Source organism: Oncorhynchus mykiss, chromosome 26 (assembly GCF_057628025.1).
Source record: "Oncorhynchus mykiss isolate SJ-2025 chromosome 26, ASM5762802v1, whole genome shotgun sequence".
NCBI lineage: Eukaryota > Metazoa > Chordata > Actinopteri > Salmoniformes > Salmonidae > Oncorhynchus > Oncorhynchus mykiss.
Window position 1 is genome coordinate 41,425,849 of NC_143047.1, and position 72,089 is coordinate 41,497,937.

The 72,089-nt window shown below is 43.8% G+C and overlaps 2 protein-coding genes across 4 annotated transcripts; both read left to right on the forward strand.

Moving 5' to 3' along the window:
- Nucleotides 1–17,150: 17,150 nt before the first annotated feature.
- slc35c1 (solute carrier family 35 member C1) lies at nucleotides 17,151–20,905 on the forward strand. 2 transcript variants are annotated; one of them, XM_036981441.2, is made up of 3 exons: nucleotides 17,151–17,614; nucleotides 18,093–18,601; nucleotides 18,884–20,905. In XM_036981441.2, exons 2-3 carry the CDS (start codon nucleotides 18,124–18,126, stop codon nucleotides 19,453–19,455), a joined length of 1,050 nt encoding a protein of 349 aa, XP_036837336.1. In that variant the 5' UTR covers nucleotides 17,151–17,614; nucleotides 18,093–18,123; the 3' UTR covers nucleotides 19,456–20,905. The 2 variants fall into 2 exon arrangements, with proteins under 2 accessions (XP_036837336.1, XP_036837334.2); XM_036981439.2 differs by lacking the exon at nucleotides 17,151–17,614 and having other exon boundaries at nucleotides 17,626–18,601.
- Nucleotides 20,906–46,074: 25,169 nt separating this feature from the next.
- On the forward strand, nucleotides 46,075–66,668 carry pamr1a (peptidase domain containing associated with muscle regeneration 1a). Of its 2 annotated transcripts, XM_090221617.1 has the most exons (13): nucleotides 46,075–46,153; nucleotides 46,411–46,547; nucleotides 52,178–52,357; nucleotides 53,130–53,255; nucleotides 58,345–58,459; nucleotides 58,718–58,935; nucleotides 59,156–59,263; nucleotides 59,797–59,997; nucleotides 60,305–60,532; nucleotides 60,973–61,039; nucleotides 63,036–63,298; nucleotides 63,899–64,215; nucleotides 65,769–66,668. In XM_090221617.1, the coding sequence occupies exons 2-13, from the start codon at nucleotides 46,415–46,417 to the stop codon at nucleotides 66,339–66,341; spliced, it is 2,529 nt and encodes an 842-aa protein (XP_090077743.1). In that variant the 5' UTR covers nucleotides 46,075–46,153; nucleotides 46,411–46,414; the 3' UTR covers nucleotides 66,342–66,668. The 2 variants fall into 2 exon arrangements, with proteins under 2 accessions (XP_090077743.1, XP_090077742.1); XM_090221616.1 differs by having other exon boundaries at nucleotides 46,108–46,547.
- Nucleotides 66,669–72,089: the final 5,421 nt, after the last annotated feature.

A 72,089-nucleotide genomic window follows, 5' to 3' on the forward strand; every position in this document is an offset into this window, starting at 1 on the left:
CGTTTTCTTGTAAGACATAATTAGTAATCAATGTATGGTCCTGATCTGTGTTTATGTAATTCTGTGTGATTATTTAGGTATTTAGTAAATAAATATTTAAAGCAAAGTTTTGTATTGCTGATTCAACTTGTTCGTGAAGATAACCAAGAATTGACAACTTTCAGATGAGACTGAAACAAGGTGACGATTAAATATCGACTGCTATTGATGTAAAAGATTACCAGGTCTTTAAGAGTTTATTCGGAAGATAACAGCTCTATAAACATTATTTTGTGGTGCCCCGACTTTCTAGTTAATTACATGATTAATTTAATCAGGTAATATTATTTACAGAGAAATTATTTTATAGAATAGCATATCATATCACTTAATCCGGCATAGCCAAAGACACGACACCTTCCATAACAAAGCCATCACCTACAGAGAGATAAACCTGGGCCCTCATTTATCAATGTTGCGTACGAGCAGAAATGTCCGTAAACCGTGCGTGAGATCATTTCTAAGCAAAGTGTTTGGATTTATCCATTTGTACTTATACTTGAGAATGTGGGTAAATTGAAGCACACCTCTGACTGTGCGTAACCCACAACACCTTGTGGTAGAAAAGTCAATCTGTTAGTGAAATACCATCCACCAAATGGAGAAAGGATTGGCATACTGGACCAAATCATAAACTACGAAGAAAACATTGAATACATTAATAGTTTATTCATGCATTTATTTTATAGACACTTAAGCTACTAATAGTTTTCTCAGTATACTATCGAATTCATAAACATGAAACCATTTAAGCCTAATTGAATAATAAAGTTACTCAGAAAGAGAGTGGAATGTAAGGTTGGTGGCAGTTGAGTTAAACCAGTCAAATAATATAAAAGGCAACACTGAGGCGTTGTGACTTGTCCAAAATGACAAATGTTCCATTGCTGGAGGATCTGGCACAAGCTGCATTACGCAGGGAACGTGTTTTCAACGAGCGTGCAGATTGTTTTTCTGAGAGCGACGCTTGGCTTATTTTGTTTTCCAAGGCATATTTTATTGTATCTCTGCAACCAACTCTCTCCAGTTTTAGAAAGGGAGACGAAACGCACAAACGCCATCCCAGTGCAAACCCAAGTCCTCTCCACCCTGGGACTTTTATCCACTAGAACATTCCAACGGGAGATTGCGGATCGGACTGGCGTTTCATAACCAACCAGGAGCCGAATATTGCCGGCAGTCCTTCATGGCATTATTTCATTTCAAACCAACAAGAGGCAAAGTACAACCAAGCCCATGCACGCACCAGAACAACAGTGGAGCGCACCATAGGCCTGCTGAAAGGATGTTGTGCCTGTATGGGACAGGAGGCACACTGGAATACCAGCCTGGAAAGGTTTACCTCTGAAATTACATTCTTCAGTCTCCATTACATGAATGTAATACAATGTGCAAGTTCCTTTTTAGGTTTGCTACATTGTCAAGTCTTGCAGTGTGATCCACAACATTGCAATCAAAACTGGCATTCCACTGAATGATCCACCCAGACTGATGAGCCCATGTCTGACAGGGAGTGCTTCCCACCACCCATAGCCCTGGCACTGAGGACAAGAGTCAATATCATACAACGGTTCTCGGTATCTGTTCTTCCAAATATTGTAATCAAATCGACAAGGAAAACACATTCACATTCCACCAGAATTTAATGTCTCACATGTTTGACACAATCAACAAGTTCTTTCAACGATTGATGTATCTCGTTCAGGCCGTTGCATACATCCTCCTGTAACGATTGTCTTTGGGAGAAGGAGAAGAGGACCAAAGTGCAGCGTGGTACGTATTCACAATACATTTTAATAAAGATGAATACTGGAACAAAAACAACAAACCGACAAACGACCAGTTCTGCAAGGTGCAACAAAAACACTAAACAGAAAACAACTACCCACAACCCATAGTGGGAAAACAGGCTGCCTAAGTATGGTTCTCAATCAGAGACAACGATTGCCAGCTGCCATACCAGGCCAAACAAATAGAAATAGAAAACATAGAACACAAAACATAGAATGCCCACCCCAACTCACGCCCTGACCAAACTAAAATAGAGACATAAAAAACGAACTACGGTCAGGACGTGACACTTCCAGCTGCTGTTTGAGTCCAATAATTGTTGTGTTGATCTCTTCTTGTTGTTTCAGGACTGCGTCAGTCCTGAGCTGAAGCACTCGACCAAAGAGGACACCCTTCTTGTAGGCCTGGGGATGAAGGATCAGGCAAATCACCCACATCTGTCACGATTTCATGTTTTGTTATTGTTGTTATATTCATTTTGTTATATATATTTGTTATATTTATTGCAAAGAAAAAAATATTTAGATGTGGTCCATGAAATGTGGTCCATGAAAATTGTTGCGAAAATAAAGCTTGACTTACCATCAGTTGGTGTGTCTGGTAGTCCTTCAGGGTCTGGGAGAGGGTCCTCAGTATCACCATCAGTTGGTGTGTCTGGTATTCCTTCAGGGTCTGGGAGAGGGTCCTCAGTATCACCATCAGTTGGTGTGTCTGGTAGTCCTTCAGGGTCTGGGAGAGAGTCCTCAGTATCACCATCAGTTGGTGTGTCTGGTAGTCCTTCAGGGTCTGGGAGAGGGTCCTCAGTATCACCATCAGTTGGTGTGTCTGGTAGTCCTTCAGGGTCTGGGAGAGGGTCCTCAGTATCACCATCAGTTGGTGTGTCTGGTAGTCCTTCAGGGTCTGGGAGAGGGTCCTCAGTATCACCATCAGTTGGTGTGTCTGGTAGTCCTTCAGGGTCTGGGAGAGGGTCCTCAGTATCACCATCAGTTGGTGTGTCTGGTATTCCTTCAGAGTCTGGGAGAGGGTCCTCAGTATCACCATCAATTGGTGTGTCTGGTAGTCCTTCAGGGTCTGGGAGAGGGTCCTCAGTATCACCATCAGTTGGTGTGTCTGGTATTCCTTCAGGGTCTGGGAGAGGGTCCTCGCTATCACAATCAGTTGGTGTGTCTGGTAGTCCTTCAGGGTCTGGGAGAGGGTCCTCGGTATCACCATCAGTTGGTTTGTCTGGTAGTCCTTCAGGGTCTGGGAGAGGGTCCTCGGTATCACCATCAGTTGGTGTGTCTGGTAGTCCTTCAGGGTCTGGGAGAGGGTCCTCGGTATCACCATCAGTTGGTGTGTCTGGTAGTCCTTCAGGGTCTGGGAGAGGGTCTTCGGTATCACCATCAGTTGGTGTGTCTGAGGTCTCTCCAGTTGTGCTGCCAGTGCTCTGGTCTATAGCAGACAGTGAAGAGTCACTCTGTCCTCCTCCTGTTGCACTTATATCCATTTTGTGTATCACGTAATTGTTATTTTTTTGCATATGTTTTCAAATCAAACCATTTATTTTTTATTTCATGTACTGTTCTGCACTCAGATGAGACAGAATCTAAGACAGCTCTAACCTGCTAACCAAATAAATATGTATTTTTTGTCAAGACATTGCTGAGGGCTCCAAAAAAAGTACGACTTGTTTTGCTTCCACTTCGGTGACCTAAAGTTATATTTCTGCGTCCAAAAAGTGTTTTTTTCTTTGTCTTCTTTGATATCTCCATGTTGGCGGACAGAAAATAGTGACATTTCTTGCAGCTTTAAAGGGAAGGTTTGTGACCATAAATGGTCATTTAGGGCGGTTCTTTATGTAAATGAGGCTTCACGTGCACTAGCACAGTGTTTTAGAACGTGTCTGATTTATCAAGACACATTACTTACAGGTGTGTGTAAATCAAGTGTACGAGCAATTGATAAATACCAACTTTTTGTGCTTGCGAACATCATACATTTTCTTCGTACACGTTCATTTAGAAGCTTTTCTATGCAACATTGATAAATGAGGGCCCTGGAGAAGAGTCCCCTAAACAAGCTGGTCCTGGGGCTCTGTTCACAAACTCCACGGAGCCCGTAGGCAGATCTGACTCTCAAGAGAAGACATGCTATGTTCATCTCCTACCAAATGTATGACCATATTAGAGACACATATTCCCCTCAGATCACACAGACACACAAATCTAATTTTGATAAACTCCCATATCTATTAGGTGAAATACCACACAGTCTGACATCACAGCAGCAAGAATGTGTGACCTGTTGCCACAAGAAAAGGGCTACCAGTGAAGAACAAACACCATTGTAAATACAACCCATATTTATGTTTATTTATTTTCCCTTTGGTACTTTAACCATTTGCACATTGTTATAAATCTGTACATAGCCATAACATGACATTTGAAATGTCTATATTCCTTTGAAACACTTGTGAGTGTAATGTTTAGGCTTAAGGTTAGCCCTTTGAATCAACTGAACTGAGAGAGAGATGAAATGAGACAATCAGAGAGAGAGAGAGAGAGAGAGAGAGAGAGAGAGAGAGAGAGAGAGAGGAGAGAGAGGAGAGAGAGAGAGAGAGAGAGAGAGAGAGAGAGAGAGAGAGAGAGAGAGAGAGAGAGAGAGAGTAAAAGAGAGGGAGCCGTGGACACAGAAACAGCGTGCTCGTCTCTCGGCTGGAGTCATGTTATTGATCAAGCACACAAACACTCCATCCACTGGCTTGGGCCCGCCTCCACAACCTTTGTGATAAAGCTTTTAAACAACCAGCATCATTAAATAGGCCTCAGGCTGCGGTGGTGCACAGCAGTGGAAACTGAAGCACACTCATTTTCCTTCATTAGCTCTACAGTGGCAACCAGTGAGTCAGGAAGGGTGCAGTCATCTCCTGGGGAGAGAGGGAAGGAGTTGGAGGGGTTACGTCTAGGAGCGCTGAAATGTTCTGAATGTTTTAGAACATTTTAGAGTGGAACGTCCTGTTGTGGAGGTAACTGTATGCTGTATTAGGATTGGTTTAACTGGACCCCTGTGTTTCATGGGCCAGCGGGCCGCACTAGCGCAGGCGAAGCCAACTCTACAATCACCATCTAAATCAGTAACTGATGTTAGTGTGTCAAAAACAAAACCCAGGATATAGGCCCCCGAGAACCAGAGTTGACCATTCCTGGTCTTGAGGCTCATCCCCTCAGACTCAACCCCTCAGAGAGGGAGAGATAGATGAGAGAAAGATATATATATATATATATATATATATATATATATATATAGGTGCGACATCCCCTGAAGGCCCATTCTGCTGACCACGGCCTGCTAGCTATCTATAGCATATTGGGCAGTTAGCTGATCCACCGGCCAGTTTCTTGGACCACTATACCCATTTCGCCAATTAGACTTGGACCCCTCTGCTACTTGGAACCCTACTAATTCCACGACTGGTCTGTCGACGTCACCGCACGAGGAGGCAAAAACAGACTTTTCCCCCATCGCGACGTCCCTCTAAGGCCCTTATGCTAGCTTGCTAGCCCCGGCCTGCTAACAGCTTGCTTGCTATCCCCGGCCTGATAACTGTTTGAATCGCCATGTCCCCAGCCAGCCCAACCACTCACTGGACCCATACAATCACTTGGCTATGCATGCCTCTCCCTAATATCAATATGCCATTATTGTCCTGGTTAGTGATTACTGTCTTATTTCAATGTAGAGCCTATAGCCCTGCTCAATATGCCTTAACCAACCATGTTGTTCCACATCCCACATATGCGATGGCATCACCTGGTTTAAACGTCTCTAGAGACTATATCTCTCTCTTCATTACTCAATGCCTTAGTTTACCTCCAATGTACTCACATCCCACCTTACCTTTGTCTGTACACTATGCCTTTCATCTATGCTATCATTCCCAGAAACCTGCTCCTTATACTCTCTGTTCCGAACGTGCTAGACGGCCAGTTCCTATAGCATTTAGCAGTACCTTTATCCTACTTCTCCTCTGTTCTTCTGGTGATGTAGAGGTTAATCCAGGTCCTGCAATGCCTAGCTCCACTCCTACTCCCCAGGTGCTCTCATTTGGTGACTTCTGTAACCGTAAAAGCCTTGGTTTCTTGCATGTTAACATTAGAAGCCTACTCCCTAAGTTGCTTTATTCACTGCTTTAGCACATTTTGCCAACCCGGATGTCTTTGCCATGTCTGAATCCTGGTTTAGGAAAACCACCAAAAACCCTGAAATTTCCATCCCTAACTATAACATTTTCCAACAAGATAGAACTGCTAAAGGGGGCGGTGTTGCAATCTACTGCAGAGATAGCCTGCAGAGTTCTATCTTAATATCCAGGTCTGTACCAAAACAATTTGAGCTTCTACTTCTAAAAATTCACCTTTCCAGAAACAAGTCTCTCACCGTTGCCGCTTGCTATAGACCACCCTCTGCCGCCAGCTGTGCCCTGGACACCATATGTGAATTGATTGCCCCCCATCTATCTTCTGAGCTCGTGCTGCTAGGTGACCTAAACTGGGACATGCTTAACACCCCGGCCATCCTACAATCTAAGCTTGAGGCCCTCAATCTCACACAAATGATCAATGATATCAGGTACTACCAGGTACTACCCCAAATCCGTAAACACGGGCACCCTCATAGATATCATCCTAACTAACTCGCCCTCCAAATACACCTCTGCTGTTTTCAACCAAGACCTCCGTGATCACTGCCTCATTGCCTGCATCCGTAATGGGTCTGCGGTCAAACGACCACCCCTCATCACTGTCAAACGCTCCCTAAAACACTTCTGCGAACAGTTCTTTCTAATTGACTTAGCCGGGGTATCCTGGAATGACATTGACCTCATCCCGTCAGTAGAGCATACATGGTTATTCTTTAAAGTGACTTCCTCACCATCTTAAATAAGCATGCTCCATTCAAAAAATTTTGAACTAGGAATAGATATAGCCCTTGGCTCACTCCAGACCTGTCTGCCCTTGACCAGCACAAAAACATCCTGTGGCGTTCTGCATTAGCATCGAATATCCCCTGTGATATGCAACTTTTTAGGGAAGTTAGGAACCAACATACACAGGCAGTTAGGAAAGCTTAGGCTAGCTTTTTCAAGCAGAAATTTGCATCCTGTAGTACAAACTCAAAAAAGTTCTGGGACACTGTAAAGTCTATGGAGAATAAGAGAACCTCCTCCCAGCTGCCCACTGCACTGAGGCTAGGAAACACTGTCACTACCGATAAATCCACAATAATTGAGAATTTCAATAAGCATTTTTCTACGGCTGGCCATGCTTTCCACCTGGCTACCCCTACCCCGGTCAACTGCCAGGCACCCTCCACAGCAACCCGCCCAAGCCTCCCCATTTCTCCTTCTGTTCTGAAAGAGCTGCAAAATCTGGACCCCTACAAATCAGCCGGGCTAGACAATCTGGACCCTCTCTTTCTGAAATTATCTGCCGAAATTATTGCAACCCCTATTACTAGCCTGTTCAACCTCTCTTCAGTATCATCTGAGATTCCCATAGATTGGAATGCTGCCGCGGTCATCCCCCTCTTCAAAGGGGGAGACACTCTAGACCCAAACTGCTACAGGCCTATATCTATTCTACCCGGTCTTTCTAATGTCTTTGAAAGCCAAGTTAACAAACAGATTACCGACCATTTCTAATCTCACCGTACCTTCTCCGCTATGCATTCTGGTTTCAGAGCTGGTCATGAGTGCACCTCAGCCACGCTCAAGGTCCTAAACGATATCATAACCGCCATCGATAAGAGACATTACTGTGCAGCCGTATTCATCGACCTGGCTAAGGCTTTCGACTCTGTCAATCACAACATTCTTATTGGCAGACTCAACAGCCTTGGTTTCTCAAATGATTGCCTCGCCTGGTTCACCAACTACTTCTCCGATAGATTTCAGTATGTAAAATCGGAGGGCCTGTTGTCCGGACCTCTGGCAGTCTCTATGGGGGTGCCACAGGATTCAATTCTCGGGACGACTCTCTTTTCTGTATACATCAATGATGTCACTCTCGTGCTGTTGAGTCTCTGATCCACCTCTACGCAGACGACATTTTGTATACCTCTGGCCCTTCTCTGGCCCTTCTTTGGACACTGTGTTAACTAACCTCCAGATGAGCTTCAATGCCATACAACACTCCTTCCGTGGCCTCCAACTGCTCTTAAATGCAAGTAAAACTAAATGCATGCTCTTCAACCGATCGCTGCCTGCACCTGCTCGCCCGTCCAGCATCACTACTCTGGACGGTTCTGACTTAGAATATGTGGACAACTACAAATACATAGGTGTCTGGTTAGACTGTAAACTCTCATTCCAGACTCACATTAAACATCTGCAATCCAAAATTAAATCTAGAATCGGCTTCCTATTTCGCAACAAAGCATCCTTCTCTCATGCTGCCCAAACATACCCTCGTAAAACTGACCATCCTACCGATCCTCAACTTTGGCGATGTCATTTACAAAATAGCCTCCAACACTCTACTCAACAAAATGGATGCCGTCTATCACAGTACCATATACTACCCACCACTGCGACCTGTATGATCTCGTTGGCTGGCCTTCGCTTCATACTCGTCGCCAAACCCACTGGCTCCAGGTCATCTACAAGTTTCTGCTAGGTAAAGCCCTGCCTTATCTCAGCTCACCATAGCAGCACCCACCCATAGCACGCCCTCCAGCAGGTATATCTCACTGGTCACCCCCAAAGCTAATTCTTCCTTTGGCCGCCTCTCTTTCCAGTTCTCTGCTGCCAATGACTGGAACGAACTGCAAAAATCTCTGAAGCTGGAGACTCTTACCTCCCTCACTAGCTTTAAGCACCAGCTGTCAGAGTAGCTCACAGATCACTGCACTTGTAATTAGCTCATCTGTAAATAGCCCATCCAATCTTCCTCATCCCCATACTGCATTTATTTATTTATCTTGCTCCTTTGCACCGCAGTATCTCAACTTGCACATTCATCTTCTGCACATCCTACCATTCCAGTGTTTAATTGCTATATTGTAATTACTTTGCCACCATGGCCTATGTATTGCCTTACCTCTCTTATCCTACCTCATTTGCACATGCAGTATATAGATTTTTCAACTGTATTATTGATTGTATGCTTGTTTATTCCATGTGTAACTCTGTGTTGTTGTATGTGTCGAACTGCTTTGCTTTACCTTGGCCAGGTCGCAGTTGCAAATGAGAACTTGTTCTCAACTAGCCTACCTGGTTAAATAAAGGTGTTCTCAACTAGCCTACCTGGTTAAATAAAGGTGAAATAAACTGCCTTGTTCAGGGGCAGAACGACAGATGTTTACCTTGTCAGCTCAGGGATTCAATCTAGCAAACTTTTGGTTATAAGTCTTACACTCTAACCACTAGGCTACCTGCCGCTCAGAGGTCCCTCTCTAATTATGAATTTACCAAATGGGGCAAACATCCAGTAGAAATACTGCACGCAGAGTTTTGCTAGACTGTGTTGCAAGTGCAAAGAAAACCTCTAAATTAGGAATGTAGAGCAGAATTGGGCCATTACCCCCTCCTCATCCAAATAGAAAAAAGAGGCGTCACATTTTACAACCATCTAAAAACAAGTGACCCCAAAACATTCCATCACACAGCTCTACAATGTCAAGAGATGAAACAAGACAAGAGTCCCCTCAGACAGCTGGTTCTGAGGCTTAGTTCACTAACCCAAACAAACCCCATAGAGCCTCAGGACAGCACTCAGCCAGCTGGTTCTCAGGCTCAGTTCACTAACCCAAACCAACCCCATAGATTCTCAGGACAGCACTCAACAAGCTGGTTCTGAGGCTCAGTTCATTAACCCAAACCAACCCCATAGAGCCTCAGGACAGCACTCAGCCAGCTGGTTCTGAGGCTCAGTTCACTAACCCAAACCAACCCCATAGAGCCTCAGGACAGCACTCAGCCAGCTGGTTCTCAGGCTCAGTTCACTAACCCAAACCAACCCCATAGATTCTCAGGACAGCACTCAACAAGCTGGTTCTGAGGCTCAGTTCATTAACCCAAACCAACCCCATAGAGCCTCAGGACAGCACTCAGCCAGCTGGTTCTGAGGCTCAGTTCACTAACCCAAACCAACCCCATAGAGCCTCAAAACAGCACTCAGCCAGCTGGTTCTGAGGCTCAGTTCACTAACCCAAACCAACCCCATAGAGCCTCAGGTCAGCACTCAGCCAGCTGGTTCTCAGGCTCAGTTCACTAACCCAAACCAACCCCATAGAGCCTCAAAACAGCACTCAGCACCCAACCATCATCAGAAAGCAAAATTAAAAATATATCACCTTTTGGAAAGACACCACCAAAAATCTAAGTAAACATCAATGCTATTTAGCTCTAAACAAACAGTAACATGGTGGCAGACTATCTGACCACCATGACTGATAGAAACTGAGGAAAACACTGACTAGGTACAGACTCAGTGAGCAGTCTGGCTATAGAGACCGGTTGTCACAGACAAACCTGGCTGTCCAGAGAGGACAGGCTGTGCTCACTCTGCTCCAGGGGAGAGGTAGAGACAGAACTGCATTTCCTATTACACTGTGTCAAAAACTCAGACCTAAGTGAATCTTTCTTCTTAGCATCTCCCTTGCAGAAGTAAAAACCATAAAAGATGAATGAGCTATCCCTTCAGAATTAAATAGCAGGGCAGAGCTATTAAGAGTAAGTTCTTTCAACAACTTTTTCAATATTGGTGGGTCGAGCTAACGTAGTTGAGCTAACGTAGGCTAATGTGATTAGCATGAGGTTGTAGTAACAAGAACATTTCCCAGAACATAGACATATCTGATATTGGCAGAAAGCTTACATTATTGTTAATTTAACTGCACTGTTCAATTTACAGTATCTATTACAGTGAAAGAATGCCATGTTATTGTTTGAGAAGAGTGTACAGTTTTGATACATGAAAAGTTATTAATAAACATATTAGGCACATTTTGGCAGTCTTGATACAACATAGAAATGCAATGGTTCATTGGATCAGATAAAAACTTTGCACATACACTGCTGGCCGATATCTAAATTGCACCTGGGCTGGAATAATACACTATGGCCTTTCTCTTGCATTTCAAAGATGATGGTACAGAAAAAAATACAAAAAAAAATACAAAAAAATATATTTTTATTTTTCTTCGTATTATCTTTTACCAGATGTAATGTGTTATATTCTCCACAAACTTCAAAGTGTTTCCTTTCAAATGGTACCAATAAAATGCATATCCTTGCTTCAGGGCCTGAGCTACAGGTATGTCATTTTAGTCTAAAACATTTTTTTTAAAGGGGCCAATCCTTAGAGGTTAACTATTCAGAAGACGCTGGCCATCTCCCCAGCAGGAATATGTAGGACACTTATATTTCTTGTTTATTACAGCCACATAGATACGGGTTGACATTGGTCTGGTTATGGTGTGCTACTAGTTGTTGTAAAGATTATCTCTATCATAGGAAGAACATAAACAACAACACTAAATATAAACAATTACAATAGAAATATATAACCACAGCGACCCCCAGTGGCCAAATACAGCATTGCAACAAGAAAATGTCCAATTCAACAACAGGGTGTGATTACTGTAGCAAGGCTGTACTGAACTGAATTTCAGCTCCTGTGAGCGAGGGTTTTGTCCAGGGGTGTATTCATCACACCGTTACAAAACCTTTCTCAAACAGAAGCAAAAGGAACAAAACGGGGAGGGACCTACCTGATTTTGTAAAATAGAAACTTTTGTTTTCGTAGCAAAATGCAACTGTTTGAAACTGTTTGGACTAACGACTACAACCCAGGCTTCCCCACATTTACAAGCATTTCGCTACACCCGCAATAACATCTGCTAAATATGTGTGTTTGATTTTATTAGATTTTATTTTGAGCTTGATTATGACATCATCATTATGACTCGCCATGTCATTCCAGGTCATAACAAAACACAAGTGAGACTTTCATTCCTCATTATTAAGTGGTGGTGTGTTGGTAACCATGGTGCTGGAGTAGGGGATAGAATGGATGGGTTGGTAACCATGGTTCTGGAGTAGGGGATAGAGTGGATGGGTTGGTAACCATGGTGCTGGAGTAGGGGATAGGGTGGATGGGTTGGTAACTATGGTTCTGGAGTAGAGAATAGAGTGGATGGGTTGGTAACCATGGTTCTGGAGTAGGGGATAGGGTGGATGGGTTGGTAACCATGGTGCTGGAGTAGAGGAAAGAGTGGATGGGTTGGTAACCATGGTTCTGGAGTAGGGGATAGAGTGGATGGGTTGGTAACCATGGTGCTGGAGTAGGGGACAGAGTGGATGGGTTGGTAACTATGGTTCTGGAGTAGAGAATAGAGTGGATGGGTTGGTAACCATGGTTCTGGAGTAGGGGATAGGGTGGATGGGTTGGTAACCATGGTGCTGGATTAGAGGATAGAGTGGATGGGTTGGTAACCATGGTTCTGGAGTAGGGGATAGAATGTATGGGTTGGTAACCATGGTTCTGGAGTAGGGGATAGAGTGGATGGGTTGGTAACCATGGTGCTGGAGTAGGGGGCAGAGTGGATGGGTTGGTAACCATGGTTCTGGAGTAGGGGACAGAGTGGATGGGTTGGTAACCATGGTGCTGGAGTAGGGGACAGAGTGGATGGGTTGGTAACCATGGTTCTGGAGTAGGGGATAGAGTGGATGGGTTGGTAACCATGGTGCTGGAGTAGGGGATAGGGTGGATGGGTTGGTAACCATGGTGCTGGAGTAGAGAATAGAGTGGATGGGTTGGTAACCATGGTGCTGGAGTAGGGGACAGAGTGGATGGGTTGGTAACTATGGTTCTGGAGTAGAGAATAGAGTGGATGGGTTGGTAACCATGGTTCTGGAGTAGGGGACAGAGTGGATGGGTTGGTAACCATGGTTCTGGAGTAGGGGACAGAGTGGATGGGTTGGTAACCATGGTTCTGGAGTAGGGGATAGAATGTATGGGTTGGTAACCATGGTTCTGGAGTAGGGGATAGAGTGGATGGGTTGGTAACCATGGTTCAGGAGTAGGGGATAGAGTGGATGGGTTGGTAACTATGGTTCTGGAGTAGGGGACAGAGTGGATGGGTTGGTAACTATGGTTCTGGAGTAGAGAATAGAGTGGATGGGTTGGTAACTATGGTTCTGGAGTAGAGAATAGAGTGGATGGGTTGGTAACCATGGTTCAGGAGTAGGGGATAGGGTGGATGGGTTGGTAACCATGGTTCTGGAGTAGGGGACAGAGTGGATGGGTTGGTAACTATGGTTCTGGAGTAGGGGACAGAGTGGATGGGTTGGTAACTATGGTTCTGGAGAAGGGGACAGAGTGGATGGGTTGGTAACCATGGTGCTGGAGTAGGGGATAGAGTGGATGGGTTGGTAACCATGGTTCTGGAGAAGGGGACAGAATGGATGGGTTGGTAACCATGGTTCAGGAGTAGGGGATAGAGTGGATGGGTTGGTAACCATGGTTCTGGAGTAGGGGACAGAGTGGATGGGTTGGTAACTATGGTTCTGGAGTAGGGGACAGAGTGGATGGGTTGGTAACTATGGTTCTGGAGAAGGGGACAGAGTGGATGGGTTGGTAACCATGGTTCTGGAGTAGGGGACAGAGTGGATGGGTTGGTAACCATGGTTCTGGAGTAGGGGATAGGGTGGATGGGTTGGTAACCATGGTGCTGGAGTAGGGGACAGAGTGGATGGGTTGGTAACCATGGTTCTGGAGTAGGGGACAGAGTGGATGGGTTGGTAACCATGGTGCTGGAGTAGGGGATAGAGTGGATGGGTTGGTAACCATGGTTCTGGAGTAGGGGACAGAGTGGATGGGTTGGTAACCATGGTGCTGGAGTAGGGGACAGAGTGGATGGGTTGGTAACCATGGTTCTGGAGTAGGGGACAGAGTGGATGGGTTGGTAACCATGGTTCTGGAGTAGGGGATAGAGTGGATGGGTTGGTAACCATGGTTCTGGAGTAGGGGACAGAGTGGATGGGTTGGTAACCATGGTGCTGGAGTAGGGGACAGAGTGGATGGGTTGGTAACCATGGTTCTGGAGTAGGGGACAGAGTGGATGGGTTGGTAACCATGGTTCTGGAGTAGGGGATAGAGTGGATGGGTTGGTAACCATGGTTCTGGAGTAGGGGACAGAGTGGATGGGTTGGTAACCATGGTTCTGGAGTAGGGGACAGAGTGGATGGGTTGGTAACCATGGTTCTGGAGTAGGGGATAGAGTGGATGGGTTGGTAACCATGGTTCTGGAGTAGGGGACAGAGTGGATGGGTTGGTAACCATGGTTCTGGAGTAGGGGACAGAGTGGATGGGTTGGTAACCATGGTTCTGGAGTAGGGGACAGAGTGGATGGGTTGGTAACCATGGTGCTGGAGTAGGGGATAGAGTGGATGGGTTGGTAACCATGGTTCTGGAGTAGGGGACAGAGTGGATGGGTTGGTAACCATGGTTCTGGAGTAGGGGACAGAGTGGATGGGTTGGTAACCATGGTGCTGGAGTAGAGGATAGAGTGGATGGGTTGGTAACCATGGTTCTGGAGTAGGGGACAGAGTGGAAGGGTTGGTAACCATGGTTCTGGAGTAGGGGACAGAGTGGATGGGTTGGTAACTATGGTTCTGGAGTAGGGGACAGAGTGGATGGGTTGGTAACCATGGTTCTGGAGTAGGGGACAGAGTGGATGGGTTGGTAACCATGGTTCAAGACAGTGGTGGAAAAACTACCCAATCTTCATACTTGAGTAAAAGTAAGGATACCTTAATAGAAAATGACTCAAGTGAAAGTCACCCACTAAAATACTACTAGAGTAAAAGTCTAAAAATATTTGGTTTTAAATATACTTAAGTATCCAAAGTAAATGTAATTCCTAAAATAAAGTATCAAAAGTAAAAGTATACATCATTTCAAATTCCTTATAATAAGCAAACCAGATTGCAAGATTTTCTAGTTTTTATTTCTATTTTACAGATAGCCAGGGGCACACTCCAACACTCAAACATAGTTTACAAACAAAGCATTTGTGTTTAGTGAGTCTGCCAGACCAGAGGCAGTAGTGATGACCAGGGATGCTCTCTTGATAAGTGTGTCAAAGGGATAATTTTCTTGCCCTGCTATGTATTCAACATGTAACCATCGCGTCAGTCATCCTACAACAACTTTGTAAACCAGCTCACGACTATATCCTCATCTACTGGTCATAAAGAAGTATTGCATACTGTCTGAGGGCCTGATGGAGAGGGATGAGGGATGAGGGGAGGGGAGAGGGATGAAGCCACATTATGGATGAAGTTTCTGTATTGAACTGACAGTGTTTACCATTGTGTAGAAGCACATAGCGCTGCCACACAGACACTACATAAAGAGCGACTGCACTTCCTGATTTGGCCTAGTTTTAGATTTGGGTCATTAAGAAATGCTAGCGGCTATGACTGAATTCAAATGTGAGTTGGATGTAGTTTGATGTGGGTGTGTTCACATGTGGGAAGAGTTAGACAGATTATTTGTTGATGGGAAGAACAGAATTAGATAGGAGACCTGACACTCAACACATCCACAACGTTATAAACTCTGCGATTTCTATAGAAGGACTGGAGATGCTTTGTCTGCCTCTGTCGTTTGACGGGGAGTCCTCAATTGGGTAGGTTTCATCTGACCTGTTCATCCTACAACATAGAGTCTGTTTGTGTGTGAGATATCACCTATTCTAACTGCCATTGGTATTAGAACAGTGACTATGTGTGTATGTGTTCACAGAAACATGCATGGAGCCAGGACATGGAGACTTGCACGATGATGTGATGTTGTCCAGACTGACAGACGGGCTTGATACTGATGTCAAATCTTTAATTGTATTTGTTATTATAAAACGTAATGGTCTCAGTCAATATGGGGAGGGGGAAACACTGTGTATTCTGCACCAGGACCAGAGACTTCCTGTTGTATACAGGACACCACACAGGAAGGTATGACCACTCTGACATGTTTACCAAGGTAGCCTCATTACCACCTGACAAAATGCAGATAGACACAGTATCTGTATCAGACGGGAAAGACAATGAAAGATGAAAGGCACACATTGTTCTATTGGCAGAACACTTCTTCTATGGTATTATGTAAAGAGTTGTTTATTCCTCATGGACCTGTTACTACATTTAAAAGTTGTCAAAACACTTAGTTTAGAACATCAAAAAATATATATCAGAAATTGTATTCTTTTCATATTACTCTGCTACTGACCGATTGAAAGCTTCCTCCAGCATCTCACCATATGTTAGTTTAGTTAGCGACTTCCTTAAAACTACACGCAGATATATTAAAATGGTCTCCGCTAGTTCATCTGATAATCGACCTCTTCGCCAGATAGCGATAATCACATATTTCACATGCTAAATAATGGTCATGTAATAATTGATGTGATACTGTACTGTACATAAAGCAATACCTAGCGACTTCATCAAGATGTTCAGATCTCTTGGCATATAGCGGCTAAGGTGTTGAGTTGACAGTTGCAGTAGCCTGGTTTGAGGCTCTGTACCCCTGAATTCTCTACATCGGGCTCAGAAGTAGGATGGCGCCCACGAGTTGATCGGAGATACGTGAGAGACTTTGTATAGAGAAGCGAGTGGACACGCTCGTTCTCCCGAAGGAAGGGTTAGGGTAAGGACTTTCTTAACCCAACACCTAGGTAGTTGTTGTGGAATTGTTCGATTACATGTTAGATATTGCTGCACTGTCGGAACTAGCAGCACAAGCATTTCGCTACACTCGCATTAACACATACTAACCATGTGAATGTGACCAATACAATTTGATTTGATTCAACCTCTTAGAGGTTTGGATCTCCTGACGGAGGGTTGGGGCTACACCCCATTATGTTATAATTAGGATGAGACAGTTTTATTAACACCATTATTCAATATCAACGGGTAATATTTCATTAGGCTTTTTTAAATCTGGAAATATTGTGGTTTTAGCGTTTCCGTCAAGCAAGCACCAACATATTTTTTTATAACTGTAATGGGCAATCATTTGATAAATTATTTTCCTGTATTTGATTTACTGTAGATATGGATTGATACCATATTTAGTAATGAAGTAGTTTTTTACTTGTTAGTCTGTAATAATCTGTTGTAACTAATTACTGATGTTCTTCTACCTTATCACGTCTCCCAGGGTTGAATGTTATGGTTAAAGTTGATAGCAGACTGGATTCGAGGACACGCTGATAATGTATCCGTGAGTCTGTGACACTGTGTGATTCCGTAGCAGGTGATGTTGTGACTTCAAGCTCCCTTACAAGCCTCTCGGGCTGGTGTTTACAGAACATTCGGTGCTATTGTGAAGAGGCATAGACATTTTCTCTGATTCTGTTCTGGAGGCGTCTCCCTGAATTGTTGCATTAGATCGACTTTATCTGTTAACCTGGAATTCCCGTAACAATAGCCTGCTGGGCTTATGTGTGTTGATGAAGTGAATGACCATAGGGCGAGGCATGAATGACACAGAGAATTGGGTGAGTGAGCTCCCCATACCTGGACTAGGCTGTAGTATAGAGACACAGGTGTCTCTGTCACACTGGTGGAAAATCAGGAAAAGCAAGAAAGGGGTGTTTCAACCCGGACCTGTGGGAGGAGTAAACTAGACGAGAAATATTGTATGATTCGTTTACTTCCTCGTTCCTCGTGCTATAGTGGCAAAAGTCACGTCTCCAGCTGGTGAACATTTGAAAGATATTGACGGCAACTAAGGTAAGGCATTATTGAGATGGGAATCGTAATATTGTAGATACAAATATAGAGAAATCAGTAACTCATCATTATTTAAAAGGTGTCTGAACGTGATCTAGGAATGTGGGCCTATTGATATTGATGGGCTGCTACATGTGTCCTAGGAGTGTCATGTGGCATAAACATATCCGGTCATTCTGATAGTATTGTTCAGTCGATATTAGGCTACACTCTGTCTCACTGAACTCACATGTGCATATTGCGTTCGGGCTTCAAGTTGAATTGTTTCTCATTGCAGGATTAATGTAGCACTGTCTCTTTAAAAAAAATGTACCTCATATTGTCCAGGAAGTTGTCACGTAAATCGGAGGACGGCGTTCATTGTTTGTATCCGATAGGTCGAAGGTAATAGGTATACTGTTACTTTGTAGCAGAGTGTTGCAATTATCTTACTTTAACCTATTCTATATCCTTCCTCCATGATTTCAATCATGAACAGGGTGCAGTTGAAACGCTCGAACATCTTGAGAATGGCTCTAGCAGGCTCGGACTCCATGGAAGAAGGAAAAGGCGAGACGTTTCTACTTAAAGCCATCAAAATAGGTGGTGTGGTCGTACTTTATTGGTTCATTTCAATAACCATGGTGTTCTTAAATAACTACTTGCTAGACAGTAAAGATTTGGACGCGCCGCTATTTGTGACATTTTACCAGTGCCTCGTGACTGTCGGACTGTGCTATGGCATGCACTTGCTATCCCACTTATGTCCGGGTGTCATCGACTTCCCCTCCGTCAAGTTTGACCTAAAGGTATGCCGGGAGGTTCTACCCCTGTCCATCGTGTTCATTGGAATGATAACCTTCAACAACTTGTGCCTGAAGCATGTAGGGGTGGCCTTCTACACTGTCGGCAGGTCACTCAGCACAGTCTTCAACGTTCTACTCTCCTACGTGATCCTCAAGCAAACGACGTCCTTCTACGCCATCCTGTGTTGTGGAATTATTCTAGGTATGTGGTAATAATAACTAACCTATATCTGGCCTAATGCAAGTACTTTGACTTTCTAGAAAGTTCTCATGTCTAAGGCATATACCCAAGCCAGGCTGGTTAGACAACGTCCTTCCTCCCAGGTAACCTATAATAAGTAACCTCACGCTTCTCTATAATTGCACCACAGGTTAATACATTCCTACATGGGCCACACCTGTATTGGCCATATATTGAACATAAGGTCAATTGCTGCTAAAGGACCATGTTAATGCTTCTTTCTTTGTCTGTCCCTCCCATCAGGTGGATTCTGGTTGGGTGTGGACCAGGAAGGTGTGGCGGGCTCCCTGTCGTGGACGGGTGTGTTTTTCGGTGTGCTGGCCAGTGCCTGTGTCTCCCTCAACGCCATCTTCACCAAGCGGGTCATGCCGGCGGTAGACGGAAACATCTGGAAGCTCTCCTTCTACAACAACATCAACGCCTGCGTCCTCTTCCTCCCACTCATCCTCGTCTTCGGTGAGGTCGGCCACCTCGTTCATTTCAGCCGCCTGGGTGACCCTACGTTCTGGGGCATGATGACGCTGGGCGGCGTGTTCGGTTTCGCCATCGGCTACGTGACGGGCCTCCAAATCAAGTTCACGAGCCCGCTGACGCACAACGTGTCGGGGACGGCCAAGGCCTGCGCTCAGACGGTCATCGCTGTGGTCTATAACCAGTCCAGTAAAAGTTTCCTGTGGTGGACTAGTAACCTGATGGTCCTTGGTGGGTCTTCTGCCTACACCTGGGTCAAAGGCATGGAGATGAAGAAGGTCCATATTCCCCAGGAGGAGTCCAAAGTGAAACTGCTAGGGGAGAAGAGTGATGCCGGGGTATAGTGGGACTAGGATGACCTTCTGCCATGGTGGTGGTGACGGTGACCCGGGGGTATAGCGGGATGAGGATGACCTTCCACCGTGGTGGTGGTGGTGACCCGGGGGTATAGCGGGATGAGGATGACCTTCTGCCATGGTGGTGGTGGTGACGGTGACCCGCTGGTGACAGAAGACAATGTAAACACTAAGGCCTAACCACGGAGTTGTTTCTACAGCGATGTTCTGTTGGAACAGTTGGGCTGTGTGCTGTCAATATGAATGAATGTTACTATAGTAACACAAACAGAGGTGTAGGAAGGCTACGGGGTAATTTTGTTACTCAGTGGGACCTTATTGTTTTATCATTTCCTTAGGTCATTTTGTCCAATTCTGTTATTTATTCAGTGTGTGGGGGTGTCATGAATTATAACCTAAATCATTCCTGTCTCTTCTTTCAGAACATTATTCATATGTCCGTAGGATAGTATCTAAATCAAGTGACTTTCCTGTTAGCCTGTATGTGTCATCAGGAATGTGACGCAAAACTGCAATATGACAGTTTTCTGGCAAGTGGGGCTCTTATGTTGGGTATACAGTTTGCATATGGAGGGTGGAGACCGACTGTAAGGCTACAATAGCTCACCTTAGTTAATAAGTGATTAAGCCAGTGCTGGTTTTATGGACAGCTTTACGTTATATCTTTGAAGCAGTGACACTGTAGGTGATAAAAGTGAAAACCATCAAAGAGATGGTTGATTCTCTCTGGCTTCAGTAGGGGCACTACATTTTGAATAATTGACAACAAAGGATGTAATCTGAACTGTTTATGCCCTGAGATGGAGATTTTCTATGGCTGTTTATTTTGTGTGTTTTGTCTTCAAAGTAACAGATTATAGAAGGAATGTTAAAGATAATGTTAAAGATCATGTCTGTGTTGATGTATTGTCTGTGTCATAAAACTTCAATCATGAAGGAAGACTGTTGGGTAACTGGCCAGGTGGCCTGCGGGAGCATCATCATTATGATGTCATAACTCTCTTGTCTCAGTGCTGGGTTGAGATCCTGCACTCTAAAACACCCTCCTTTCCTAAAGTCCTCTCTGCTTGTCCTCTTCTGTCGTGTCATCATTTCAGACCAATGAGAATAAGGAAATGGGACACGAGAAAAGGAATTTACATAGAAAGACTCAAGGCTGGTGATCTGAGAGATCCTAAAATGTGGGTCTCTCAGATTTCAGGTTTTGCTTCGGCGTCCACTTGATACAAAGTCTGTTTTTCTTCTACATATTATTTGCTCAGGGTTTGTAGTGCGTTGGAAGATACCGTACATGGGGTTTCAAAGCTGGTTAGCCTACGGGTATTCTCCAGATTACGTTTTTAAGAAAAGATACAGATTTATTTTATAAAATATATAGTTATTCAGTGAATGTGACTTATGTGTACTTCAGAAAAATAAATGGACATTCTCTTAATCATAACGTGTTACTCGCCTCTTGTAAATGTGTTATTTTATCTGTATTCATGATCAAGCATAAATCTTCCTTTTTTAAATTTATTTTTTTACACAGAACAATACTTCACTTGCTTATGCCTGAGCAGAAACCTTAGCAGAAATCACCTCTTCTAGGGGTTTGGTCAACTGAGAAGAGCTGAGGTAGTTAATGGTGTCAGACCTACGCAGTTAAACCGATTGGAATCGGTCCGTGAAGACTTGGTCCAGAAACTACTAAACACAAAGCTAACACTAGATGGCACCAGTATAAAGAATGAGTACCTCTGTCAGTCCCTCACACTGGTATGGTCAGAGGGTGCCATCTGGCTGTAGTTAGTTGCCTAAGCAGCATTAGTCCCTCACACTAGTGTCCAAGTACCATCTGGCTGAAGTTGCTTTCTCACGGTCATCCCAACACCCAAGGTTATTTTGGAATGTTGATGGTGGTAGACCTGTCTCTCAATCCCAACACCCAAGGTTATTTTGGAATGTTTATGGTGGTGTGCCTGTCTCTCAATCCTAACAGCCGTGGTTATTTTGGAATGTTGATGGTGGTGTGCCTGTCTCTCAATCCTAACAGCCGTGGTTATTTTGGAATGTTGATGGTGGTGTGCCTGTCTCTCAATCCTAACAGCCGTGGTTATTTTGGAATGTTGATGGTGGTGTGCCTGTCTCAATCCTAACAGCCGTGGTTATTTTGGAATGTTTATGGTGGTGTGCCTGTCTCTCAATCCTAACAGCCGTGGTTATTTTGGAATGTTGATGGTGGTGTGCCTGTCTCTCAATCCTAACAGCCGTGGTTATTTTGGAATGTTGATGGTGGTGTGCCTGTCTCTCAATCCTAACAGCCGTGGTTATTTTGGAATGTTTATGGTGGTGTGCCTGTCTCTCAATCCTAACAGCCGTGGTTATTTTGGAATGTTTATGGTGGTGTGCCTGTCTCTCAATCCTAACAGCCGTGGTTATTTTGGACTGTTGATGGTGGTGTGCCTGTCTCTCAATCCCAACAGCCGTGGTTATTTTGGAATGTTTATGGTGGTGTGCCTGTCTCTCAATCTTAACAGCCGTGGTTATTTTGGAATGTTTATGGTGGTGTGTCTGTCTCAATCCTAACAGCCGTGGTTATTTTGGAATGTTTATGGTGGTGTGCCTGTCTCTCAATCCTAACAGCCGTGGTTATTTTGGAATGTTGATGGTGGTGTGCCTGTCTCTCAATCCTAACAGCCGTGGTTATTTTGGAATGTTGATGGTGGTAGACCTGTCTCTCAATCCTAACAGCCGTGGTTATTTTGGACTGTTGATGGTGGTAGACCTGTCTCTCAATCCTAACAGCCGTGGTTATTTTGGACTGTTGATGGTGGTAGACCTGTCTCTCAATCCTAACAGCCGTGGTTATTTTGGAATGTTGATGGTGGTGTGTCTGTCTCAATCCTAACAGCCGTGGTTATTTTGGAATGTTTATGGTGGTGTGCCTGTCTCTCAATCCTAACAGCCGTGGTTATTTTGGAATGTTTATGGTGGTGTGCCTGTCTCTCAATCCTAACAGCCGTGGTTATTTTGGAATGTTTATGGTGGTGTGCCTGTCTCTCAATCCTAACAGCCGTGGTTATTTTGGAATGTTTATGGTGGTGTGCCTGTCTCTCAATCCTAACAGCCGTGGTTATTTTGGAATGTTTATGGTGGTGTGCCTGTCTCTCAATCCTAACAGCCGTGGTTATTTTGGAATGTTTATGGTGGTGTGCCTGTCTCTCAATCCTAACAGCCGTGGTTATTTTGGAATGTTTATGGTGGTGTGTCTGTCTCTCAATCCTAACAGCCGTGGTTATTTTGGAATGTTTATGGTGGTGTGCCTGTCTCAATCCTAACAGCCGTGGTTATTTTGGAATGTTTATGGTGGTGTGCCTGTCTCTCAATCCTAACAGCCGTGGTTATTTTGGAATGTTGATGGTGGTGTGTCTGTGTCTCTCAATCCTAACAGCCGTGGTTATTTTGGAATGTTGATGGTGGTGTGCCTGTCTCTCAACATATCATGTTTACTTGTAGTATTCTCTGCCCCTCTACCCTTCGTGTGTAAGCAGATAATAAATGACTCATGATAACAAAATGGGCAGTGTGGACTGCACCCACGCAGAGGAGATGACATTCCAAAAACTCATTCTGTGAAAGATTGATGAATAGTTCCAATATATTGTGTATAATAATATAATAAGGAGACAACCATGTACCCAATGCCTCTTATACATTTCAGTAAAACTTGAACACTAAAGCCTGCAGATATATTATAACTTCTTGTAAGCATGAGCCTTCAATGTGTTGTAGTAAGGCTTATAACCTACAGTATATGATGTCTCTCTATCAACATTTCAGTTGACCAATTCATTCTTACAATGTGTTCTGCAACATAATGCATTATACCTGTGCAGTATAGGGCTCTGAATAAAAACATATGGAAATATAGCCAGCAGGTAAATTATGGGCTTAAAATACAACAGTTAAGTTCAATATATACATTTATATTGAACAGCTTGCAACAATTTTATTCATGTCCATCTTTTGGGCTACAATTGTATGGAAAGCTTTTACCCCCAAGCCAAAAGACTCCTGAACAGCTAATCAAATGGCTACCCAGATGAGTTGCATTGTCCACCACCACCCCCCCACCCCCTCTTTTACGCTGCTGCTACTCTCGAGTTACAGTGCCTTGCGAAAGTATTCGGCCCCCTTGAACTTTGCGACCTTTTGCCACATTTCAGGCTTCAAACATAAAGATATAAAACTGTATTTTTTTGTGAAGAATCAACAACAAGTGGGACACAATCATGAAGTGGAATGACATTTATTGGATATTTCAAACTTTTTTAACAAATCAAAAACTGAAAAATTGGGCGTGCAAAATTATCCAGCCCCCTTAAGTTAATACTTTGTAGCGCCACCATTTGCTGCGATTACAGCTGTAAGTCGCTTGGGGTATGTCTATCAGTTTTGCACATCGAGAGACTGAAATTTTTTCCCATTCCTCCTTGCAAAACAGCTCGAGCTCAGTGAGGTTGGATGGAGAGCATTTGTGAACAGCAGTTTTCAGTTCTTTCCACAGATTCTCGATTGGATTCAGGTCTGGACTTTGACTTGGCCATTCTAACACCTGGATATGTTTATTTTTGAACCATTCCATTCTAGATTTTGCTTTATGTTTTGGATCATTGTCTTGTTGGAAGACAAATCTCCGTCCCAGTCTCAGGTCTTTTGCAGACTCCATCAGGTTTTCTTCCAGAATGGTCCTGTATTTGGCTCCATCCATCTTCCCATCAATTTTAACCATCTTCCCTGTCCCTGCTGAAGAAAAGCAGGCCCAAACCATGATGCTGCCACCACCATGTTTGACAGTGGGTTGGTGTATTCAGCTGTGTTGCTTTTACGCCAAACATAACGTTTTGCATTGTTGCCAAAAAGTTCAATTTTGGTATTATCTGACCCGAGCACCTTCTTCCACATGTTTGGTGTCTCCCAGGTGGCTTGTGGCAAACTTTAAACAACACTTTTTATGGATATCTTTAAGAAATGGCTTTCTTCTTGCCACTCTTCCATAAAGGCCAGATTTGTGCAATATACGACTGATTGTTGTCCTATGGACAGAGTCTCCCACCTCAGCTGTAGATCTCTGCAGTTCATCCAGAGTGATCATGGGCCTCTTGGCTGCATCTCTGATCAGTCTTCTCCTTGTATAAGCTGAAAGTTTAGAGGGACGGCCAGGTCTTGGTAGATTTGCAGTGGTCTGATACTCCTTCCATTTCAATATTATCGCTTGCACAGTGCTCCTTGGGATGTTTAAAGCTTGGGAAATCTTTTTGTATCCAAATCCGGCTTTAAACTTCTTCACAACAGTATCTCGTACCTGCCTGGTGTGTTCCTTGTTCTTCATGATGCTCTCTGCGCTTTTAACGGACCTCTGAGACTATCACAGTGCAGGTGCATTTATACGGAGACTTGATTACACACAGGTGGATTGTATTTATCATCATTAGTCATTTAGGTCAACATTGGATCATTCAGAGATCCTCACTGAACTTCTGGAGAGAGTTTGCTGCACTGAAAGTAAAGGGGCTGAATAATTTTGCACGCCCAATTTTTCAGTTTTTGATTTGTTAAAAAAGTTTGAAATATCCAAGAAATGTCGTTCCACTTCATGATTGTGTCCCACTTGTTGTTGATTCTTCACAGAAAAATACAGTTTTATATCTTTATGTTTGAAGCCTGAAATGTGGCAAAAGGTCACAAAGTTCAAGGGGGCCGAATACTTTCGCAAGGCACTGTATATTATCTATGCATAGTCACTTTAATGATGGGGCTCCTGAGTGGCGCAGCGGTCTAAGGCACTGCATCTCAGTGCTAGAGGTGTCACTACAGACACCCTGGCTCAAATCCAGGCTGTATCACAACCCAGCCTGTGATTGAGAGTCCCATAGGGCGGTGCTTAATTGGCCCAGCGTCCAGGTTTGGCTGGTGTAGGCCATCATTGTAAATAAGAATTTGTTATTAACTGACTTGCCAAGTTAAATAAAGGTTCAATTTTTTTTAAATACTATTGAATCATTAGGTCTATATCAGAGTCAGCTTAACTCTTTATTATGGAGAATATCCATAATGTAACTTATCCTCAGCAGTAATTGGTTTTACCCCTCGTTGGTAATTGGCTTTACCCCTCATTGGTAATTGGTTTTACTCCTTGTTGGTAATTGGTTTTACCTCTCGTTGGTAATTGGTTTTACCCCTCGTTGAGTCATTGTTCCAGATGTGCGACATGGTAAATAATTTACATAAAACAATGATGCGTTTGCTCCCTTATATAAAGATCTCGGCGGGTGATACACACTGCACAAAACAGGCTGAGAGACAATTTATGCTCGATCTGAAAATGTGGTCGGAGTCACCATATGGATGGTGTGATCAATTGCGGAGCCTCTGGAAGCATGCAGAGGCCAAATTGAGCTCCATACACACATTCATGTGCCTCTCAAATGTTTTACCTACAGTAGGCGCTGCATGGCCAATAGATGTCCGCCGTGCAGCGGTGATATGGCCTCTGCAGAAGTCAGGCCGTTTATACTTCTTACGTTTCTCTGAGCAGAGTTCACTTCACCTCCGTCAGACTGGTCTTCCCTGGCTGCCTGACTCTGCTGATATCCCTGTCACCATCTGATCCTCCTAAAATGAGGCATGACAAAGAATAACCTTGGTGTACATTTATACATTATATTATCCAAGAATAGAATCAATGGTGCAATAATTGAAATCACTGTTTTTCCCAGATCCCAGACTGTAGCTTTAAGCTTAACATGCTGTCCTGTACCTACTGTAGGTCTACCCATCAATTCAAGATAGAACTTTGAATTATTCACTGAATATACTGCAAAAATCACTGAGCTCCATAGACTTCCCTGGCTGTTTTACCCTGCTGGGACCCCTGTCATCATCTGATCCTGCTAAAACATGATGAGCACTAGAAGGCTGAATTCCTGCGGGATGTCTGCGGTCGCGACAGAGATCATTGCGGCACTGTCAGCATTTTTCATGCTGCAGGCGGGAGCGGGCTGTCAGACAGACGACTTTGGGATGAAAATATTTTTCTTGTCCCACAGATTATTTTGAAAGGGTCCTCTCTGCTTTGTATGCGTTAGCCTACATATTGTATTAAAATCACAGTATTCGCATTTTTCACTCAGAATTCGCTGCTTCAACTTCAGTAACCTACCTCTCCAAGTTTGGCATTAAAGTTCAAGTGCGCCTTTTCATTTTCAATACGTATGGATTACCCATTTATTTGCCTGTAAATCGTCCTCCTAAAGGGTAGGCTGTATCCTATAGGACTCTGCAAAATTTAGCAGGTGTCGCTGTCCTCATTCTCGCTGCCTCCAGTTCAGTAGCCATACCTGGCAGATTAGGTGCACATGTGGGCTCAATTAAATAGAGTAGGCTGGACGGAGAAGCACTGGACAGTTATCTTTACAAGGAAATGTACTTCCTAAATAGGCCTATGATTAGGTTATAATTTACTACATTGCCTAGAAATAGCCCTAAATATTGATCACCCATATTTCTCCGTCTTCCCACTGTTAAAAGGTAGGCTATAAAAATAGCTCAACGGAAAGTGCAAGTATCTGCGTCTCTGCTCTCTTCAATCTACATCTAGTATATTGGCTGTAATAGCCCAGTAATACAATGCAAGGGCCATGTGAGAATCTCTGGTAAGTTAACCTATTTCTTAAGTTATTTTGGCGCATTTTGATATGACCTATATAGGGTGCAAAATTGCTGGGACCGTGACTGGCAAGTGAACTGCGTCACATACGCTTAAAATAACATTATGGGACTGCGGTTTGTTTTGGGACCAGTTCTAGCGGTAGCGGCTGGGAGTTGGACAGAGAACCAGCGGGATTCTTCGCTCAGACCTCTACTGTGCACCATGACAGTGAAGCCTGTAACGTCAGAAGCTGTTTTATTACTGTGTCCGTGTGGGAATAGTAGGGAATTAGCTAGGGAAACTGACAGATCAACAACGTTACTTTGACATACTGACTAATACAACTCACATTGCACTGAAAATATCAACGTCAGAATATCAATCTTCAATCGATTGGCCGATGGTTTCATCGTTTGATTCAGATCTAGTTTGATTGAGGCAAAAAAATAATAGATCATGTAAGCCAACTTTTGGCCAGCTCTCTCTGAATAAACACTAGTTTAGGTTATTTTCTGTTTAAGTTAAACAGCAGTTACCATGTCAGCTATATCACACAACTAAAGTAGACAGTTTCTATTCATTTTAAAACTCGGTGAAAGAGCACAACCCGTACACTGCACTATGCTCGTCTCTACGGTGCTGTCCCAGCTGTCCTTCACACAGCCTGTCAGCCGCTCTGTGGAGTCCAGTCTCTCCAAACAGCCCACCCGACCACTCAGAGACGTCAGCATGGTCCTAAAGCACTCTGTTGGCCTTAATTGGTTCACATTCCAATTATAAAACTGTGCTGGGGGGGTGAAAGTTGTGCCCTTGGGAAATATCCATTCTCTCCAAGCCAGTAATGGTTAATGCTTTGAGCACTGTAGTTGATTAGACTAAATTATATTGTGAGATTCCCTACTTGTTCATAAGAATGAAGTCATTATTAGAACGGCTGTGAACTAGAACGGCTGTGAACTATCAGGCCTGTATGATTATCCATTATCATTAAAGCAAGTTAAACGAGAACCGGTACTACTTTTCAGTTACATTTTTCACACCAAATACAAACATAGGAACAAGAATTTACAGACACACCCAAACAACGACTACATCTCTGCTCACGCCCCCGTCCCTAGTGCCCCCGTCCCTAGTGCCCCCGTCCCTAGAGCCCCCGTCCCTAGTGCCCTCGTCCCTAGTGCCCCCGTCCCTAGAGCCCCCGTCCCTAGAGCCCCCGTCCCTAGTGCCCCCGTCCCTAGTGCCCCCGTCCCTAGTGCCCCCGTCCCTAGAGCCCCCGTCCCTAGTGCCCCGTCCCTAGTGCCCCCGTCCCTAGTGCCCCCGTCCCTAGATCCCCCGTCCCTAGTGCCCTCGTCCCTAGTGCCCCCGTCCCTAGTGCCCCCGTCCCTAGTGCCCCCGTCCCTAGTGCCCCCGTCCCTAGTGCCCCCGTCCCTAGTGCCCCGTCCCTAGTGCCCCCGTCCCTAGTGCCCCCGTCCCTAGATCCCCCGTCCCTAGTGTCCTCGTCCCTAGTGCCCCCGTCCCTAGTGCCCCCGTCCCTAGAGCCCCCGTCCCTAGAGCCCCCGTCCCTAGAGCCCCGTCCCTAGTGCCCCCGTCCCTAGTGCCCCCGTCCCTAGTGCCCCCGTCCCTAGTGCCTGCGTTATTGTTTGCCACATGGCCTTAAATTGTACCGGTTTGTTTTCTCGGTCGTCCACGCTATTTTAATAATAAATCATTACATTTTTTTTATTCTGTTAATGGTGGCGGATTAATTGATTTCCACGTTTCCAAGAGAAGATACCCAACTGGCTGGATGATTATCTCACTACACTCCCACATGTCAAGATGAGAAGAGACCCAACTGGCTGGATGATTATCTCACTACACTCCCACATGTCAAGATGAGAAGAGACCCAACTGGCTGGATGATTATCTCACTACACTCCCACATGTCAAGATGAGAAGAGACCCAACTGGCTGGATGATAATCTCACTACACTCCCACATGTCTTGAAATATGCAGACAGGTGGATGAAACATCACTTTACATTGTAATAATTATGACAGACAATGTTGTAGCTCCGCCCATAATTCTTGGACTATAGCATTCCCAGAACGCATGGATTATTGAATCACTGTTAGTTTTAAGGTATGACACTGCCTTTGTTTATACTGGATGATGCGTACATTTTTGTTACATTTTGTTTAACTAGTTATGCTTCAACTTTCCCTCCATCTTGTGCCAACATCAGTTGTTTTTAAATCTTGGTTCCAATAGTTTATATTTTTTTCTAAGAGATAGTCAGTTGGATCTGCTCTCTGTAAGGCTTACCTATTATATGAACATCCTATTCTGACTCAAATAAGATTTCCCCAAGCTTGCTCTGATCGAATCAACATTTTGTGATATGTAAGTTGCATGTATTTGAAACTATCTGCATTGGTCAGTCCAAAATTACTTTTGAATTCCCTCATGGAAATACATGCATTTCCTGTTACCAAGTTATGTTTTCTATGCCTTTTAGTTTTCCATGTGGACCAACCAAGAGTTGTTCCATGTGGTTGTGTTTTTAGGAAGTGATACTGGTTCACGTAGAATATGTTTCATTCTCTTCTATATTATTATAGTGTTCCTAACTAAGAAGTTGATCATGTTCACAGCTTTATCCTTTGAAAATAGACACGAGTTAGCAGAGTTAGCCCATGTCATGTTATAGGTCCTTCTTCTACATGTTGCTTAACATTCTAACTGGTACAGAAGAACATAACATAAACATGTCCGTTGGTAAGGAGGAAACAAACTCTCGTACTGATAAGAACTACACTTCTGTTAAGGTCACATCTGTCACCTTATCCTTCTCATGCAGATTTCTACTGGTAGCCTAAGAAGGACCTCGACACAAGCCTGCGGACACTAAATTCGAGGCTATTCGTAGTACGAGGCCAGCACACAGATGTCTTTCCAAGACCTTTTTAAGGTGAGGAAAGGTCAAATGAATGACCAAATCAGCTAGGATGACACATGTGGTATGTGTAGATAGGCTGAAAAGCACTCAGACAGACACATACACAGATCTCCACATCGCCCGTTTGTCTCATTCGCAGCGCTGCACTTGCTCGCTGAGCTATAGCCTCTCTAACTGCTTTGGCAATGAGTTCACACACCACTTCAATATGTCAGATTGCTTATGATACCCAGATGCAATGGTATTAAACTCTAAATGAAAGGCGGCGCAGGCTGCCTGCTGTAAGTCATGTACACTTTCTAGCCCTCACTGTGCACCTAGGCAACGCCATTAGTGTTCATATGATACACAACCATGTCAGTCCAAATGAGTTGAATTACAAGGCAGTTGTGTTTGTGCATGTCTTCTGTGAACCGCTACCTGGTAACACCCAGACAGACACCACTGTTGCAGTAGTCCGGATCGGGGTTCTGACTCAATAGTTAATGGATACATGTTGGTGATGCTCCTCCTAGTCTAGGTGGGGTTTTTTCAGCATTTTATTCAGACGCATATTTGCATAAAATATTCCGGTACGATCATTGACCTGTTTTTGAAAGGGCATGAATTATGCAAGAGCAGTAACTGGGTGCCTCGGTCGTGTACAGAGCACACACACAAACACACACACACACACACACACACACACTACACTTCATTACAGTTGTGTGCGGGTACATCAAAGCTGGGACTGAGAGACTGTTTAACAGCTTATAGCTCCAGGCCATCAAACTCTTAAAACAGTCACCACTAGTCTTAGTTACTGTTCTAGCAAACCTGATGGCCGAATGTTAAAGAACGTCTAGAAGCTCGAGAGCACCCATACCTGCTGATCTATAAGTGATGTCTCCGTAATCTAGCATGGGTAGGATGGTCATCTGAATCAGGGTTAGTTTGGCAGCTGGGGTGAAAGGGGAGTGAATTCGATAGAGGGACAAAAGTATATATTTAACTTTAGCCTGCAGCATTGATATGTGCTGAGAGAAGGACAGTGCACCGTCAAGCCATACGCTGAAAGTACTTGTATGAGGTGACTACCTGCTCTAAACCCTCAGAGGTAGTAATAACACCTGTGGGAAGAGGGGCATTCTTCTTACCACACCACATGACCTTTGTTTTGGAGGTGTTCAGAACAAGGTTAAGGGAAGAGAAAGCTTGTTGGACACTAAGAAAGCTTTGTTGTAGAGCATTTAGCACAACATCTGGGGAGGGGCCAGCTGAGTATAAGACTGTATCATCTGCATATAAATGGATGAGAGAGCTTCCTACTGCCTGAGCTATGTTGTTGATGTAAATTGAGAAGAGCGTGGGGCCTAGGATTGAGGCTTGGGGTACTCCCTTGATGACAGACAGTGGCTGAGACAGCCGATTTTCTGACTTTATACACTGCACTCTTTGAGAGAGGTAGTTAGAAGGTAGTTAGAAAACCAGGCCAAAGACCCATCAGAGACACCAATTCTCCTTAGCCTGCCCACAAGAATGGAATCAAAAGCTTTGGCCAAGTCAATAAAAATAGCAGTACAATATTGCTTAGTATAAAGGGCAATGTTGACATCATTGAGGACCTTTAAGTTTGCAGTGACACATCCATAACCTGAGTCGAAACCAGATTGCATACCTGAGAGAATACCATAGACATCAAGAAAGCCAGTCAGTTGATTATTGACAAGTTTTTCCAACACTTTTGTTGAACAGGGCATAATAGAAATAGGCCTATAACAGTTAGGATCAGCTTGATCTCCCCCTTTAAATAAAGGACGAACTGTGGCTGCCTTCCAAGCAATGGGAACCTCCCCAGAAAGGAGAGACAGGCTTGGTGATGATAGGGGCAGCAACCCTAAAGAAGAAAGGGTCTAAACCATCTGACCCAGATGTTTTTTTGGGGTCAAGTTTAAGGAGCTCCTTTAGCACCTCGGACTCAGTGACTGCCTGCAGGGGGAAAGTTTGTAGCGGGGCAGGTGAAAAAGAGGGAAAAGCATCAGTGATAGTCGCATTAGAAGGTGTGGGAGATGAGGAAATGTTATACGGGCAAGGAGGCATGGCTGAGTCAAATAGGAATCCTGACTTAATGAAGTGGTGATTAAAGAGCTCAGCCATGTGCTTCTTGTCAGTAACAACCACATCATCAACATTAAGGAACATGGGCAGCTGTGATGAGGAGGGTTTGTTCTCCAGGTCTTTAACCGTTTTCCAGAACTTCTTGGGGTTAGACCCACAGAGAGAGAACTGCTCCTTAAAGTAACTAACTTTGGCCTTCTGGATAGCTTGAATGCACTTGTTTCTAATTTGCCTGATCGAGAGCCAGTCAGCTTGAGTATGCATGTGCCGAGCCTTTTGCAAAATGCAATTCTTGAGGTGGAGTAACTCTGCAAGATCACGGTCGAACCAGAAGCTGAAACCTGTTTTTAACTCATTTTCTTCATGGGGGCGTGTCTGTTATCAACACCACTGAAAATATCAAAAAAGAAGGTCCAAGCGTCTTCAACAAAGGGTATCCGGCTGATTCTATACCAGTTGACGGAGGCCAGTTCATGAAGGAAGGCTTGCTCATTAGTTTTTTAGCAAGCGTCTATGACAAATCAGGACAGGTCTTTTCACTGAGCAGCCATTACGAACACAGGCTGTAAAACAGTGATCACAAAGGTCATTACAGAAAACACCTGATCTAAGACCACTCTCTACCCCACCACCAAAATGACCCCCGCTTTCCCCTTCCAGGAGTGGAATGTCACCCGGCTGACCTTCGAGTACGACTCAGAGCCCTATGGGACGGAGCGCGACGCCACCATCCTGAAGATGGCACGGGAGTTTGGTGTGGAGACCCACGTCAGAAATTCCCACACACTCTACAAACTGGCCAGGTCAGAGTTAATTTTATTTCCTCATGCCACCACTTAGCACCGCACCACCAGCTTAGTGGCAAAGCTCTGGTTTGAAGTTCCCAATTAGACACAGATCTAGGATCAGCTTACCATCCCCACAACTTAACTGTAACCATTTGGAGGGGAATGCTAGACTGACCTCAGATCAGTGTTTAGGAGCAACTTAATCCACCCGTGCTGTCTGAGGGGCTGCTCTCATCTGATATTAGTTGACTGTTTGTCTGTAGTGGAGCTTTGCACACCTGTATTGGTGGGGCTGGTGATGAGAGGAGATTCAGGCTGATAGTGTGTCTGGTGATGAGGGGAGATTCAGGTTGATAGTGGGTCTGGTGATGAGGGGAGATTCAGGCTGATAGTGGGTCTGGTGGAGAGAAGGAAGTGCGAGGGAGAGAAGGAAGTGCGAGGAGGAAGAGTACTATAGGAAATGGTGATGGGGAAGAAATCGATAGTTACAGTGCATTGGGAAAGCATTCAGACCCCTTGACTTTTTCCACATTTTGTTGTGTTACAGTCTTATTCTAAAATAGATCACATCTTTTTTTCCCTCATCAATCTACAGACAATACCCCATAATGACAAAGCAAAAACAGGTTTTAGAAACGGAAATATCACATTTACATAAGTATTCAGACCCTTTACTCAGTACTTTGTTGAAGCACCTTTGGCAGTGATTACAGCATCGAGTCTTCTTGGGTATGATACTACAAGCTTGGCAGACCTGTATTCTGGGAGTTTCTCCCATTCTTCTCTGCAGATCCTCTCAATCTCTGTCAGATTGGATGGGGAGCGTTCCTGCACAGCTATTTTCAGGTCTCTCGAGATGTTAGATAGGCTTCATGTCCGGGCTCTGACTTGGCCACTCAAGGACATTCAGAGACTTGTCCCAAAGCCACTCCTGGGTTGTCTTGGATGTGTGCTTAGGGTAGTTGTCCTGTTGGAAGGTGAACCTTCGCCCCAGTCTGAGGTTCTGAGCAGTCTAGAGCAGGTTTTCGTTAAGGAGCTCTCTGTACTTTTCTCCATTCATCTTTGCCTCGATCCTGACTCGTCTCCCCACAGCATGGTGCTACCACCACCATGCTTCACTGTAGGGATGGTGCCAAGTTTCCTCCAGACATTATGATTCAGGCCAAATAGTTCAATCTTGGTTTCATCAGACCAGAGAATCTTGTTTCTCATGGTCTGAGAGTCTTTAGGTACCTTTTGGCAAACTCCAAGCGGGCCGTCATGTGCCTTTGATTGGTGCAGTGCTGCATAGATGGTTGTCCTTCTGGAAGGTTTCCTATCTCCACAGAGGAACTCTAGAGATCTGTCAGAGTGACCATCGGGTTCTTGGTCACCTCCCTGACGAAGGCCCTTCTCCTCCAATAGCTCAGTAGGGCCGGGCGGCCAGCTCTAGGAAGAGTCTTCGTTCCAAATTACTTCCATTTAAGAATAATGGAGGCTACTGTGTTCTTGCTGACCTTCAATGCTGCAGACATGTTTTGGTAGCCTTTCTCAGATCTGTGCCTCGACACAATCCTGTCTTGGAGCTCTACGGATAATTCCTTCGACCTCATGGTGTGGTTTTTGCTCTGACATGCACTGTCAACTGTATGACCTTGTATAGACAGGTATGTGCCTTTCCAAATCATGTCCAATCAATTTAATTTACCACAGGTGAACTCCAATCAAGTTGTAGAAACATCTCCAAGGATGATCAATGGAAACAGAATGCACCTGGCTCAATTTTGAGTCTCATTGCAAAGGGTCTGAATACTTATGTCAATAAGGTATTTCTGTATTTACAATTTTATAAATTTTCAAAAATGTCTAGTAATTTGTTTTCACTTTCATTATGGGGTGTTGTATGTAGAGGATTTGTTTTAATATAATACATTTGAAAGTAACTAGCTATAACGTAACGAGTGCTAGCTAATGCTACCTACAGTACTAGTCAAAAGTTTGGACACATCTACTCATTCCAGGGTTTTTCTTTATTTACATTATTTTTGTTACTATTTTCTACATTGTAGAATAATAGTGAAGAAATCAAAACTATGAAATAACACAAGTAACCAGTTTTGTTTTAAACAAATCCAAATATATTGTAGATTTCCGATTCTTCAAAGTAGCCACCCTTGCATGGCTGAGAGAAAGCCAAGTGTGTGCAAAGCTGTCATCAAGGCTACTTTGAAGAATCTCAAATATAAAATATATTTGGATTTGTATAAAAAAATAAAATAAAAAAATGTGTTACTACATGATTCCATATGTGTTATTTCATAGTTGTGATATCTCCACTATTATTCTGCAATGTAGAAAACAATAAAGAAAAACCCTGGAATGAGTAGCTGTCCAAACTGTTGACTGGAGCTGAATATATTAAACAATGTTTTCTTTGCTACTGTAGGTAGCATTAGCTAGCGTTGGTCAGCGGTACCTGTGCCAAAACTCTGGTGTTTATAATCCTACCGCTTGTTTCCCATCTTAATTGGTAAGCCAGTTTTGTTTCATCACGGCTCTCTCTCGTCTCTCTGCAGCAGACATACAGTGAGCAACATGTTTGGAACATCAAATCTTAGTATTCGAATCGTAATACATATAGAATCGTGAGAATAGCAAAACATATCATAACAGCACTTAAATATCGTGATAGTATCGTGATAATATCGTGAGATCCCTTGGCAATTCCCAGTCCTAATGGGAAAGGCTAGGTTAGATGAGAGAAGATGTAGGGAGAGGGGAAGTTGTACTTCTCTTGTTGACGTGAAGGGAGACCCTGCCCACTGCAACAACAACAACAACAACAAAATCAACCCTCGCGTGACGTCTTTTCTCTTCCCCTGTTGATCCAGAACAAGGGCACACACACACACTGTCAATTACACAGTCTCATACCCAGCCTGATAATCTCCCCTTACTGGTTGTGAGAGAGGAAGACACACTACACAACATGTGCTGAGAGGAGCTCTGCAGCAGTCAGCCATGGTGGACAGCATGTGCTGAGGGGAGCTCTGCAGCAGTCAGCCATGGTGGACAGCATGTGCTGAGGGGAGCTCTGCAGCAGTCAGCCATGGTGGACAGGATGTGCTGAGGGGAGCTCTGCAGCAGTCAGCCATGGTGGACAGCATGTGCTGAGGGGAGCTCTGCAGCAGTCAGCCATGGTGACAGCATGTGCTGAGGGGAGCTCTGCAGCAGTCAGCCATGGTGGACAGCATGTGCTGAGGGGAGCTCTGCAGCAGTCAGCCATGGTGGACAGCATGTGCTGAGGGGAGCTCTGCAGCAGTCAGCCATGGTGGACAGCATGTGCTGAGGGGAGCTCTGCAGCAGTCAGCCATGGTGGACAGCATGTGCTGAGGGGAGCTCTGCAGCAGTCAGCCATGGTGACAGCATGTGCTGAGGGGAGCTCTGCAGCAGTCAGCCATGGTGGACAGCATGTGCTGAGGGGAGCTCTGCAGCAGTCAGCCATGGTGGACAACATGTGCTGAGGGGAGCTCTGCAGCAGTCAGCCATGGTGGACAGCATGTGCCTGCCTAGCGCCAGACAAGGCGTCTCTGTCCTGTTAGAGTGATGCCCGGTGTTCCTGCTCTATCTGTCTACAGCACAATATCTTTCAGTCTGTTTTTCTTACTGCAGTAGGACTTCTGAAAAAGATTGGTTTAGTCTGAGCTATTCTCTGCTCTGTATATCTGATGACTTCCATTGCTCTCCCTTTCTCATTCTCTGCATTTGAGTCTTTCGCTCTCTCTCTTCAGATCTAGCATAAATTGGCTCTTAAGAACTCCAAAGCTTCTCATTTATAGACTGTGTTTAATATAATGGAGAAGGGAGGGGTAGAGCCAGTCTGCATTACTGATACTGTTGTATAAGGGCTGAGGCAGTAAAGGTTGACCCTCCCTCCTCCATTATATTAAACACAGTCTATAACCGTTATAAAGGACAAGGTTTGGAGTTCTTAAGAGCCAATTTATGCTCGATCTGAAAATGTGGTCAGAGGCGCCGTACTATGGATCGTTTGACGCAATGGTGGAGCCTCCGGAGGCATGAAAAGGCCCAATCTAGTTCCATACCACATGCCGTACACCTCCCAAATGTTGTAACAATGTAGAGAGCTCCTGTATAGCTCCGCATTGACATGATTGGTTGACGGTAGGCGAGGGTGGCAGGTCCTGTTTTAACACAAACTCACTTCCTTGACAACATCCTTCACGACAGCTCTGCGCTGCTCAGCAATGCCCAAGAAGTATGAATGCCCTGACTTCTGCAGAGGCCATATCACAGTAAATGCTGCACAGCCATTGAAGACTGTCGTTTTTCAAAAGTGTTTTTTCCTGTTGGCGTCCCAGAACATCAGTCATTCATCACGTATCTTGCAGAAAACCTACAAGCCATATGAGTCCCCCCAAAACACCTACAATAGTTTACCAGGATTACATTTCCTTGGTAAGCTTTTTCGATGTCCCAGGCACAGCTATTAGTAATCTGAATGTCCTGAATTATGTTGACTTGTAAATGCTGCTACTGCAGCCGTGCCGCTGGGCTAATTAAAAAACTGTGACCTTCAGTAATGCAGACTTGGGTATTAACTGTGATTACACGCTGGCACAGCACATGCTGCATCTGTTGTACTGAGGTAAACAACAAATTGGTTCAAAACGTTTCCCTCTCCTGTGTGTGTGTGTCTGTGTGCACGCTTGATTCCCTTCCCCAAACTTCCTGTCCTCAGAACAGGACTGTCTGTTTACAAAAGGTTCCCTCTGTGTTTCATTATAACCCTTGGCTGCCATTGTGGCTCTGTGAAGGAATGGAGACGTTTCCAGGGGCTGAGATGCCAGATGCCAGGAAATACTCTTAAAATGACTTTATCTACTGTACCAGTCAAAAGTATGGGCACACCTACTCATTCCAGGGTTTTCCTTTATTTTTTGCTATTTTCTACATTGTAGAATAATTGTGTAGACATCCAAGCTATGAAATAACACATGGAATCATGTAGTAACCAGAAAAGTGTTAAACAAATCAACATTTATTTTTGATTTGAGATTCTTCCAAGTAACCACCCTTTGCCTTGATGACAGCTTTGCACACTCTTGGAATCCTGTCAACCAGCTCAACGAGGGCTTTGCTTTGAAAAAGTTATATCAGCAGTTCAGAGCAATGAAGCAGTACCCCCCATTAATATTCATTATAGCACACTCTTAATAATATATTTTGGTTTGTTTAACACTTTCTTTGGGTACAATGTAGAAAATAGTAAAAATAAAGAACGCCCGAATGAGTAGGTGTCCAGACCTTTGACTGGTACTGTACATTTTGGGGAAGACTGGAACAGACTCTGGTCTGTCCCCCTCCTTACAGGAACATACTCTGGTCTGTCCCCCTCCTTACAGGAACAGACTCTGGTCTGTCCCCCTCCTTACAGGAACAGACTCTGGTCTGTCCCCCTCCTTACAGGAACAGTCTCTGGTCTGTCCCCCTCCTTACAGGAACAGACTCTGGTCTGTCCCCCTCCTTACAGGAACAGACTCTGGTCTGTCCCCCTCCTTATGAATCCAGGATGTGGCCTTTTGTTAAAAAATCTTAGAGGCAAAAACGGATCGGAAAAAAATCTAATTCAGACGAGGGCTTTGCTTTGAAAAAGTTATATCAGCAGTTCAGAGCAATGAAGCAGTACCTCCCATTAATATTCATTATAGCACACTGTAGTAAAACTTCTGCAACGAAAAGTTCAGGTAGTCCCTCCCTGTTTCAGTCCATTTTCTTCCATTTGGTACAGTAACTAATGAATACAACCTGGTTAGTGAACACCTGTGGTTTCTCTGTTCTAGGATCACTGAGATGAACAACGACATGCCCCCGCTGACCTTCAAGTGCTTTCAGGCCATCGTCCACCGGCTGGAGCTGCCCAAGAAGCCCCTCCCCACTGTTACCCGACAACAGATGGACTGCTGCCAGACAGGTATCGCGGCCAATCATGATGAGCGTTACGGAGTGCCCTCCCTCGATGAACTAGGTGAGGGGTGTGTGTGTGTGTGTGTGTGTGTGTGTGTGTGTGTGTGTGTGTGTGTGTGTGTGTGTGTGTGTGTGTGTGTGTGTGTGTGTGTGTGTGTGTGTGTGTGTGTGTGTGTGTGTGTGTGTGTGTGTGTGTGTGTGTGTGTGTGTGTGTGTGTGTTGGTATCTCTCATCATCGTCTGCTAGTGATGATAAATCGGTTTGATTTTTAATGGAATTTGACAACAACCAAAAATTATCGGGCAGGTTTTAAGACTCACTGCTTTGGTCCTGCTGCGTGGAGGGGCGGGGAGACTGAGGCACTGGAGAGACTGAACAATCATATGGACAAAAAGGTGAGTCACCTGATCTGGGTGTATCCAGGCCTGGCATAGTGACCAGCCGGCCAAGGTTCCCTGGCCACCTCGATCACAAACACTGAAGATAAAGTTGGTGTGGATGCTTCTTCATGTATTTTTCCTTATTATCAACCTACAGTATGTTTTTGTAGACACACATAGAGACAAGCTAGAAACCTTCTCCTGGAGAGGTGTGTTTTCTGCTCTTGGTCCAATCTAACACCTGATTCTACTAATCAGCTTCTCATGGTGACCTTGATGATGATGATGATGATTAGCTGTGTGTTAGAGCAGGGCTGCAGCAAAGACCTGCACAACCAAAGACTCCCAGAGGAGGGTTAGTTTTCACCACTTAACCAGACCCTCATCTGAGAGTCTATCTCTCTCTATCTGCTCATTACTGGGGTATCTTCAGTAGGAACCAAACAGAACCAAACGGGGAGGGACCTACCTGAATTTGTCCAATACAAACTAGTTCTCATTTTCTATTATTTTTTTTGCCAAAAAAGAGGATTGGTGACCACTTTGTTATTGTTTCAGTTAAGTACTCTAACTGTAATAATGTTGTATCTCTATTTGTTACATGTGTTGAAGAGGGGTTTGTTTGTCTGTGTGTCTGTGTCTGTGTGTGTGTCTGTGTGTGAGCTTTTTTGTGTTTGAGCATTGGTTTAGTCCTAGGTGACTTGGTCATATCTAGATGGGGTACAGCTTTTGTCAAATTGACGTCAAAAGTTTAAATGTTTTGCATTTTAGCTAACCCTTACCCTTTTCCTAACCTTAACCTAATTCTCCTAACCTTAACCTAATTCTCCTAACCTTAACCTAATTCCCCTAACCTTAACCTAATTCTCCTAACCTTAACCTAATTCTCCTAACCGTAACCTAATTCTCCTAACCTTAACCTAATTCTCCTATCCTTAACCTAATTCCCCTAACCTTAACCTAATTCTCCTAACCTTAACCTAATTCTCCTAACCTTAACCTAATTCTCCTATCCTTAACCTAATTCCCCTAACCTTAACCTAATTCTCCTAACCGTAACCTAATTCCCCTAACCTTAACCTAATTCTCCTAACCTTAACCTAATTCTCCTTACCTGCTAGGAAGAGTCAATTTTGACAAAAGCTGTATCCCTTCTGGACAAGCAGGTGACTGGTTTATTAGCGTTATATTTCTATATGTGATGTATTGCAGGTGTTTGAGGAGCTGCTCCTGGATGCAGACTGGAGTGTGAACGCAGGCAGCTGGATGTGGGCTCTCCTGCAGCTCCTTCTTCCAGCAGTTCTTCCACTGCTACTGTCCTGTAGACTTCGGCCGGAGGTCTGACCCCAGCGGAGACTACATTAGGTACACACAGAGCGCACACACAGGCTGTTCAATCCCCACAAGCCCCTCTACAGTAGTGTACTTGACAGATTCTCTCGTTGAACACCCGAGCAGAGCTGCCAGGACGTCAGTCAGATTCACCTGGTTGGGAAACTCTTTGACGGCTAGATGTTTTTCTATCGGTCGACTGACAGGCGGTGATATGAATTGCTCTGTGTTGCATTGCTTTCCCCTTGAGCTAGTTTCTGGTTGTGTAACGTCATGTAATTACATGGCTGATAGCGTAACAGTCAGCCTTATCCCTCATGCAACATCTAACATCAATGTGTGTGTGTCAAGACCCACTCACGCTTCTCTGATTCAGCCATGTTTTATGTTATTACCAAGGATCTATTCTAAAAGTAACTCTGGCAGGAACATTGTTTTATGTTATTACCAAGGATCTATTCTAAAAGTAACTAATTTCTGAACCCAGCCCACTAAACTGTAACTGACCTGCAGTCATTTCACATATGAACCCAGCCCACTAAACTGTAACTAACCTGCAGTCATTTCACATATGAACCCAGCCCACTAAACTGTAACTAACCTGCAGTCAATTTCATTTCTGAACCCAGGCCACTAAACTGTAACTAACCTGCAGTCATTTCATTTCTGAACCCAGGCCACTAAACTGTAACTGACCTGCAGTCATTTCATATCTGAACCCAGGCCACTAAACTGTAACTAACCTGCAGTCATTTCATATCTGAACCCAGGCCACTAAACTGTAACTGACCTGCAGTCATTTCATATCTGAACCCAGGCCACTAAACTGTAACTAACCTGCAGTCATTTCATATCTGAACCCAGGCCACTAAACTGTAACTAACCTGCAGTCATTTCATATCTGAACCCAGGCCACTAAACTGTAACTAACCTGCAGTCATTTCATATCTGAACCCAGGCCACTAAACTGTAACTGACCTGGCTGAGTGTGTTGCATGCTACATCCTAGCCAGCTAACCCAGCGGAAAGCCTTGTGGGTAAAGTGTGTTGCATGGTGCATCCTAGCCAGCTAACCCAGCAGAGAGCCTTGTGGGTAAAGTGTGTTGCATGCTACATCCTAGCCAGCTAACCCAGCGGAGAGCCTTGTGGGTAAAGTGTGTTGCATGGTGCATCCTAGCCAGCTAACCCAGCAGAGAGCCTTGTGGGTAAAGTGTGTTGCATGGTGCATCCTAGCCAGCTAACCCAGCGGAGAGCCTTGTGGGTAAAGTGTGTTGCATGGTGCATCCTAGCCAGCTAACCCAGCAGAGAGCCTGTGGGTAAAGTGTGATTTATTTAAACCGGACCTGACAGAATGCCCATTAGAACTTAATGTTACGATTCCAAGGGGGGTCATTTGATCTAGTGCTAAAGTGATTGCAGGTTGGTAGAAGAAACCAGAGATTTACCAGATACTCTGTTGAAAAGTGATGCAGTTTAGAAAATGGGAGGCATAAGATTGGAGTGTTGACTGTGAATTGCATCAGGAAACCTGTTTTGTATTCACCTACACATCTTTTTTCCCCCAGACTGTTGATGCACCTGGACTCAACGCTGATTGGAGGGAGAGCCCTCCACACACAGCCCTGCGTCATTCCCCGTTTCACCTCATCCGCGGGTCCATCGACTGTCAGTAGCCGCCATCAAAACCTGCAGAAACAACCCAGGCAGCGAAACAAACCTCAGTTGGTAGTTAGATCTGCAGTAATGGTAGAACGATGCCCACCACCAATACCATATGAACCTGTCAACAAGGCTTCAGTGCTATATAGGCTGTTGATCAAGCTGTTTCCCTCAGTACTGCTGACATTTTCCTGCTGTGTTTTATTTAGACAATCAGTAACCATTTTTATATTGATAAGTGTGATCAGTTCAGTCTCCAAGGTGTGTGTGTGTGTGTGTGTGTGTGTGTGTGTGTGTGTGTGTGTGTGTGTGTGTGTGTGTGTGTGTGGTGTGTGTGTGTGTGTGTGTGTGTGGTTATATTCTGTACTGGTGTGGTTTGGGGCTAGGGGAAGCCTCACCCTGCAGCTGTGTATCTTTGACAAAGCATATGAAGGGAATCCTAATGGGTAATATGTGACACCCCTGTCGCGTGCCTCAGTTTGCACTTAGAATATTTGACTCACTTCCTTGTTTGTCAAAATAACATCTCACAAAGTTATATTTTGGCGGTGAACTGTCACTTTCAGTCGGCATAAAGCACTTTATTACGTGTTCCATCACCACTACTTGTTGAAAACTGACTTGTTGGTGTGAGTATCTGTGGCAGGGTGTGAGTATCTGTGGCAGGGTGTGAGTATCTGTGGCAGGGTGTGAGTATCTGTGGCAGGGTGTGAGTATCTGTGGCAGGGTGTGAGTATCTGTGGCAGGGTGTGAGTATCTGTGGCAGGGTGTGAGTATCTGTGGCAGGGTGTGAGTATCTGTGGCAGGGTGTGAGTATCTGTGGCAGGGTGTGAGTATCTGTGGCAGGGTGTGAGTATCTGTGGCAGGGTGTGAGTATCTGTGGCAGGGTGTGAGTATCTGTGGCAGGGTGTGAGTATCTGTGGCAGGGTGTGAGTATCTGTGGCAGGGTGTGGGTATCTGTGGCAGGGTGTGGGTATCTGTGGCAGGGTGTGAGTATCTGTGGCAGGGTGTGGGTATCTGTGGCAGGGTGTGAGTATCTGTGGCAGGGTGTGAGTATCTGTGGCAGGGTGTGGGTATCTGTGGCAGGGTGTGAGTATCTGTGGCAGGGTGTGAGTATCTGTGGCAGGGTGTGAGTATCTGTGGCAGGGTGTGAGTATCTGTGGCAGGGTGTGAGTATCTGTGGCAGGGTGTGAGTATCTGTGGCAGGGTGTGGGTATCTGTGGCAGGGTGTGGGTATCTGTGGCAGGGTGTGGGTATCTGTGGCAGGGTGTGAGTATCTGTGGCAGGGTGTGAGTATCTGTGGCAGGGTGTGAGTATCTGTGGCAGGGTGTGAGTATCTGTGGCAGGGTGTGAGTATCTGTGGCAGGGTGTGAGTATCTGTGGCAGGGTGTGAGTATCTGTGGCAGGGTGTGAGTATCTGTGGCAGGGTGTGAGTATCTGTGGCAGGGTGTGGGTATCTGTGGCAGGGTGTGGGTATCTGTGGCAGGGTGTGGGTATCTGTGGCAGGGTGTGAGTATCTGTGGCAGGGTGTGAGTATCTGTGGCAGGGTGTGAGTATCTGTGGCAGGGTGTGAGTATCTGTGGCAGGGTGTGGGTATCTGTGGCAGGGTGTGAGTATCTGTGGCAGGGTGTGAGTATCTGTGGCAGGGTGTGAGTATCTGTGGCAGGGTGTGAGTATCTGTGGCAGGGTGTGAGTATCTGTGGCAGGGTGTGAGTATCTGTGGCAGGGTGTGGGTATCTGTGGCAGGGTGTGGGTATCTGTGGCAGGGTGTGAGTATCTGTGGCAGGGTGTGAGTATCTGTGGCAGGGTGTGAGTATCTGTGGCAGGGTGTGAGTATCTGTGGCAGGGTGTGAGTATCTGTGGCAGGGTGTGAGTATCTGTGGCAGGGTGTGAGTATCTGTGGCAGGGTGTGGGTATCTGTGGCAGGGTGTGGGTATCTGTGGCAGGGTGTGAGTATCTGTGGCAGGGTGTGAGTATCTGTGGCAGGGTGTGAGTATCTGTGGCAGGGTGTGAGTATCTGTGGCAGGGTGTGAGTATCTGTGGCAGGGTGTGAGTATCTGTGGCAGGGTGTGAGTATCTGTGGCAGGGTGTGAGTATCTGTGCTGAGTCAGCACAGAGTTTTCTGTTCACCATGAAGCAGTGTGAACCAGTAACAAATATTTTTTTAACACTATCGTACCGACCCAAACTGCTGGCTCTGAGCACATTGTGCTTTTCAGCATGGTGCCATCAAATCTGGTGTGTTCATGACCAGGCCAGCTCAGTACAGCTTGGTTGGTCTCGGCCCAGTTCGGGTCAGTAGTGTGAAAAGCCCGTAACAGTGCTGTTGTTCCCAGTCCCATATAGAGGTAATCTGCTTTGTGCCTGCAGTATAAATGAAGGAAAGGGTCAAATATAAACCATATTAATTAATCTGTGTTTTACTAACTACGCAGTTAAATTGATCTACAAGTTCTATCAATAAGTTCTGATGTGAAATTATTTGTTTATTGATCTGTCAAATAGCACAAGGGATTGTGCCGAGTATAGCAATTAATTGTTGAATCATATCAATGGATCTTCACAGAGACACGTATAGAGTTTATTATAAATATTTTCTATAATAAACTACCTTTAGATATGTCTCTGGTTCCATCATTGCTTCAACGCTAAGGAGTCACTGTGTTCGCATGACAAATGAGTCAAAACTAATGTCATGAGTCTGTTTCAGCAGTCTGTGCTGGACCCGTCAATGTGTTGTCGTCCGATGTAACCTCAAGTCACTCTGTCATATATTTACCTTTCTTCTCCTACCCCTCATGGCTACTCATTTTATCTTTCTTTTTTTTAAATGGATGTATTCTAAATCAATTTGTGCTTTGACTTAATTTGTAAAAGTGTAAAATATGTTTTTCCTAATTAGATGCTGTTTCTATACGTAACCACCAGGTGTCTCTTGTCTTCTGAAAGGGAATGTTAAGCTATTACCATATTGCTTAAAGGGATGGTCCACTCAAAATAAAATATACATGATTTTTCCATTTACCTCGGCTGTAGTCGATTCCCGAAGACTGTTTTTGGATAAGGCATTTGAAAAGTCTGTATTCCTCAGATGTACACAAGGGTGGAAGAGTTACTGGCTAGGGTTTGTAATTTATAGTACATAAAGTATAGGGGGGTTTTCTTTGGTTTCTTTTCAACCTTCACTGGAACTAGGAGGCAAAATGTCCATTAAACCTAATGGTTCTGGTCCCTATGGTCAGTTAAAATCTTAACTCCCAGTCCCATCTGGATGCAATGCCTGGAAAAAGAGTTAAAATCTTAACTCCCAGTCCCATCTGGATGCAATGCCTGGAAAAAGAGTTTCTCTCTTTACATGGGAACTGTATTCAAGCCAGGTAATGAAAAACAAACAGTGATTTGCAATGAGCTGTACAGTGCCTGTCCGCCCCATTGCCTGGGGCCCTTTTGTAGAGAATACACTGTCATCCTGTATAGAAGCTTTGCCCAGGTTCGCTCCTATAGACAACTATGAACAGGAACAGGAATGACATTATTTCTGCTTATCACTGTTTGTTGGCATGGCCTCCCCGCAGATCTCGCAGGCCAGAGCCAGTACAATGACGTCCTGATTCAGGCTTCCCTGAATTCCCCCGCCATACACAGACGGAAAACATCTTTCCCTGGAGTATCATCAACTCGCCATCTCTGTTCTCTCCATTAAAAGTGACAGTGTTTTTCCCTGCAACACTCTCGACATGCCAATATGCAGCCACTCCCCTTTTCCTTTGGACTTCCAGAACTCCACATGGCACGTCTGTAAAAACAGAAGCTGGAGAGTTCAGATGCATGGTGAGTATGCATGGAGCTTGTCCGTCATCACAGAGAGAGAGAGAGAGAGTGCAGAATGCCAGTGCCACTCCTGGTGAAAAGAAAGGGTTAAATCTCTCTTTTAGTGTGGTGAGTGTGTGTTCTCAACAGCTGCTTTGCATCTAGAGCCCAGAGAAAGAGAGGATAGTGGGATTGATGTGGAGCGTTCTGAACAGGAACACTTTAGATTCCGGACTCCTGTCACTCCTCAGTGACATCATGTGTGTTCTGGTTCCTAGCTCTATGGTCCTTGTGTGCCAGAGGGTGCAGCCCACTGGGAGAACGACAATGCCCCCTCATCTGCAACCCAGACACCTCCTGCTTCTTCTTCTCCATGTCATTCTACTCTGCCTTCATGCAACTGCCTGGCCCCACGGTAAGAGCTAGAGCGATGATTTCATCATATACTGATGATAACACATTTAATTCAGATGTATGACTCTACGAAGCCTGCTGCAACTTGTATTAGCCTCCCTATTCTGAACTGTTCACACAACTTCCATTGTTAGAGTTTTTCTTTTGCACTTGCTGAGTAATTTATTTCCTCTCTGAGTCATATGGGCATACCTAGTCATGTCTGAGTTAACTTCTATAGTTACATACCTAGTCAAGTCTGAGTTTACTTCTCTAGTCACTGACCTAGTCAAGTCTGAGTTAACTTCTCTAGTCACTGACCTAGTCAAGTCTGAGTTAACTTCTATTGTCACATACCTAGTCATGTCTGGGTTATAACTTCTCTAGTCACTGACCTAGTCAAGTCTGGGTTATAACTTCTCTAGTCACATACCTAGTCAAGTCTGAGTTCTAACTTCTCTAGTCACATACCTAGTCAAGTCTGGGTTATAACTTCTATAGTCACATACCTAGTCATGTCTGAGTTTTAACTTCTCTAGTCACTGACCTAGTCATGTCTGGGTTATAACTTCTCTAGTCACTGACCTAGTCAAGTCTGGATTCTAAGTTTCCTGCTGTTAGAAAGCTGGGGACATTTTCTATGTATTGCCACACTCATTTTGACCAGACTGTAATGAGAATATGTATGACTGTAGGACTCTGTTAAACCCCCTAGAAATCGAATTAGCATAACAAAATAATCCCTGTAAAAAGACGTCAGTTTAAACTAGAGATATCTGTTCGCCTAGATACATTTCAATCCGCCAATGTTGCACTTCCGAATCTGCGGTGAAAGGTGAAAATTGGTCTTCTCACAAAATTGTCTGTAGCATCCGAAGAGTTTGACCTGACCCCTCTATGGAAAGATGAGACTAACGAACACGGTGGTGTTCTCCGTTTTGCTCTACAACCCCCACAAAACGTATCAGAACTCGTCTGAAGTCGGTACAGACGATCTGCCGACTTCTGTCTGTAGCATCCGAAGAGTTTGACCCCTCTATGGAAAGATGAGACTCTAACGAACACGGTGGTGTTCTCCGTTTTGCTCTACAACCCCCACAAAACGTATCAGAACTCGTCTGAAGTCGGTACAGACGATCTGCCGACTTCTGTCTGTAGCATCCGAAGAGTTTGACCCCTCTATGGAAAGATGAGACTAACGAACACGGTGGTGTTCTCCGTTTTGCTCTACAACCCCCACAAAACGTATCAGAACTCGTCTGAAGTCGATGCAGACGATCTGCCGACTTCTGTCTGTAGCATCCGAAGAGTTTGACCCCTCTATGGAAAGATGAGACTAACGAACACGGTGGTGTTCTCCGTTTTGCTCTACAACCCCCACAAAACGTATCAGAACTCGTCTGAAGTCGGTGCAGACGATCTGCCGACTTCTGTCTGTAGCATCCGAAGAGTTTGACCCCTCTATGGAAAGATGAGACTAACGAACACGGTGGTGTTCTCCGTTTTGCTCTACAACCCCCACAAAACGTATTAGAACTCGTCTGAAGTCGGTACAGACGATCTGCCGACTTCTGTCTGTAGCATCCGAAGAGTTTGACCTGACCCCTCTATGGAAAGATGAGACTCTAACGAACACGGTGGTGTTCTCCGTTTTGCTCTACAACCCCCACAAAACGTATCAGAACTCGTCTGAAGTCGGTACAGACGATCTGCCGACTTCTGTCTGTAGCATCCGAAGAGTTTGGCCTGACCCCTCTATGGAAAGATGAGACTAACGAACACGGTGGTGTTCTCCGTTTTGCTCTACAACCCCCACAAAACGTATCAGAACTCGTCTGAAGTCGGTACAGACGATCTGCCGACTTCTGTCTGTAGCATCCGAAGAGTTTGGCCTGACCCCTCTATGGAAAGATGAGACTAACGAACACGGTGGTGTTCTCCGTTTTGCTCTACAACCCCCACAAAACGTATCAGAACTCGTCTGAAGTCGGTACAGACGATCTGCCGACTTCTGTCTGTAGCATCCGAAGAGTTTGGCCTGACCCCTCTATGGAAAGATGAGACTAACGAACACGGTGGTGTTCTCCGTTTTGCTCTACAACCCCCACAAAACGTATCAGAACTCGTCTGAAGTCGGTACAGACGATCTGCCGACTTCTGTCTGTAGCATCCGAAGAGTTTGGCCTGACCCCTCTATGGAAAGATGAGACTAACGAACACGGTGGTGTTCTCCGTTTTGCTCTACAACCCCCACAAAACGTATCAGAACTCGTCTGAAGTCGGTGCAGACGATCTGCCGACTTCTGTCTGTAGCATCCGAAGAGTTTGGCCCCTCTATGGAAAGATGAGACTAACGAACACGGTGGTGTTCTCCGTTTTGCTCTACAACCCCCACAAAACGTATTAGAACTCGTCTGAAGTCGGTGCAGACGATCTGCCGACTTCTGTCTGTAGCATCTGAAGAGTTTGGCCTGACCCCTCTATGGAAAGATGAGACTAACGAACACGGTGGTGTTCTCCGTTTTGCTCTACAACCCCCACAAAACGTATTAGAACTCGTCTGAAGTCGGTGCAGACGATCTGCCGACTTCTGTCTGTAGCATCCGAAGAGTTTGGCCTGACCCCTCTATGGAAAGATGAGACTAACGAACACGGTGGTGTTCTCCGTTTTGCTCTACAACCCCCACAAAACGTATCAGAACTCGTCTGAAGTCGGTACAGACGATCTGCCGACTTCTGTCTGTAGCATCCGAAGAGTTTGACCCCTCTATGGAAAGATGAGACTAACGAACACGGTGGTGTTCTCCGTTTTGCTCTACAACCCCCACAAAACGTATCAGAACTCGTCTGAAGTCGGTACAGACGATCTGCCGACTTCTGTCTGTAGCATCCGAAGAGTTTGACCTGACCCCTCTATGGAAAGATGAGACTCTAACGAACACGGTGGTGTTCTCCGTTTTGCTCTACAACCCCCACAAAACGTATCAGAACTCGTCTGAAGTCGGTGCAGACGATCTGCCGACTTCTGTCTGTAGCATCTGAAGAGTTTGGCCTGACCCCTCTATGGAAAGATGAGACTAACGAACACGGTGGTGTTCTCCGTTTTGCTCTACAACCCCCACAAAACGTATTAGAACTCGTCTGAAGTCGGTGCAGACGATCTGCCGACTTCTGTCTGTAGCATCCGAAGAGTTTGGCCTGACCCCTCTATGGAAAGATGAGACTAACGAACACGGTGGTGTTCTCCGTTTTGCTCTACAACCCCCACAAAACGTATTAGAACTCGTCTGAAGTCGGTACAGACGATCTGCCGACTTCTGTCTGTAGCATCCGAAGAGTTTGACCTGACCCCTCTATGGAAAGATGAGACTAACGAACACGGTGGTGTTCTCCGTTTTGCTCTACAACCCCCACAAAACGTATCAGAACTCGTCTGAAGTCGGTACAGACGATCTGCCGACTTCTGTCTGTAGCGTCCGAAGAGTTTGACCTGACCCCTCTATGGAAAGATGAGACTAACGAACACGGTGGTGTTCTCCGTTTTGCTCTACAACCCCCACAAAACGTATCAGAACTCGTCTGAAGTCGGTGCAGACGATCTGCCGACTTCTGTCTGTAGCGTCCCAACAGTTTGGGCTACACACTAATAGGATGTGAGACTCTCATGAACACGTACATGTGGTTGTTATGCTCTAGGACGCCCACAGGCCTCACAAGACGTGCCTGAAGGTCCCCCGGTAACAGTTGAAAAATGAATGGAAGTATATATGGAGACTTAATGCTGAAACAACAACAAATGTTTCTCTCAGATATAGGACAGACATTTAGAACAAACTTCCTTTATATTTTTTTTGGGGGGGGTGGACCATCTGTTGTTCCATGTAGTGAATCTGTTATTCGATGTGTTTGTATGAGCAGTTTGGTGAAATACATTTTTTCATCAACTATTTGTTTTTATATTGTATTTTATAGTTCAAGGAGTCTTAAAATGTCAAATCAAATAGGTAACTGACCCTTGGTGTGACCTTCTTAAAACAATTCCATATAGATAGTAGAACCCCAGATTAGACAGGGTTTAGTCCCTAGAGGGTTAAAGACATGTCTTTGGAACCATCTCGAGACAGGGTCAGATTGGGTTTGGGGGGTTTCTTGCTATTGTAATGACCCCTGGGGGAGCACGATGTGAACTGTGAACCATGAATTTACGATTCAAGCACATTAGCCCTGTTCCAATAGGATTAACCCACTCAGCAGAGTTAGTCATCAGAGAACTGTAGAATCACAGCATAGAATCACATAGAACTTGCCACAAGGCACCTGGAAGTTGATGAGAGGTATCTAACCGATTATAGTCTCACAGAGGATTGCTACCCTAAACCCTCCTCCAGTGTACACATGCTATACTTAAGCAATAAGGCCCGAGGAGTTGTTGTATCTTGGCCAATATACCACACCTAAAGTCTGTTCTTAGGACACAGCCCTTAGCAGTGATACATTGGCTACATACCACAAACCCCTGAGGTGCCATATTGCCATTATAAACTGTTTACCAACATAAATACGACTGCAAATTAGTTTAGCATCATACCCGTGGCATATTGTCTGTTATACACACTGCTAGAAGGCTGTTTCAGCATCCAGGACCCAAACTACTAATGTAGCTATGGCTGCGTTTACACAGAGAGCACAATTCTGATATTTTGTCCAAATCATTGGCAAAAGAGCTGATCTGATTGGTCAAAAGACCAATTAGTGAAAAATATATATTATAATTGGTCTGCCAGGTTAAACGCAGCGTTATAGAGCCCTAGTCAAACGAATATGATAACCAGATCTCTGAGATAGCAGAAGTAAGCTTCATACAAATGACTTTATCCCCCAAAAAAACATTCTTCCAGTACAGAGAGGAAACATTAAAATATATGTACAGACGAGGTGTCCTTGTTTTGTGTTGCTTTCAAACTGTAGCTAAATATTATTTTGGCAAGTACATGTCATGAATGCAGACGTGCATTCATGTAGACTATAGAGCATGTTATTTTACAGAAGCAGTAATCATAGACAAATGAATGCCATGCCTCGTGACATGTTTTTTTTTATTTAACTTGGCAAGTCAGTTAATAACAAATTCTTATTTTCAATGACAGCCTACCGGGGAACAGTGGGGTAACTGCCTTGTTCAGGGGCAGAACGACAGATTTTTACCTTGTCAGCTCGGGGATTCGATCTTGCAACCTTTCAGTTACAAGTCCAACGCTCTAACCACTAGGATACCTTGACTCACAACATGCCAGTCTCTTTATGTGAAACTCACTTGATACGACATAGCTTGTTGTTTTGAGTTTAGTCTGGGTATCATGTGTTGTGCAGGTATGTGTTAATACATGTGTGAATTGGAAATGTGTTTATTTTTGCATATCCCAACTCTCCCCGAGACACCCTCAGGGAATGGGGTCACGACCAGGGTCAGCCATTGTCAACAGTGACCCTGGAGCAATTAGGGTTCAGTGCCTTGCTCAAGGGCACATTCTTCAACTTGCTGGGCTCGGGGATTCGATCTAGCAACCTTTCGGTTATTGACCCAATGTTCTAACCGTTAGGCTACTTGCCACGCTAAAATGGGCTTTATGAAATACATTTGATTGATTTTAGATTCCAGAGGTGTGGTGGATGACAAGTGTCCCAGCTCAGAGTGGAACCACATGTGTAGGGACTGTTGTGAGTACCAGCTGATCCAGTGTAGATGTCCTTCCCAGGGGGCACGGGTGGGCTACTCCGTCCCCTGCTGCCGCAACCAACTGGACCAGTGTGACCCCTGCATCATCCACCCTGGTAAACAACCTATCAGACCTCTACCAAAGATACTGGTAACTAACCCCCAAAATATCTCATCGTTGTCATTTCCAGTGGGAGCAAATTAAGCATATTGGGCAGAACAGGCATGGAGGTGGGCAGAACCAAGCACGACCTAGCGAGGTCCTGTTGTCATGTTTTAGCATATATTTGCATATTTCTGCTAGGTAACACCTTCTTTGTGAAGTGTTCATGTGCAATAATTCAATTCGCCGTTGCCTTCCTTGTAAACAAAACCATTTTTGGGAACTTTGGTAAAGGGTCAAGTATACAAAACTTAGTCCACTCTGTTCATAACAGATTGTAATTTGGGAAGAGAACTGTATTGACACCAAGTTTAATTTAACTCAATTTTCTCCCACGTTCCGCCCCTGGACTTCCTCCCATCACCAAATTTGGTGGTGAGAAGAAGCTCTAAACGGACGCTTCAGATTTCTACATCCTGTGAGACATCTGTCTCCTTCTATTTAATCTGTGCCCTCTACTGCTTCCCTCTTACTCCCTTCCAGCTTTCTTACCCACAATACAACTGTTTGTACACTGACATTTGTCTTCTTATTCTTCACATGTTGATAACGCTTTAACGTTAAGATGTAATTACAAGGATTCACTTTTTCTTACAGATTTATAAACGTTTAAATTAACCAAAACATTGAACGTGATAAAATATTGGTTGAAATTGCATGTCATTTAGCTGCTTGCAGAACACTGACCTGATCTCCTGGCTCCCCTGTTTCTCCTCTTCCCTCAGGCTGCAGTCTGTTTGAGAACTGTAAAACCTGTCACAATGGGACGTGGGAGGCCAAGGATGATTTCTTCATCCGAGGGAGATTCTGTACGGACTGTCGTCAGGGCTGGGCAGGTGGAGACTGCAAGAGTGAGTCAGCTGTTTCAGGGGTAGAGCATTTTCTAAATTACAGTCCTTGGGAGTTTTTCACTTGTTTCATTGGCAGTGTTGGGGAGTAGTGAACTACATTGAAATGTTGGTAACATTTCAGTAGTTAATTACTTTTTAGCCATTTAACGTTAGTGGTGTATCTAACTACTGGAACGACACACTACTTTTTAGCCATATAGTGGTGTAGCTAACTACTGGAACTACACACTACTTTTTAGCTATATAGTGGTGTAGCTAACTTCTGGGACTACACACTACTATTTAGCTATATAGTGGTGTCTCTAACTACTGGGACTACACACTACTATTTAGCCATATAGTGGTGTCTCTAACTACTGGGACTACACACTACTATTTAGCTATATAGTGGTGTAGCTAACTACTGGGACTACACACTACTATTTAGCTATATAGTGGTGTCTCTAACTACTGGGACTACACACTACTTTTTTTGCTAAAAGACAAATGTGTGAAGTAGGCAATCATTTCCTTACTTTTTTGGCATCCTACCTGTCAAATTCATCTGATCTGTCTAATTCATCAGACCTGTCTAATTCATCTGACCTGTCTAATTCATCAGACCTGTCTAATTCATCTGACCTGTCTAATTCATCAGACCTGTCTAATCCATCAGACCTGTCTAATTCATCTGACCTGTCTAATTCATCAGACCTGTCTAATTCATCAGACCTGTCTAATTCATCAGACCTGTCTAATCCATCAGACCTGTCTAATCCATCAGACCTGTCTAATCCATCAGACCTGTCTAATTCATCAGACCTGTCTAAACCATCAGACCTGTCTAATTCATCAGACCTGTCTAATTCATCTGACCTGTCTAATTCATCAGACCTGTCTAATTCATCAGACCTGTCTAATCCATCAGACCTGTCTAATTCATCAGACCTGTCTAATCCATCAGACCTGTCTAATTCATCAGACCTGTCTAATCCATCAGACCTGTCTAATTCATCAGACCTGTCTAATTCATCAGACCTGTCTAAACCATCAGACCTGTCTAATTCATCAGACCTGTTTAATTCATCAGACCTGTCTAATTCATCAGACCTGTCTAATTCATCAGACCTGTCTAATCCATCAGACCTGTCTAATTCATCAGACCTGTCTAATTCATCAGACCTGTCTAATCCATCAGACCTGTCTAATCCATCAGACCTGTCTAATCCATCAGACCTGTCTAATCCATCAGACCTGTCTAATCCATCAGACCTATCTAATCCATCAGACCTGTCTAATCCATCAGACCTGTCTAATTCATCTGACCTGTCTAATCCATCGGACCTGTCTAATTCATCAGACCGGTCTAATTCATCAGACCTGTCTAATCCATCAGACCTGTCTAATTCATCAGACCTGTCTAATTCATCAGACCTGTCTAATCCATCAGACCTGTTTAATTCATCAGACCTGTCTAATCCATCAGACCTGTCTAATCCATCAGACCTGTCTAATCCTTCAGACCTGTCTAATTCATCAGACCTGTCTAATCCATCAGACCTGTCTAATCCATCAGACCTGTCTAATCCATCCGACCCGCGTAGTTCATCAGACCTATCTAATCCATCAGACCTGTCTAATCCATCAGACCTGTCTAATTCATCAGACCGGTCTAATTCGTCAGACCTGTCTAATCCATCAGACCTGTCTAATTCATCAGACCTGTCTAATCCATCAGACCTGTCTAATTCATCAGACCTGTCTAATCCATCAGACCTGTCTAATCCATCAGACCTGTCTAAACCATCAGACCTGTCTAATTAATCAGACCTGTCTAATCCATCAGACCTGTTTAATTCATCAGACCTGTCTAATCCATCAGACCTGTCTAATCCATCAGACCTGTCTAATCCTTCAGACCTGTCTAATTCATCAGACCTGTCTAATCCATCAGACCTGTCTAATCCATCAGACCTGCGTAGTTCATCAGACCTGTCTAATCCATCAGACCTGTCTAATCCATCAGACCTGTCTAAACCATCAGACCTGTCTAAACCATCAGACCTGTCTAAACCATCAGACCTGTCTAATCCATCAGACCTGTCTAATCCATCAGACCTGTCTAGTTCATCAGACCTTTCTAATTCATCAGACCTGTCTAATCCATCAGACCTGTCTAATTCATCAGACCTGTCTAATCCATCAGACCTGTCTAATCCATCAGACCTGTCTAATCCATCAGACCTGTCTAATCCATCAGACCTGTCTAATTCATCAGACCTGTCTAGTTCATCAGACCTGTCTAATTCATCAGACCTGTCTAATCCATCAGACCTGTCTAATTCATCAGACCTGTCTAATCCATCAGACCTGTCTAATCCATCAGACCTGTTTAATTCATCAGACCTGTTTAATTCATCAGACCTGTCTAATCCATCAGACCTGTCTAATCCATCCGACCCGCGTAGTTCATCAGACCTATCTAATCCATCAGAACTGTCTAATCCATCAGACCTGTCTAATTCATCAGACCGGTCTAATTCGTCAGACCTGTCTAATCCATCAGACCTGTCTAATTCATCAGACCTGTCTAATCCATCAGACCTGTCTAATTCATCAGACCTGTCTAATCCATCAGACCTGTCTAATCCATCAGACCTGTCTAAACCATCAGACCTGTCTAATTCATCAGACCTGTCTAATCCATCAGACCTGTCTAATCCATCAGACCTGTCTAATCCATCAGACCTGTCTAATCCATCAGACCTGTCTAATCCATCAGACCTGTCTAATTCATCAGACCTGTCTAATCCATCAGACCTGTCTAATCCATCAGACCTGTCTAATCCATCAGACCTGCGTAGTTCATCAGACCTGTCTAATCCATCAGACCTGTCTAATCCATCAGACCTGTCTAATCCATCAGACCTGTCTAATTCATCAGACCTGTCTAATCCATCAGACCTGTCTAATCCATCAGACCTGTCTAGTTCATCAGACCTGTCTAATCCATCAGACCTGTCTAATCCATCAGACCTGTCTAATCCATCAGACCTGTCTAATTCATCAGACCTGTCTAAACCATCAGACCTGTCTAAACCATCAGACCTGTCTAATCCATCAGACCTGTCTAATCCATCAGACCTGTCTAATCCATCAGACCTGTCTAAACCATCAGACCTGTCTAATTCATCAGACCTGTCTAATTCATCAGACCTGTCTAATCCATCAGACCTGTCTAATCCATCAGACCTGTCTAAACCATCAGACCTGTCTAATTCATCAGACCTGTTTAATTCATCAGACGTGTTTAATTCATCAGACCTGTCTAATCCATCAGACCTGTCTAATCCACCAGACCTGTCTAATCCATCAGACCTGTCTAATCCATCAGACCTGTCTAATCCATCAGACCTGTCTAATCCATCAGACCTGTCTAATCCATCAGACCTGTTTAATTCATCAGACCTGTCTAATCCATCAGACCTGTCTAATCCATCAGACCTGTCTAATTCATCAGACCTGTCTAATCCACCAGACCTGTCTAATCCATCAGACCTGTCTAATTCATCAGACCTGTCTAATCCATCAGACCGGTCTAATCCATCAGACCTGTCTAATCCATCAGACCTGTCTAATTCATCAGACCTGTCTAATTCATCAGACCTTTCTAATTCATCAGACCGGTCTAATTCATCAGACCTGTCTAATCCACCAGACCTGTCTAATTCATAAAACCTGTCTAATCCATCAGACCTGTCTAATTCATCAGACCTGTCTAATCCATCAGACCGGTCTAATCCATCAGACCTGTCTAATCCATCAGACCTGTCTAATTCATCAGACCTGTCTAATTCATCAGACCGGTCTAATTCATCAGACCTGTCTAATTCATCAGACCGGTCTAATTCATCAGACCGGTCTAATTCATCAGACCGGTCTAATTCATCAGACCTGTCTAATCCACCAGACCTGTCTAATTCATAAAACCTGTCTAATCCATCAGACCGGTCTAATCCATCAGACCTGTCTAATCCATCAGACCTGTCTAATTCATCAGACCTGTCTAATCCATCAGACCTGTCTAATCCATCAGACCTGTCTAATTCATCAGACCTGTCTAATCCATCAGACCTGTCTAATCCATCAGACCTGTCTAATCCATCAGACCTGTCTAATTCATCAGACCTGTCTAATTCATCAGACCTGTCTAATTCATCAGACCGGTCTAATTCATCAGACCTTTCTAATTCATCAGACCTGTCTAATCCATCAGACCTGTCTAATTCATCAGACCTGTCTAATCCATCAGACCTGTCTAATTCATCAGACCTGTCTAATCCATCAGACCTGTCTAATTCATCAGACCTGTCTAATCCATCAGACCTGTCTAATTCATCAGACCTGTCTAATCCATCAGACCTGTCTAATTCATCAGACCTGTCTAATCCATCAGACCTGTCTAATTCATCAGACCTGTCTAATCCATCAGACCTGTCTAGTTCATCAGACCTGTCTAATCCATCAGACCTGTCTAATCCATCAGACCTGTCTTGTTCATCAGACCTGTCTAATCCATCAGACCTGTCTAATTCATCAGACCTGTCTAGTTCATCAGACCTGTCTAATTCATCAGACCTGTCTAATCCATCAGACCTGTCTAATTCATCAGACCTGTCTAATCCATCAGACCTGTCTAATCCATCAGACCTGTCTAATTCATCAGACCTGTCTAGTTCATCAGACCTGTCTAATTCTCACTTGAAACATAGTTTGTATGTTTAATAGGCTAAACTAAACACTATGTTAACTTCTGACTCTAGTGTGATCTGTTCTTGCAATTTGTATTCTATGACATTTTATATTTATATATGAAATCAAATCAAAAGTAACTTCAGTTAAGAAAGCTGTGTTTATAACTTCAGTGTAGCTCAACTTCTGCCGATGTGATGTAATTGGTAGCTTGGTAAACTATATTTTCAGAGGAGCTTCCCCCCAACACTGTTCATTACACTTCGACTTGAATGACTTGCTACAAACATCTATGTTCTAATCTCTAGTTATTTTCTGTTGCATTATGGGAGCTCAGAGTATGTGTTCTTGTCCCTAGCATGTGGAGGGGTGATTCGTAGAGCCCAGGGCCACATAATGCTGGAGAGTTACCCCATCAATGCGCACTGTGAGTGGAGGGTGCAGGTAGAGAAAGGAGAGAACGTGGAGCTCAGGTGGGTCCCTGAATTGATTATACTGTACTATACTGTCAAATTCATTGAATCTCTCATTGGCTTTCATGAAGTTGAATGGTATTCTATGAGGAAGTTGTCTGTCACAATCCAGTCGCAGCTTTCATGGATCCATACTGATTTTTTTTTTTTTTAAGGGTAGTAAGATGATGTCCTAATATGTACACTATGTGATTAATATCTTACCCTACTTAACAGCCAAACATGATGATAACAAAGACCTTGTTTGGTTCCGCCCAGGTTCTCCATGCTTAGTCTAGAGCCTGACCACAACTGTCACTATGACTACGTGGAGCTGCGAGATGGTGACAGCCTGAGCTCCCCCGTCATTGGCCGGTTTTGTGGGAATGAGCTGCCTCCACCAATCAGAACCTCTGGAAGCAGGCTGCACGTCCTGTTTGTCTCAGATGGCTACAACAACTTTGATGGCTTCTTTGCCGCTTTTCAGCAGAGCTCAGGTAGCTACAGGCAGGTTTTATTGCCATTATGAACAAGACTTTAGCATAGATGTTGCATGTCCTTATATGGTTACATTTTGGTCAAGATGATTTTAATTATTTCAATCTATCAGCCAGGCAGGTCTGTCAGTCAGCCTGTCTGTTGCTCAGCCTATTATTCATTATTCATGAATCATTTGTCTAATTGTCTGTTTGTTTTGTATTTGCGGCTCCCTTGCAGCGTGCAGCCCCTCCCCTTGTCAGCACCATGGAACCTGTTTGCTGAACCCAGTACAGTCTTTTCACTGTGCATGTCTGCCAGGCTACACAGGTCAACTGTGTGAGAATGGTTAGTGATCCGTCTGGTAGCCATAACCTCATTTCCTCCCCAAACAAAGTGAGTTATTCATTATCATTCAGGTATTATAAAACCTAGCTCTCCTGCTTCCTGGGAGGAAAACCTTTTACTGCGGTGGGTTATATCAGGGTCACACAGAGTGTTTCTTGGTAGTCTTAAACAAATCTACATTGAAACAGAAGTATTCACCTCACACACATGGTTATGGGCTTAGAAAAAAGAAGACAATGTCAGATATGAAGTTGAAATGTCTTCAATATTGAGTTTGCATTACAATATTACACTTTATATGCACAGGAGACTGACATATAACAAAACGGTTTGACATAGAAACACTCGATTTTCATCAGTTACATTTTTTGTAAATCTTTTATTTAAAATAGAACATTCCACCCATGAGGCCAAAAGGGGGCGCTATTGGTCACTGACTGCAGGAAAAGGCTACGGGTCATTTCAGACCAAGACCAAACTGGGGATGGTTGATATAATATTTATACACAGACAACACTCTCTCTGCCTTCCAGTTGCTAGGAGTCAGGTGTGTGTGTTGCCAGCGAGGCCCGTGAACGGGGAGCTCCTCTCTGTGTACGGTCCGGAGGATGAGCTCCTGGCTGTTCAGTACCTGTGCCACCCACCCTACACACTGACTGGCAGCACCCAGAGGACCTGCCTGCCCAACGCCACCTGGAGTGGCACGGTGCCCATCTGTGGGAAGGTAGATAAAGGTAAAGTTAAAGATCATGTAAATGAATGGATCAACTTTATTGATCCCCTCCACAGACAGGAATGTTGCAGACCTGAGTACTGATGGAACAGGTGCATTGCATTAGATGATGCCTCACGTGTCAATAAAATAAACTACACAAGGAAAACGAGAAGAGAGTACACAAGGAAAACGAGAAGAGAGTACACAAGGAACACAAGAAGAGAGTACACAAGGAATGAACATACACACCATAGTCATGGTAGACCATTGAATGACCAGCCCATTTCTCAAAACATGACTCTCCTCCATCTCTTTGTGTCTCTCAGAGCCCATTCGACCAAGTCAGAGGGGTGCAGACCCAGTCAGAGGGCTCGGGGTGTGTCCTCCTCCAGCCAGGCTGCACCATGGCTACCTCCAGCTGGTCAGGGGCTCTGGAGGAGGTCCTGACACAGTGGACTACTTCTGTAACCCCTCCTACATCCTGAGTGGAGGCTCCCGGAGCACCTGTCTCCCGGATGGCTCGTGGAGTGGCCGGCAACCACTGTGTGTGAGAGGTATACTGACAGCAAACAGCCATTTACATAAAACACTTGCACATGTTTATCCACATTTATAAACTGACTTGTTCCAGCCCTGAATGCTGATTGTCTGAAAGCCGTGGTATATCAGACAGTGTACCACGGTTATAACAAAACATACATTTTTACTGCTCTAATTACGTTGGTAACCAGTTTATAATAGCAATAAGGCACCTCTGGGGTTTGTGATATATATATATAGCCAACATATCACGGCTAAGGGCTGTGTCCAGGCACTCTTTGTTGCGTTGTGCATAAGAACAGCCCTTAAGCGTGGTATATTGGCGATATATCACACCCCCTTGGGCCTTATTGCTTAAATAACATCAGACTGTATAGTGCTTTAGTGCTGCTGTTTAGGTTACTGGACAATACTGTTGATTACGTGGTTAAGGGCTCTTCCTCTGTGTCCACAGCCTGTCGAGAGCCTAAGGTATCTGAGCTGGTGAGACACAAAGTTGTGAAGCCAAAGGCCCCATCCAGGTATGACCCGTACATCCAGGTATGACCCGTACACCCAGGTATGACCCGTACATCCAGGTATGACCCGTACACCCAGGTATGACCCGTACATCCAGGTATGACCCGTACATCCAGGTATGACCCGTACATCCAGGTATGACCCGTACATCCAGGTATGACCCGTACATCCAGGTATGAGCCGTACACCCAGGTATGACCCGTACACCCAGGTATGACCCGTACACCCAGGTATGACCCGTACATCCAGGTATGACCCGTACACCCAGGTATGACCCGTACACCCAGGTATGACCCGTGCACTCAGGTATGACCCCGTACATCCAGGTATGACCCCGTACATCCAGGTATGACCCGTACATCCAGGTATGACCTGTACATCCAGGTATAACCCGTACATCCAGGTATGACCTGTACATCCAGGTATGAACCGTGCACCCAGGTATGACCTGTGCACCCAGGTATGACCCGTACACCCACGTATGACCCGTACACCCAGGTATGGCCCATACATCTAGGTATGACCCGTACATCCAGGTATGACCCGTACATCCAGGTATGACCCCGTACATCCAGATATGACCCGTACATCAAGGTATGACCCAGTACATCCAGGTATGAGCCGTACACCCAGGTATGACCCCTACATCCAGGTATGACCCCTACATCTAGGTATGACCCCTACATCCAGGTATGACCCATACACCCAGGTATGACCCGTACACCCAGGTATGACCCGTACATCCAGGTATGACCCGTACACCCAGGTATGACCCATACACCCAGGTATGACCCGTGCACTCAGGTATGACCCCGTACATCCAGGTATGACCCCGTACATCCAGGTATGACCCGTACATCCAGGTATGACCCGTACATCCAGGTATGACCTGTACATCCAGGTATAACCCGTACATCCAGGTATAACCCGTACATCCAGGTATGACCCGTAAACCCAGGTATGAACCGTGCACCCAGGTATGACCTGTGCACCCAGGTATGACCCGTACACCCAGGTATGACCCGTACACCCAGGTATGGCCCATACATCTAGGTATGACCCGTACATCCAGGTATGACCCGTACATCCAGGTATGACCCCGTACATCCAGATATGACCCGTACATCAAGGTATGACCCAGTACATCCAGGTATGAGCTGTACACCCAGGTATGACCCCTACATCCAGGTATGACCCCTACATCTAGGTATGACCCCTACATCCAGGTATGACCCATACACCCAGGTATGACCCGTACACCCAGGTATGACCCGTACACCCAGGTATGACCCGTACACCCAGGTATGACCCTTACATCCAGGTATGACCCGTACATCCAGGTATAACCCGTACATCCAGGTATGACCCTTACATCCAGGTGTGACCCGTACACCCAGGTATGACCCTTACATCCAGGTATGACCCGTACACCTAGGTATGACCCGTACATCCAGGTATGACCCGTAAACCCAGGTATGACCCGTAAACCCAGGTATGACCCGTACACCCAGGTATGACCCCTACACCCAGGTATGACCCGTACATCCAGGTATGAGCCGTACATCCAAGTATGAGCCGTACTAACACTACCATAGGTCTCATTCTGACTGTTTGTATGTCAATCTGTACAAAGCCGGCACCTTGACTGAATTTATACACTTCTAGTTTTTGAGTGGATTAGGTTTTATTTTACAGCAGTGGTTTCAAACTCATTCCGCAGAGGGCCAAATGTCTACAGGTTTTTGTTTTTTTCCTTTCAATTAAGATCTAGACATCTTGGTGAGGGGAGATCCTTATTAATTAGTGACCTTAATTCATCAATCAAGTACAAGGGTGGAGCGAAAACCCACAGACACTCTGCCCTCCTTGGAATGAGTTTGACACGTGTTTTACAGACAATAACTTCCCAGTAAACATTTATTCTACATCTTTTTTAAACATGCCCAATGTTAAGCTTTTCTCCTTGTACACAGACACCTTCTCTGTCCCCTACTACAGGAAAAGTCCAGTCCACATGCTTCACACCTCATCCAGGCATACGGTCTATGACAGTCACCCCCCTGGCATGGACCCACCCTCCTCAGGGAACCTCCCCAGCACCCAAGACCCTGTCCTGAGGGAAATCCCCCGTGGTTTCCACCAGCTGTACACTAGCATAGAGTATGAGTGTGCCTCCTCTCTCTACCAACACTACGGTAGCCCCCGGCGCACCTGTCTGAAGACTGGCAGGTGGAGCGGGCATCATGTCTCCTGCTCGCCAGGTGAGGGCAGCGCCGACTTAAAGAACAGATGCAAAGAAAGGGAGATGTACTCAAACTTAGTCAGCCAATGTCTTGAGGGAATGAACAGATTTGGTTTTACAAATATGGTCCCACTTTATTTGACCTTTATTTAACTAGGCAAGTCAGTTAAGAACAAATTCTTATTTACAATGACGGCCTAGGAACAGTGGGTTAACTGCCTGTTCAGGGGCAGAACGACAACAACCCCCACCTTGTCAGCTCGGGGATATGAACTTGTAACCTTTCGGTTACTAGCCCAACGCTCTAACCACTAGGCTACCCCAATACAATTCAGTACACATTAATGAAACATTTTAAATCACTGTTCAAGTGTCCCTAATGCATTTACATCGGTTTGCAGATGCTCCGGTTAAGTGCTTTGCTCAAGGGCACATTTGACAGATTTTTTACCTAGTTGGCTCGGGGATTCGAACCAGCGACCTTTCGGTTACTGACCAAACATTCTTAACCGCTAGGCTACCTGCCTCCATAGGTGTACATGGTAGTTAGAAACATAGTCAGAAACAACCTATTTCCTCTCCCATCTCTGACACCTACTCCTCTCTCTTTCTGTAACAGTGTGTGGTCAACTCCCAGCAGCCTTCAGCCCTCAGAACCTCACTAAGATTGGATGGCCCTGGCATGCAGCCATCTATCTCCGCTCCCACATCATCCGCAGAGCTGGCTCTGGCCTACAGACGGCACCAGAAGAGGCCTCTTCTCCCTGGCAGCTGGCGTGCAGTGGAGCACTAGTCACCCAGCTCAGTGTGCTGGTGGCAGCTCACTGCCTGGTGGTGGCAGGAGTGGGCAAGCCGCAGTGGGTAGATCCAGCCAACATTAAAGTGGTGATGGGAATACACAGCCCGGGCCAGATGAGGACACTGAAACAACTGCAGGTGGGTGTGAGTGATGCTAAGCTAGAGGGATGCTCTATCTACACAGGGGGGTAAAAGTCTCTCTTGAAGTCTGTGAATACAGTTGTGAAGCCGTTATAATACGGTCTTGACAACGTCTACAAGGTCCAATCTGCAGTTGAAACAATAACAAAGCAGACACACCACCACTGTTTTTGGTAAAAAGCTGTGGAATGTGGCTGGAGAAATGTCACCACTCTCAAATTCTTAGACAGAGCTACGGATTGCAAGGACTGACCATACATAATGATATAGAACATTATATTGTAGCCGTATTTTGAGGCTATACAGGGTTTGTTTACATTTACGTTGTTTACAAACGTTCAGACGGGGTACGACAATTGAACTACGTTATATTCTAAAATAATGTATATAAGAATGGGTACCAATGGGTATTTAGCATTCATTAATAAGTGGATGAAGGAACTGTAGATTGCTCCTTTAATGCCTACCAAAACATGCCAAGGTGATTTATGAGTGGCCCATTTTAAAGGTGCAGTCTAATTGTCTTGATTTCCATATCACATCAGATTATTCCTCTAAATCTTGTTGTGGTATAACTGTAAAAAAACATTAAAAGATCCTGTGTCCTCCACATAATAATTTCCAACAAATTATAATATTTGGATATCATCAGTAAATAAATTCAAATCCCCGAGCTGACAAGGTACAAATCTGTCGTTCTGCCCCTTGAACAGGCAGTTAACCCACAAATAAGAATTTGTTCTTAACTGACTTGCCTAGTTAAATAAAGGTAAAATTAAAATTAAATACATATGATATTACATATCATATGTAATATTTGGATATCATCAGATTTCACTGAAACACATTTCTGTCAGCATTGTAAAATCATTAGGTAAATGGAGCCTCAAGTAGGCCCATAAGGTGCTAAAATGTGGGGCAATATAGTCACTTCAAATCCTGAACTGAGAAACACCTACAGGTGTAGGATCTTAATTTGAGCCAGTTTGCAACAGAAGGAAAATAATCTTGCAGCACCAGGAAATGTGAATTATTATATGGATTACAATTAATGGACATGTTTGTTGGGGTTGATACATTTTCCATAAGGCTAATCAGGTCTGTCATTTCAAAGTGTAAATTACAAACTTCAGAAGCCTTTCTAAACCTCAAATACACTACAGGTTTTACATTTCCAGCACTGTTCTTCTGCAACAGGATGATCAAATTAAGATCCTACATCTGTATGACACACTGGTATAAATCATATATTGTCATGTCAATGGGAGATGTAGGAAACTAAGGTTGGGGGTTTGTCCTAAACAATTAGACCTCCTTGCGTTATGCACAAACACTTCCCTCCGGAGAACAGATTGTAAGACTATTGTTGCCAACCTCACCGACCAAATCTCAATGCACATGGCAAGTCAGTAAGCTGTGCTTAGGTCCGGCCAAGTTGCATGCTGGGACACTTATGTGTTTAGACTGAGCCAAGCAAGCTGCCACTGCTCTAACTCTCCGCACGGCATTCATTTTAGTCCATCTGTCTCATGTCTCCTCTGATCCAACAGGTTTCCTCTGTCCTGGTCCATCCCAGCTTTGATCCTGTGACACTGGACTCGGACCTGGCCGTTCTGAAGCTACGGGACAAGGCCAAGATCAGTGAGCGTGTGCTGCCCGTGTGTCTCCCCAAAATGCAAGGCGGGGAGGTGACCGCCACACAGGGCTATGCCACAGGCTGGCTCCTTGCATCTGACTCAAGGTCCAGTTCCAAACACAGCCTAGACGCCGAGACAGCCCAGACTGGAGTAGTCGAGCTGGGGGATGTCGTTCAGTGCGAGAGGCAGTTTGCTCAGAGTGGGGCCCCTGTCACCATCACTGACAATATGCTGTGTGCAATGCGCCACCCTCTCAATCCCACCAAGCCTTGTCCCACTGTCAGTGCAGGCATTACAATCATACCATCTCCTGCCTCTAAGCCATCATCGGGTCCTTCGGGGGGACAGGGGGATGATAGTGTTGTCTGGGAGCTTCTGGCATTAGAAAGTTTTGGTTATGAGAAATGGAACTGTGGCCCAGGGCTTTACACAGTCCATACCCGGATAAACAACTTCAAAGACTGGATACAGAAAAACATGAAGTAGATCTCTGATTTGACTCCAGTCTCAGCCACTCTGTCGCCATCATTGACAGCCTGTGTTATTTTTCTAACAACTCACTTACTCACTGTTGCCAGTTCCCTGAAACAGATAACAGGGCTAAGTGCTTGGCAGTGTATTCGGCTGAGCCAATTGGAAACTTCCTAAGACGAGATGTGGGGAGGACAGTCATCCCTGGCACTATTTACTATGATGTATATTTACCTCTAATTACTATTATGTACACTGAACAAAAATATAAACGCAACACGTAAAGTGTTGGTTCCATGTTTCATGAGCTGAAATAAAAGATCCCAGAAAATGCTCCAAAAAGCTTATTTCTCTCAAATGTTGTCCACAAATGTGTTTACATCCCTGTTAGTGAGCATTTCTCCTTTGCCAAGATAATCCATCCACCTGACAGGTGTGGCATATCAAGAAGCTGATTAAACAGCATGATCATTACACAGGTGCACCTTGTGTTGGGGACAATAAAAGGTCACTTTAAAATGTGCAGTTTGGTTACAGTGCCACAAATGTCTCAAGTTTTGAGGGAGAGTGCAATTGGTATGCTGATTGCAGAAATGTCCACAATAGCTGTTGCCGGATAATTTAATGTTAATTTCTCTACCATAAACTGCCTTAGGACGTTGTTTTAGAGAATTTGGTTGTACATCCAACCGGCCTCCCAACCGCAGACCAGATGTATGGTGTCGTGTGAGCGGTTTGCTGATGTCAACATTGTGAACAAAGTGCCCCATGGTGGCAGTGGGGTTATGGTATGGGCAGGCATAAACTACAGACAATGAAAACAATTGCATTGTATCGATGGCAATTTGAGTACACAGCGATATCGTATTTGAATTTATTATGGATCCCCATTAGATGCTAACAAGACAGCAGCTACTCTTCCTGGGGTCCAGCAAAATTAAGGCAGTTAAAAAAAATGTTAGGACATTATAATACATTCACAACATATTAACAAAATATACCGTGACGAGATCCTGAAGCCCATTGTCGTGCCATTCATCCGCCGCCATCACCTCATGTTTCAGCATGATAATGCACAGCCCCATGTCACAAGGATCTGTACACAATTCCTGCAATCTGAAAATGTCCCAGTTCTTCCATAAAATCACCATATAATAACCATAACATAAGCATATCATAACCATAAAATCATAAAATAACCGATATTATAATTATATAACCATATAATAACCATATCATAATCATATCATAATCATATCATAACCATATCTTAACCATAAAATTACCATATCCTAATCATATCATAACCATATCTTAACCATATCTTAACCATATCATAACCATAAAATTACCATATCCTAATCATATCATAATCATATCTTAACCATAAAATTACCATATCCTAACCATATAACCAGAAAATCACCATAAAATAATATCATAACCATAAAATAACCATATCATGACCATATCATGATTATATCAGAAACAAAAATAACCATATCATAATCATATCATGTCATATCATAACCATATCATAGTCATATCATAACCATATCATAATCATATCATAACCATATCATAGTCATATCATAACCATATCATATCATAACCATATCATAGTCATATCATAACCATATCATAACCATGTCATAGTCATATCATAACCATATCATATCATATCAACCATATCATAGTCATATCATAACCATATCATATCATAACCATATCATAGTCATATCATAACCATATCATAACCATATCATAGTCATATCATAACCATATCATATCATAACCATATCATAGTCATATCATAACCATATCATATCATAACCATATCATAGTCATATCATAACCATATCATATCATAACCATATCATAGTCATATCATATCATAACCATATCATAGTCATATCATAACCATATCATATCATAACCATATCATAGTCATATCATAACCATATCATAACCATATCATGGTCATATCATAACCATATCATATCATAACCATATCATAGTCATATCATAACCATATCATAACCATATCATATCATAACCATATCATAACCATATCATAACCATATCATATCATAACCATATCATAACCATATCATAACCATATCATAGTCATATCATAACCATATCATAACCATATCATAGTCATATCATAACCATATCATAGTCATATCATAACCATATCATAGTCATATCATAACCATATCATATCATAACCATATCATAACCATATCATAACCATATCATATCATAACCATATCATAACCATATCATAACCATATCATAGTCATATCATAACCATATCGTAACCATATCATAGTCATATCATAACCATATCATAACCATATCATAACCATATCATAGTCATATCATAACCATATCATAGTCATATCATAACCATATCATAACCATATCATAGTCATATCATAACCATATCATAGTCATATCATAACCATATCATAGTCATATCATAACCATATCATAACCATATCATAACCATATCATAACCATATCATAATCGTATCATAACCATATCATAGTCATATCATAACCATATCATAGTCATATCATAACCATATCATAGTCATATCATAGTCATATCATAACCATATCATAACCATATCATAGTCATATCATAACCATATCATAACCATGTCATATCATAACCATATCATAGTCATATCATAACCATATCATAACCATATCATAGTCATATCATAACCATATCATAGTCATATCATAACCATGTCATATCATAACCATATCATAGTCATATCATAACCATATCATAACCATATCATAGTCATATCATAACCATATCATAACCATGTCATATCATAACCATATCATAGTCATATCATAACCATATCATAACCATATCATAAACATATCATAACCATATCATAACCATATCATAGTCATATCATAACCATATCATAACCATATCATAATCATATCATAACCATATCATAATCATATCATAACCATATCATAATCATATCATAACCATATCATAGTCATATCATAACCATATCATAACCATATCATATCATAACCATATCATAACCATATCATAACCATATCATAGTCATATCATAACCATATCATAACCATATCATAACCATATCATAACCATATCATAACCATATCATAACCATATCATATCATAACCATATCATAACCATATCATAACCATATCATAACCATATCATAGTCATATCATAACCATATCATAACCATATCATAATCATATCATAACCATATCATAATCATATCATAACCATATCATAATCATATCATAACCATATCATAGTCATATCATAACCATATCATAACCATATCATATCATAACCATATCATAACCATATCATAGTCATATCATAACCATATCATAACCATATCATAACCATATCATAACCATATCATAACCATATCATAACCATATCATATCATAACCATATCATAACCATATCATAACCATATCATAACCATATCATAACCATATCATAACCATATCATATCATAACCATATCATAACCATATCATAACCATATCATAGTCATATCATAACCATATCATAACCATATCATATCATAACCATATCATAACCATATCATAGCCTTGTTTCATCCGGGGTTAATAAATACAAGCTTTTTGTACATTTTGGATAATTTAAATAATATAATAATAAATACTTTTTTTGTTGAACGTATGTGTGTATGTATAGTTGTATGTATAGTTGTATGCATAGTTGTATGCATAGTTGTATGTATAGTTGTATGTATAGTTGTATGCATAGTTGTATGCATAGTTGTATGTATAGTTGTATGTATAGTTGTATGCATAGTTGTATGTATAGTTGTATGCATAGTTGTATGTATAGTTGTATGTATAGTTGTATGTATAGTTGTATGCATGTACTGTACTGTTCTGTTGTGTCTGTCCGTATGTCACTCCCTATGTACAGTACAGTAGGTCTACGCACTATACTATGCTGTACTGTACTGTATTGTACTGCACTGTACTGTACTATACTATGCTGTATGTACTGTGTACATTAAAATGACTGTGAAGGTGATTGTGTGTTGTGTGTACCTGCGTGTCTGTGTTGGCGTGTGTGAGCCTCACTGTAGACAGTCAAACATGTGCTGTCAGTCATTGAGAATCACTTAGAGGATTTGTCGTCCTTATCCTCTGTTTGTCAGACAGACAGACACCTCAGCTTTCCCCCAGCTCCTCAGAACAAGACGACACCCTTAGAGCCAATGGAATTACACAATGGGAGATTCTCAGTTGGATTTCCTTGACTCCTCGCGTCCTCTCTCCTCGCCTCCTTCTCAAGAACCGTTGGAGGAGAAGGTCAGAGGCGTTTTGAGAAGGAGGCGAAGAGAGAGGATGCGAGGAGTCAAGGAATAGCAATTGAGATTCTTCCCATGCATGCTACCATAGCAACAGTCACTACCACGGTTAGTGTGGAACCCAAATGATGGTTGGCCATAAAATGGAATGTATTTGAGAAGTGGTTGGAATGGCATACTGAAACTTCTGTTACTGTTCTCTAAATCAATGACTCGCATCGTAACTATACAACATCGTGTTCAAGTGGAGAAGGCAGTTACACTAATGAACAATTGTGATTGAATTGTGATACTAAAGAAGACACCATACCAGTTTAGTGGCCTCGCGGTTAAGTAACGCTCTCGTTATAATGACAACTAAGTGTATCTTTAACAGAGAATAATGGGATGTCGGGTGATCGAATCTAGACGTTCACTTGGAAGATCCAGGTTGTCATGACACTGTAAATGTGATGGGGATGGAAGCCTGGTTATCCATTGCTTCTTAGCTTGGAGTACAACCTCCCTCCCCCATTCTATCACACATACACACCTGCATACTAACACCTGAAGGGTTTGTCTATGTGTTTGTCTGAGCAGGATAGAGGGAGGTGCAAGGCTTTCCTGAACTAACAGAATAGTAAGAGTAGAAACTGTGGGGAAAGACCTGATGCTGCACTTGAATGAAACTACTCACTTGCATCATTGAACACAGATTTGAGAGGATTTCAATTTCAGAGAATTCATGGCCAATGTCTGAGTGAAAGTTTCAATACCTGGAACAGTATCTACAAAGCATCTCACAAAAGGTCCTTGGAATCCTGTTAAACCCTTTTTAAGACTATAAAACTCTCAACTCAGAGTAGGTTTTAGGATTATGTTAAAATAGATAGTGTTACATGAAGGTCTAGATTATTTATAGATGCTGTTGCATGTAGGTCTAGATTATTTATAGATACTGTTACATGTAGGTCTAGATTATTTATAGATAATGTTGCATGTAGTTCTAGATTATTTATAGATACTGTTGCATGAAGGTCTAGATTATTTATAGATTATTTATAGATACTGTTGCATGTAGGTCCAGATCATTTATAGATACTGTTGCATGTAGGTCTAGATTATTGATAGATTCTGTTACATGTAGGTCTAGATTATTTATAGATACTGTTGCATGTAGGTCTAGATTATTTATAGATACTGTTGCATGAAGGTCTAGATTATTTATAGATACTGTTTAATGTAGGTCCAGATCATTTATGTGTTGATCATATAGAAATATCAAAACATTATTTTAACAACTCCAGAGCAGTTGCATGTGGGGCAGGAACCACTGACTTGTTGCATTTTTCTATCATCAAGACACTTGCTGGTAACTCTTAAGTGATTCGGACAGCTCATGAGGTGTACT

What these genes read in the sequence shown, in the direction of transcription:
- slc35c1 (XM_036981439.2), top strand. Translation starts at nt 18,073, where the DNA reads ATGATTTCAATCATGAACAGGGTGCAGTTGAAACGCTCGAACATCTTG. An exon ending in GTGTTGTGGAATTATTCTAG is followed by an intron (nt 18,602 to 18,883) that starts GTATGTGGTAAT and finishes CCCTCCCATCAG; the next exon opens with GTGGATTCTGGTTGGGTGTG.
- pamr1a (XM_090221616.1), top strand. Translation starts at nt 46,328, where the DNA reads ATGTGGAGCGTTCTGAACAGGAACACTTTAGATTCCGGACTCCTGTCA. An exon ending in TGCAACTGCCTGGCCCCACG is followed by an intron (nt 46,548 to 52,177) that starts GTAAGAGCTAGA and finishes GATTGATTTTAG; the next exon opens with ATTCCAGAGGTGTGGTGGAT. An exon ending in TCATGTCTCCTGCTCGCCAG is followed by an intron (nt 63,299 to 63,898) that starts GTGAGGGCAGCG and finishes TTTCTGTAACAG; the next exon opens with TGTGTGGTCAACTCCCAGCA.